Genomic DNA, 72,089 nt, shown 5'->3' with positions numbered 1-72,089 from the left:
TCACGCAAGAGCTGACGTAACTGTTCTCACCTAACCTAACTTGCCTTCCTAGCAACACACTAACTGGCTGGACCAAGGATCTCTCCGCTCAGTGTGTGTCTCCAGGGCAAAGGGAGGAAGATACTATGTGGATCATGTTACTTGGCGTCTGCTAAATACGAGACAATACCGGTTACAACATTACACAGGCTCAGATGGCATAAAGTTTGACAAATCAACGTTCTCGTGCGTGGCCTGAAGCAGAAAATCAACAAAAATTTTTTTACCTAACCTACACGAGTGGTTGAAACAATATAGTTTATAGAATTATTTTAAGTGATCTTATTTAGGTAAAATTGTCGTTTCGGTCATCCACCTATTTGGAAAAAGGTCAGAATCGTTCAAAACACATAAAAAACCATCGGAAAAACATAATTTCAACTTAATCTAACCCAACTCAATTTAAACCTAACCTAAACCTCTCTCGGACGATGGTAACTTAAATTATCTATGGTTCAGAATTATGCTTCCAACAGATCTTCCGTCAACTTCTTCGACGTGTACGTACTTGACATCTAACCAAAGTCCTTCCTTCACTCCACCTATTATGCAGCCTCAAGGGTCGCAGGCTCCGGACGTGCCCAGAGCAACAGGGAGAATCAAAGCACAACCGTAAATTACTCCGAGTGTATCACCGTGGAACTGGAGCCAATGGGCGGACAACCTCCTCCAGACCATGAATCTGGGTCACCTCACATAATTGGGTACCCTCTCACCTATCCCTGGTACACGGGACATTTTGATACCATAGAGTTAACGTATACTGGGGAAACATACGCAAACACTTATCAAATTATTGTCTTAGCCCCATGTTCAAGAATCTTACTTACATTACCGTGCACGACTAGTGATAAAAACAACAGCGTTATAGGATAAAAACGTTAACTGTTGATTCTTCAGTATGATTCACTCTCCAACCAACAAAAACATCAAACTTCCTGACCTGGGACATATCCCTGGGCAGGCAACAGAGCGCGTCTCCTGGGATCAAGCACTCCCTCTCGCACATTCCACTACAACGGCGGACAGATCACAGCATCCTTCACCTTCCGTTGAAATCTCCACTCACGGGTTTTATTGAATGTCAAGCAAATCCAGTTTTTTGTGATCGCTCTGCCTCTCTAGACCAGCGAGCGAACATGGAGGGAGGTTTACACCTATCACCTTGTGTGACCCGACCAGTATCTGTAACACAGTAGGTTCCCGCGCTTTGCCATGGGTCATGATTTTGGGAGTGTGGTCACCACTACGAAGCTTCTACCGACAAAGGGAACACGGTGAGGCGGGTGGCAGGCGCTTCCCACAAGCTAGACAGGACACACACACACACCTCACTCTGACCTTACCTTAGCTGTAGCCTTCTTGTAGCGGATGGTAGCTTTGTGTATAAGGTCCCGCACCAGGATCTCTCCCTCGCCGCACGGTACAACCACCCGCACCGACCCGAAGCACACCGTCACTTTCATCTCGCCTGTCCCCCTTCTGGCGTCTAGGGCATCCAGGGCCACTTTTAAGCTTGCAAGGCCTCCTCAGAGGCCGGCCTGGTACTCTAGAGAAGGTCTGCTGGCAACCCCCTCAGGTAAACAACTACCTGGATCCGCCATGTTTACGCTTGGCAGTGGGACATGTTCACCTATCCAACCACCTGCCGATATTTGAGGTTTTCAATCACTATCGCTCACTAATATTTCTTTTATCTATTCCAAACTTCTAATTACACATTCACTGCACCATGAGCCTTCTGCGAGATTCGTAAAAATTTATAATCAACGCGATTTCCTTCATACTTTAGCAAGAAAACGGCAGCATTACCACCCACTCCCGGATCTTTGTGACAACTGAGGGCTTGGTGGAGGCAGCGCCACTAGTGGCCGACCACCGGACTATCTCACAAACACACGCACGTGAGCCACACACATGGGCGTAATATGACACGCTACGGCATCTCTCTATAAACCGAGTTTGAAGGTGCCATTGTTTTTTGTTTGTTTGATGATTCTACAGGAGATTATACTTACTAAGTTATATTTAGGACGAACAAAGACACAAACATAAGGAAATGGGAAAATATAAGTACAACTTAAGAAATATTTACTACAAATAAATACAGTACAACCGCTGGTGTCACAAAAGCCACTATTAGTCAACACAAAGCAGATTTCTTTCAACCACGCACACCAACAACACCAACATGTAAATATATATTGAAAAAAATACATGACAGTAACGTTACAAGTACACACAACGCTCACAATAAAACAATATTACATTGTTATAACACAAACTAACACCTAGACAATGTGCCTCTTCTCCAAAAACAAACTCATCAACAACAACAGTCTCCCCCCTCACGTAACTAACAGCTCATCCACCCACACGGTAAAGAAAAAAGAAACAAACATCTCTCTCTCTCTCTCTCTCTCTCTCTCTCTCTCTCAATCACAACACAGGCCAACGGACTGAACATCACCAACACTTCCTCCAATCCCTCCACCTCCATCACCCCCACACCACCTCCACCACCCACACCACCTCCATCACCCCCACACCACCTCCTACCTCCTCCACTACCCACACACCCCTCCACTACCCACACCCCTCCTCTCCCTAACCAATCTGGAAGCCATCTACCGTTTATGAAAGAAATAAATTGGTGAAAGAGGAAAAGAAATCATTGTGTGAGTGTGTGTGTGTGTGTGTGTGTGTGTGGAGTGTGTGTATTATTAATATTTAATATGTGTGTGTGTGTGTGTGTGTGTGTGTGTGTGTGTGTGTGTGAGTGAGTGTGTGTTTGTGTGTGTGTCATCACCGTTATTAACATTCTTATCACTCCTGTTCCCTTACATGATTGGTCACGTCCTCAGAGTTGATAAGGTCCTTAACCAGAATAGATGTTTATCGCCTCCCTCGCTATCATGGGGTACTCGCTGATAACCGCACTGATAAGGGGAGGAAGGGAGGATGTTCACCTATTAGCCTCCTGCTGGTGGTCACATCCTGGGTCTACCATTTAGGATTCTCTCAACTATATGTAGGATTTTGTGTAAATATTAGGGTCACCTGAAGATTAACCCCCTCCTGTTTAATTCCTTAAAAGATTAACCAAGCTAACTAACTGGTTTAACCTAACCTGGTTTAGCTTCTAAACTAGTTAACCTAACCTAACCTGGATTTAACCTAACTAACCTAGTTTAACCCTAACCTAACCCTAGTTTAACCTAACCTAACCTAGTTTAACTAACCTAACCTAGTTTAATCTAACCTAGTTTAACCTAACCTAAACTAATCTACCTTACTCTAAACCTAACCTAACCTAACCTAGTTTAACCTAACCTCACCTAGTTTAATCTAACCTAGTTTAACCTAACCTAACCTAGTTTAACCTAACCTAACCTAGTTTAATCTAACCTAGTTTAACCTAACCTAAACTAAACTAACCTACCCTACCCTACTCTAAACCTAAACTAACCTAACCTACCTTATCCTAACCTAACCTAACGCTAACTATTTAACCCCCCCCCCCAAGGTAGCATTAGGTTGGTAAATCATAAGGAAATAAACTGGGGGTCTAATCTTCAGGTGATCCCATCGATTTTGACACACACACATTCCTGACGGCATTACGACACTCTATAGTCCGGGGCAGGTGTTATAAGCCAGTGATTACAGGTGTTTTGAAATATATCCATGTATCAGTGTTAAGAAACCTTCAACCTAACTTATGTTCAGGTAATCGTACGTGGTATCACCTGTACATTCACTCTCCAGGATATTTCACCTGTATATTAATTACAACTATGCTAACCTAACCTAATCAAACACTACCCAACCATATTTGACCGAATCTAACCTAACCTAACCAAACTTAACCTAATCTAACCCTAACCTAACCTAATCTTACCTAACCCAACCTAATGTAACCCTAACCTAATCTAACCTAAGTAAATTTAACCAAACCGAACTAAACCTAATTTAACTTATCCGAACCTGATCTGCCCTAACCTAATCCAACCTAACCTAACTTAATCTAACCTAACCCAATAGGTGGCGTTAGGGTGGTTAATCATCAGGTGAAATAAGCTGGTAAGGTGAATCTTTTGAGAGTAAATAAACGAGCCGTCCTTGGCTCTATGTACTGTATGTGTGGTCTGATAAAGGAAATATTATATAGTGTGATGGTAGCAGTACTGTATCTGGTCACAGTGATGATGGTAGCAGTACTGTATCTGGCCATAGTGATGATGGTAGCAGTACTGTATCTGGTCACAGTGATGATGGTAGCAGTACTGTATCTGGTCACAGTGATGATGGTAGCAGTACTGTACCTGGTCACAGTGATGATGGTAGCAGTACAGTGATGATGTACAGTACTGTACCTGGTCACAGTGATGAGCGGCAGGCACTGTACCTGGTCACAGTGATGATGGTAGCAGTACTGTGTATCTGGCCATAGTGATGATGTAGCAGTACTGTACCTGGCCATAGTGATGATGGTAGCAGTACTGCATTCGGTCATAGTGATGATGGTAGCAGTACTGTATCTGGTCACAGTGATGATGGCAGTACTGTACCCGGCCATAGTGATGATGGTAGCAGTACTGTACCTGGTCACAGGATGATGGTAGCAGTACTGTATCTGGCCATAGTGATGATGGTAGCAGTACTGTGACCAACATAGTGATGATGGTGGCAGTACTGTACCTGGCCATAGTGATGATGGTAGCAGTACTGTATCTGGCCATAGTGATGATGGTAGCAGTACTGTACCTGGCCATAGTGATGATGGTAGCAGTACTGTATCTGGTCATAGTGATGATGGTAGCAGTACTGTATCTGGTCACAGTGATGATGGTAGCAGTACTGTACCTGGCCATAGTGATGATGGTAGCAGTACTGTATCTGGCCATAGTGATGATGGTAGCAGTACTGTATCTGGTCACAGTGATGATGGTAGCAGTACTGTATCTGGTCATAGTGATTGATGGTAGCAGTACTGTACATAGTGATGATGACTGGTATCTGGTCACTGTACTGTGATGATGGTAGCAGTACTGTGCCTCATAGTGATGATGGTAGCACTGTGGATGATGATGGTAGCAGTACTGTACTGGCCATGGTAGCAGTAGTGCCATAGTGATGATAGGTACATTGCTGTGGCCATAGTGATGATAGCAACAGTCACAGTGATGATGGTAGCAGTACTATAGTGATGATGGTACATCTGGTGATGATGGTAGCAGTACTGTACCTGGTCACTGATGATCTGGCCATAGTGATGATGGTAGCAGTACTGTATCTGGTCACAGTGATGATGGTAGCAGTGCTGTAGTCAGTGATGATGGTGTACTGTAGCCATAGTGATGATGGTAGCAGTACTACACAGTGATGATGGTAGCAGTACTGTATCACAGTGATGATGGTAGCAGTACTGTATCACAGTGATGATGGTAGCAGTACTGTACAGTGATGATGGTGGCCTGGGCAGTGATGATGGTAGCAGTACTGTACCTGGCCATAGTGATGATGATGGTAGCAGTACTGTACCTGGCCATAGTGATGATGGTAGCAGTACTGTACCTGGTCACAGTGATGATGGTAGCAGTACTGTACCTAGCCATAGTGATGATGGTAGCAGTACTGTATCTGGCCATAGTGATGATGGTAGCAGTACTGTATCTGGCCACTAGTGATGATGGTAGCAGTACTGTATCTGGCCATAGTGATGATGGTAGCAGTACTGTACCTCATAGTGATGATGGTAGCAGTACTGTACCTGGTCACAGTGATGATGGTAGCAGTACTGTACCTACATAGTGATGATGGTAGCAGTACTGTACCTGGCCATAGTGATGATGGTAGCAGTACTGTATCTGGCCCTAGTGATGATGGTAGCAGTACTGTATCTGGTAGCTGCAGTACTGTATCTGGCCATAGTGATGATGGTAGCAGTACTGTATCTGGCCATAGTGATGATGGTAGCAGTACTGTATCTGGCCATAGTGATGATGGTAGCAGTACTGTACCGGGCTATAGTGATGATGGTAGTAGTACTGGTATTCACATAGTGATGATGGTAGCAGTACTGCACCTGGCCATAGTGATGATGGTAGCAGCATTGTACTCAATATGAAGTAGAGATGATGGTAGTAGTACTGTATTCACATAGTGATGATGGTAGCAGTACTGTATCTGGCCATAGTGATGATGGTAGCAGTAATTGCATTCAATATAGTATATGGTAACAGTACTGCATTCACATAGTGATGATGGTAGCAGTACTGCATTCCACATAGTGATGATGGTAACAGTACTGTACCTGGTCATGATGATGGTAGCAGTACTGTATTTGGCCATAGTGATGATGGTGGTAACAGTAATTGTATTCCACATAGTGAGGATGGTAGCAGTTACTGTACCTGGTCATAGTGATGATGGTAGCAGTACTGTATTCAATATAGTGATGATGGTAGCAGTACTGTATTCAATATAGTGATGATGGTAGCAGCATTGCATTCCGGCCATAGTGTTGTGTTGTGCCATTTATGTCCAATGTTTATTTTCATAGTTACATCCTTGTACTGGCAGGCGGGCTGGGAGGGGGGCAACTTACCTCTCCAAGGACCATAAAGATAAAATCCTCTCTCACTCTGCTTCTCCTTTCTCGAATTTGTTATTATATTTAGTGTCCCTCATTTATATTGGTGGTGTATTTTTTTTTTACGTATTATTATTGGGTGGTCCAAACCGGTATCCCTGCTAGCGATATTTTCTGTTTTACCGGATAATTATCGGTGTTTGTAATCTAAGTGATATGATGGGCTAAAGTTTGCTTTAAGGACGCCTGACACTAGCCAGTAAAATTCAAGTAGACATAACTATCTTAATCTATACTTCGTCTAAGCTAATCTATTAACAGGGGTTAGTCTTCGCAGTCACAATAACAACATAACAGTACTACTAACAATAAAAATAATAATAGTAGTAGTCGACGAAGCGCGTGCAGGGGCGGATCCAGGAATATTAAAAGGAGGAGGGTCCAAGACATTCTGCGAGCCCACCCAGCTTGTGGGGGGCTGTAAACCCTCCATAATGTTTTTTTAAATTTGACCAATATCATGAGCATTCTGAGGCCAATAGTAGTTATCTTTTACAATACAAAACGCCTGAGAACAATACTGCATTAAGTATTGAAATTTTCTGATGAAAAAAGGGGGGTCCGGACCCCCTTGGATGCGCCCCTGCCGTGTGGACGTCAAATGTCGAGAATTCTGGACAGGCTCTCGACGCTGCACACAGGAGGAACGAGAACGAAAAAGAACATAGCGCATGCAAAGAAAATCCAATACGTTTATCAACATCGTGTGGGAAGGGACCCAGTGCAAGGTGCTTCTATGCCAGACTGGCTGAGGTGTTATCAGAGCAGTAGCAGCAGCCCAGAGGTTACGTCGTGGCCTGGTTGAGGTGTCGCTTATCCATCTCTTTGCTCAGTTCTGCTCTGCTGTGTCTCAGGGGAACAAGATCTTTGGTCTCTAAACCAACAACAGTCACTGAATGCCGTACAGGTGAGTAGGGTAGGGTAGATAATTTTATATTACGACAGTTAGGTAACAAAATGGTGAAGGTGTGGCTCTAAGGGGAGGTTGAAGACCATATTAAAAATGTAGTATTAAGTGATACACATTGATTATGAGAATAGTTAATCATGTGATAATAAACATATATTCATAAACATGTAAAGTTAAAATATGTCACTGTTACCAATAAGGCAGCGAGGTAGTGAGTGATGAAGTAAAACAAATAGGAGAATAATTTAACCCTTAACTCTTTGATATATTCACTCTTGATAGGAAGCTTAAGTCGATTCACCTAAAGACTAACCTCCTAGTTTAATTCACCTCGAGATTAACCACGCTAACCTAACCTAACTTAGTCTAGCTTACAGTAACCTAACCTAACATGATCTAGCTTACACTAACCTAACCTAATCCAAGTCACGTCATCTGAAGATTAACCATCCTAACGCTAACCTAACCTATTTAAAACTAACCTAACCTAACCTAATCCATCTTCACCTAACCTAACCTAACCTAATACAACATAACCTAACTTAACCAGCCTTAGATATCGTTAGGGCGTTTAATCATCAGGTGAAATAAGCTGGGAGGACTAATCAACAGGTAATCCCTCAGTTCCCGCCAGCTGTAAACATCTCGGTTATGGCTCACCCTTCAGTCTCAGTGTTGGTTCAGTATGTTTTGTTTATTTAGATAATGTCAGTATTCCCTCAACCTTCACCCTGTGGCCCTTTAAATATGAGTTATATATCGAACCTCTTTCATGCAATATCAATGTTTCTTATTTATCTATCTGTTTGTTTGTCTCTCTCTATTGTTGTTTATTCTATCTGTTTGTTTGTCTCTCTCTCTATTGTTGTTTGTTCTATCTGTTTGTTTGTTTGTCTCTCTCTATTGTTGTTTGTTCTATCTGTTTGTTTGTCTCTCTCTCTATTGTTGTTTGTTCTATCTGTTTGTTTGTCTCTCTCTCTCTATTGTTGTTTGTTCTATCTGTTTGTTTGTCTCTCTCTCTATTGCTGTTTGTTCTATCTGTTTGTTTGTCTCTCTCTCTATTGTTGTTTGTTCTATCTGTTTGTTTGTCTCTCTCTCTCTATTGTTGTTTGTTCTATCTGTTTGTTTGTCTCTCTCTCTCTATTGTTGTTTGTTCTATCTGTTTGTTTCTCTCTATTGTTGTTTGTTCTATCTGTTTGTTTGTCTCTCTCTCTCTATTGTTGTTTGTTCTATCTGTTTGTTTGTCTCTCTATTGTTGCTTGTTCTATCCGTTTGTTTGTCTCTCTATTGTTGTTTGTTCTATCTGTTTGTTTGTCTCTCTCTCTATTGTTGCTTGTTCTATCTGTTTGTTTGTCTCTCTATTGTTGTTTGTTCTATCTGTTTGTTTGTCTCTCTCTCTATTGTTGTTTGTTCTATCCGTTTGTTTGTCTTCTCTATTGTTGTTTGTTCTATCTGTTTGTTTGTCTCTCTCTCTCTATTGTTGTTTGTTCCCATCCGCTGTTTGTCTCTCTCATTGTTGTTTGTTCTATCCGTTTGTTTGTCTCTCTCTTCATTGTTGTTTGTTCTATCTGTTTGTTTGTCTCTCTATTGTTGCTTGTCTCTATCCGTTTGTTTGTCTCTCTCTCTATTGTTGTTTGTTCTATCCGTTTGTTTGTCTCTCTCTATTGTTGTTTGTTCTATCTGTTTGTTTGTTCTCTCTCTCTATTGTTGTTTGTCTCTATCTGTTTGTTTTTTGCCCTTCTCTCTATTGTTGTTTGTTCTATCTGTTTGTTTGTCTCTCTCTATTGTTGTTTGTTCTATCTGTTTGTTTCTCTCTCTCTCTCTATTGTTGTTTGTTCTATCTGTTTGTTTGTCTCTCTCTCTCTATTGTTGTTTGTTCTATCTGTTTGTTTGTCTCTCTCTCTCTATTGTTGTTTGTTCTATCTGTTTGTTTGTCTCTCTCTATTGTTGTTTGTTCTATCTGTTTGTTTGTCTCTCTCTCTCTATTGTTGTTTGTTCTATCTGTTTGTTTGTCTCTCTCTCTCTATTGTTGTTTGTTCTATCTGTTTGTTTGTCTCTCTCTCTCTATTGTTGTTTGTTCTATCTGTTTGTTTCTCTCTCTATTGTTGTTTGTTCTATCCGTATGTTTATCTGCCGGTCTGTCAGTCTATCAGACCCACATAAGAACCTTAGTGGAAATAGGGTTTTAAAAATATCCATCTACCGCTCGGCCTAAACACACAATTACCTCGGTCATTTTTCGTTAACTATCCATCACATTTTTACGATTTTTTTCTCTTACCATTCAATAGAACTCTTCGAGAAACGAAAGAATATACTTGAATCTAGCGAGACAATTAAAAAATAAACGCGATTTTCGCGATTTATTTGTTGTAATAATCACGAATTTTTCTAAGTCCCAATTTGATGTTATGGTGACAAGCAACGTCGCTCTCGTTCACAGCGTCATTGGGTGGTTGTTCGGGGGGCAAAGCTCCCCGGCTAAGTAGGACGCGGCCTGTTAGGTCAGGTCAGGTTAGGTTAGGTTAGTACGTAGACCTAGTTTAGTTTTAACCTTTTTCCCATGAAAATTATATTTTTTCGTTAGATTTCTTGGTGGTTAAGATGATTCTGACATTTATTTTTGGTGAAAATCACTTGTTTTCATTCCCCCCCCCCCCACCCCCAAAACCCCGCATTCCCGACATGGCCCTTTACATTGTTGGGGTGGGGCTAATTAAACAAAAGAGTGATTTACCCCAAAAGATAAATGTGAAATTCATCTAAAACACCAAGAAAACTAACGAAAAAATATATTTTTTATGTGAAAAAAGGATTGGGTGGTTAACGAAAAATGACCATTACCTCTAAGGATATAAAGGTGAGAAGTATCCCTACCTAACATGAACCGTTTTCTGTTACTCAAAATGTGAGAAAACGGCAACACTAACTAAGCTATTTGTCACTTACTCCATCCTAACACTACAAAAAGAGATAAACATGGATACTGATTCGTTTAAGTCATTCTACATATTTACATTGATTTAATATATACATAGCAAATACAAGTATACAACCAAGGTAAACAATAAGTCGAATTAACCATAATTTTCAAGTCTTTTACACTTTGGCTAAATGCGTACAGTATATCGTTCACCTCCATTCTCTATACACACGTTGAATCAATATAAACTTGTATGGCGATTTTACTGAATAAATAATTATCTATCTATCTATCTATATATTTATCTATCTATCTATCTATATATTTATCTATCTATCTATCTACGTCTATAACGGAGATTGACAAAATAATGATGATGATGACGCCAAAATAAACAGCTAAAAATTCAACGAAAGAAACCATATATCGCTCTCTAAAAACCTCATCACTGTGTCCACTTAGGAGTTAAAGGCGCCCTATATTCTTGAGTCCTTTAGTGAGAGCATTTGAACGACGCTAACCTAACCTAACCTAACCTAAACTACCCGAGTCTGGTGACTACAAAAGGGGAACCACCATTAGCGGACAAGAAAAAACCAAGACAAACCCAAGTTAGCCTTCATCGACTTCGACTAGGGTACAAGTGCACCTGGCAGACGGTCGGAAATGTCGTCAGGAAATACACAAAGTCTCCGAAACAGATTTCGAAACTTCCAAGAAGAACACACAACACCAGCGGCAACTCTAACCCAAAAGGCCCAAACAAACCACATTCACCACCTTCTCCGGGTCATCACACAATACCCACCACCCAGATAGCTTAGGAAGAGTCCTCCCCCAGCAAGTGCGGACCCCAGTTCGGGGGGCGCGCCACTCTGAAACTGACCACATCCAAGAGTGGGGGTTGGTGGTAAGCGTTCACTGACCGAGGGTCCGCTCACCTTAAACCTGCAGTATCCTTTCATATCTGCAGGTAGGACAACCTCCATCCCAGTCCGGTCTGGCTGCTCCAAGAGATCCAGCCGGAACCACCAACAGGCAAAGGCCCTTGTCGAACTACAGTCCGACAATCTCAACAACAACAACAACAACGCTAACCTAACCTAACCTAACCTAACCTAACCTAGCCTAGCCTAGCCTAGCCTAGCCTAGCCTTGTCTTGTCTAACCTAACCGAGCCTTGCCTAACCTAACCAAACCTAACATAATCCTCAGGTAGCGTTAGGGTGTTTAATCATCAGGTAAACTAAGCTAGGGTGTCTGATCTTCAGGTAATCCAAAACAAATTATAAGAAGAAGAATTTGTAAAATAATAAACAGAATATAAATAAATAAATACACGATGAAGATAACGATAATAATGATGATAAAAATAACCATAAAAAATAAAATAATAATACAAGTAATACCAATAATAGAAAATAATAATAATAAAGATTCGTAAGAACAATAAAAAGTTAAAATAAGACAACTAAACAGAATAAGAAAGACGGTAAATACAATTACAATAAATAACAGACTAAGAATAAGAACAAACACGAAAAATAACTAAAATAAGGAAAATGACGAAAAAACTAAAAAAGCAACTAACTAAAATAAGAACAAAAGAAAAAGAACTAAAATTACGGAAAATGGCGAAAAAGGTAAAATAAGATAGAAAAGAACTAAAAAATAAGAAAAGGACAAAAACAACTACAGGAAAGTGACGAAAAATAACTACAAATAAGGAAAATGACGAAAAAAAAACTAAATACGAGAGAAAAGAACTAAAAAAAATAAGAAAAGGACGAAAAACAACTAAAGGAAAATGACGAAAAAAATAAAGAATTCACTAATAATTATTTACACTAATGACACTCCCTACAACATGACGTCATTGAGAGTGCCAATTTCTTCTCAGTTTATAATGTTGTTTGTCTTTGTATATTACCCATTCTAACCCACCTCAGACCACCCTTAGTTACTTCAGCCCACCATCATTCATTACCCACCATGCTAACCCACCTTTACTTCAGAATACTACCCACCATCATTCATCATCCACCATGCTAGCCCACCTTCACTTACCCTAGCCCACCGTCACTCATCACCCACCTCAGCCCACTCATCACCCGCCTCAGCCCACTCATCACCCGCCTCAGCTCATTCATCACCCACCTCAGCCCACCGTCACTCACCAACAACAGTCTGAAAATCAAGACTGCAGTAACTAAATAACTAATAACCTAACTAACTAATTGACTGACTGACTGACTGACCGACTAAATAACTAACTAATACGACTAACTAACTAACTAACTAACTAACTGACCCGACTGACTGACTGGCTAACCAACCTGACCTAACTAACTAACTAACTCAACTGACTAGCTAACTAACCTAACTAACGCTAACTAACTAACCCAACTCAACTAACTCAACTCAACTAACCAACTAACTCTCTAACTTACTAACTAACTAACTAACTAACTAACTAACTAACTAACTAACTAACTAACTAACTAACTAACTAACTAACCTAACATAAACTAACCTAACCTTACGCTAACCTAACACTAACACCCCACACAGGTAACAAGAGGGCATTTAATCCTCAGGTAAAACAATAAAGTGTGGGTAATCTTCAGGTGATCCAACAGGTGTGTTCTCTCTCCTCCCCTCAATAAATAAAAAGGGGTTAAATCCCAGGCCAGGTGAGAGAGAGAGATAGAAATATAAAAGAAATAAAATACAGAAGAGAAATAGGAGATAGAGAGATGAGAAAAATAATAAAGAGAGGGAATGATACAAACAGGATATAGAGATAGAAGGATAAGAAAGAAGAAGAATGAGAGACAAGATAGGACAATTAGGCCATGAAGAGAGAAACACACTAAGAGTCAACGTGCTGGCTGACGACCTTGAAGATGTGGTATTTCCTTTTTTTTTCTTTAACAAGTACCTCGTTATACCCCACTTGCTCCCCCTCCTCCCCCACTGATGTGTTACCCCCCCTCCTTCCCTCTCCCCTATAAGACAACCCCACCCTCCCCCCCAAGCTACCGCCTCCCTCCACCCACACAAGTTGCCACCTACCATATGGCAACACAAGTGATAAATGCCAGATGTTGATTGATCTGTACCTGTATCTCTCTACACCTGTACCTGTATCTCTCTCCACCTGTACTGCATCTCTCTACACCCTGCACCTGTATCTCTCTACACCTGTACCTGTATCTCTCACACCTGTACCTGTATCTCTCTACACCTGCCTGTATCTCTCTCACCTGTACCTGTATCTCCACCTGTACCTGTATCTCCTACACCTGTACCTGTATCTCTCTACACCTGTCCCCCACCTGTACCTGTATCTCTCTACACCTGTACCTGTATCTCTCTACACCTGCACCTGTATCTCTCCTACACCTGTACCTGTATCTCTCTCTGTAGCCTGTATCTCTCTACACCTGTACCTGTATCTCTCTACACCTGCTACCTGTATCTACACCTGTACCTGTATCTATCTACATGCTATGTACCTCTACACCTGTACCTGTATCTATCTACACCTGTACCTGTATCTCTACACACGTACCTGTATCTCTCTACCTGCCTGTATCTCTACCTACCTGTATCTCTCTCCACCACCATCTCTCTCACCTCACCTGTATCTCTCTACACCTGTATCCTCTCACCTGCACCTGTATCTCTCTACTGTACCTGTATCTCTACACCTGTACTCTATCTCTCTACACCTGTACCTGTATCTCTACACCTGCACCTCTCTACACCTACCTGTATCTCTCTACACCTACTTATCTCTCTCTACACCTGCACCTGTATCCTCCCACCTGTACCTGTATCTCTCTACCTGCACCTGTATCTCTCACACCTGCCTGTATCTCTCTACACCTGTACCTGTATCTCTCTACACCTGTACCTGTATTAATGTTTCTGAATTTATAACAAATGGTTGTCAAGGTTATACGTCAGCACACACCCACACACACACACCAAATATATACACACACACACACACACACACACACACACACACACACACACACACACACACACACCCACCTTTAAATATACACACACCCACACACACACACACACACACACACACACACCTTTAAATATACACACACCCACACACACACATACACACACACACACACACACACACACATACATACACACACACACACACACACACACACCCCACCTTTAAATATACACACACCCACACAAACATACACACACACACACACACACATCTTTAAAATATACACCCATACACACACACACACACACACACACACACACACACACACACACACACACACACACACACACCCACCTTTAAATATCACCCACACACACACACACACACACACACACACACACACACACACACACACACACATACACACACACACACACACACACACACACACACCCACCTTTAAATATACACACACCCACACACACATACATACATGCAGCATATGCCACACACACCCACCTTTAGACACACACACACACACACATGCATATGCACCTACACACACACCTGCATACATACATACATACATACACCTGGCGCTCCTCTCCAGGCAGCCAGGTCAACATGTTGGCATACCAACTCCCTCCCTGAACCCTCCTCCCCACCGGAATATCAACAAGTTCACCAGAAGTTACTATTTCATTTAGGAAAGAAATGGAACCAGTGTTAAACAAGGGTGAACAGTGGTGAACAGTGCAAGTCAGTGAAACAACTCAACAGTAACAGTGGTACCCAAGTTGACCTTTCACACAGTGGTCCCAGGTACCCAGTGATAGCAGCCCGACCCAACTACCAGCGATGTGTTAATCCGTCTCGATAGGAAGGCCTGGAACCACACCTCACTCATATAACACCATCTGTGAGAATTACTACACCAGTAGAGCCTCACCATCTTGAGAGTGAACTACACCATTGAGGCCCTCATAACACCATCTGTGAGAGGTTCACTACACGGCCCTCATAACACCATCTGTGAGGTACACTACGTGAGCCCTCATAACACCATCTGTGAGATTACTACACCACGTGAGGCCCCTCATAACACCATCTGTGAGGTACTACACACCACGTGGGCCCTCATAACACCATCTCATGAGATTTTACCACGTGAGCCCCTCATAACACCATCTGCGAGAAACACACCACCACGTGGTCCTCTAACACCATCTGTGAGAACTACCACGTGAGGTCCTCCCTAACACCATCTGGGAGAGTTACTACACCACGTGAGCCTCCTCTTTTATCTAGGGTACTTCACCACCTGAGGCCTCATAACACCATCTGTGGGAACTACACCACGTGAGTCCCTCCCTAACACCATCTGGGAGGAGTTACTACACTACGTTTTGCTGTTCAACACCTACATTAATCTGTATGTTCACTATGTTCTTCACCTTTCTCTATGAAGGCTTTTGTTAAACCACCAATGGTAATAAGTCATTTTATGCCCAATGTATATTTTCAGCCTTCCTGCAGAACTTTCAATAAATAGATTATTATTATTATTATTATTACACACACACACATACATACATACACACACACACACACACACACACACACACATACATGCAGCATATGCACCTACACGCACACACACACCTACATACACACACACTCCCACCTTTATACACACACACACACACACACAGTATATGCACTTACACTCACACCTATAATGGAAGCCCCTCGAAATCGAGGATGGCCGGCCCAAGGGCCTCCTAGGCGTGAATTTGTTAAGGTGCAGAAGCTGTCGCCAACACAACAACCACACCCCTAGTTAACGAGCTGCTTGGCCCAGTGTCAAGGAATAGTCCGAGAAGACCGGACAACTCGCCAACTGTACTGGCTAACCATTACCCCGGAGCAAGATCCGCAAAGATTAACATCCAGGTTCCCAATTACTGCTGGGTAGACAGAGACAAATGGCGTAAAGAAACTTGCCCATAGTTTCACCCTGCCCGGGGATCGAACTTGGGTCCGCTCGCTTGCGAAGCGAGGATGCTGACCATTACACCACAGGTCGCCACGCACACCTTCATGCATACATATACATACACACACATACATACATACGCAGTAGAATTATGCACTTACACATACACCAAACACGCACACACACACACACCAGTGAGCCCGAGGTAAAACTTCTCTCAGTGGGTCAGTCAGTCAGTGTGGAATGGAGTACAAGGGACAGACTGACGGACGGAAGGACTGACGTCTCTATCATATGGAAAAGGGTGAGGTGGGGGGGGGGTTGGGGTTAGAGGGTTGTGGGGGTTGGTGGAAGAGGTTGGAGGGTGGAGGAGGAGGTTGGAGGGTGGAGCAGGTTGGAGGGGAGGTTGGAGGGGCGGTGGGGGAGGTTGGAGGGGCTGGAGGTGGGGGAGGAGGTGGAGGGTGGAGGGGGGAGGCTGAGGGGCGGTGGGGGAGGTGGAAGGGTGGAGGAGGAGGTTGGAGGGGTGGAGGAGAAGGTTGAGGGGTGGAGGGAGAAAGCTGCGGGTGGAGGAGGAGGTTGGAGGGGTGGAGGAGGAGGTTGGAGGGGTTGGGAGGGGGTTGAGGGCGGTGGGGAGGCTGGAGGGCGTGGTGGGAGGAGGTTGGGGGGTGGAGGGGAGGCTGGAGGGGGTGAGGGGCAGTTGGAAGGGTGGAGGGGAGGTTGGAGGGGTGGAGGGAGAAGGTTGAGGGGTGGAGGAGGTTGAGGGGGGAGGAGGAGAAGGAGGGGTGGAGAGGAGGGAGGAGGGGGAGGCTGAGGGGGGAGGGGAGGCGGTGGGGAGGCTGAGGGCGGTGGGGAGGCTGGAGGGCGGTGCTGGGCGTTGGAGGGCGGGGAGGCTGGAGGGGCGAGGGGGAGGCTGGAGGGGGGGTGGATGAGGAGGCGGTGGGGGAGGCCGAGGGCGGTGGGGAGGCTGGAGGGGCGGTGGGGGGGGAGGTTGGAGGGCGGTGGGAGAGGTTGGCGGGACGGTGGGGGAGGCTGGAGGGGCGGTGGGGAGGTTGGAGGGGCGTTGGGGAGGTTGGAGGGCGTTGGGGGAGGTTGGAAGGGGTGGGAGGGAGGAGGTTGGAGGGGTGGGAGGAGGAGGCTGGAGGGGTGGAGGAGGAGGTTGGAGGGGCGGAGGGGGAGGCTGGGAGGGGGAGGTTGGAGGCTGGGGTGTTGGGGGAGGTTGGAGGGCGGAGGGGAGGCTGGAAGGGTGGAGGAGGAGGGAGGTGGAGGGGTGGGAGGGGGAGGTTGGGGAGGTGAGGGGCGGTGGGGGGAGGCTGGAGGGGTGGAGGGGGAGGGCGGAGGGGGGCTGGAGGGGGGAGGGTTGGAGGGGAGGGGGAGGCTGGAGGGGCGGAGGGGGGAGGCTGGAGGGCGGTGTGGAGGTTGGAGGGTGAGGTTGGGGAGGTTGAGGCCGGAGGGTGTTGGGGAGGAGGTTGGAGGAGGGTGGAGGGGAGGGGGAGGCTGGAGGGGGGGATGGAGGGGTGGATGGAGGAGGCTGGGAGGGGCGGTGGGGAGGTTGGAGGGTGGAGGGGAGGCTGGAGGGGCTGTGGGGAGGTTGGAGGGGGGGGGTGGTGTAAGAGGGGGCTGGGAAGTTTGAAGGTGTTAGAAGGATGGAGGGCAGCGGTGGGGGGGGTCAGAGAAGAGTGGACAACAACCTGTACTGATGGCGGTAGTGCGGTAGCTGCGGTAGTGCGGATGTGTTCAAATTAGTGCATTTAACAGTCAAATTCCCCAGTAGTGTGGCGGCGGGATGTGGCGGAGTGTGGTGATGGGGTTGTGGTGGTGGTGTGGCGGGTTGTGGTGGTGGTGGCGGTGTAGTAGTAGTAGTGGTGGTGGTGTAGTAAGGTGTGGCGGCGGAATGTGGTAGGTGTGGTAAGGTGTGGCGGAATGTGGTAGTGTGGTGTGGCGGGGTGTGGTGGCGAGGTGTGGTGACGGGTGGGTTGTGGTGGTGGTGTGGTGGTTTATAGGTGGTGGTGGCGGGGTAGTAGTGGTGGTGGTGTGCAAGGTGTGGTGGCGGAATGTGGTAGTGGTGTGGTAAGGTGATGGCGGAATGTGGTAGTATGGTGTGGCGGGGTGTGGTGGCGGGTATGGTGATGGAGGTGTGGCGGGTGTGGTGGCAGGGTGTGGTGGCGGGGTGTGGTAGTGGTGTGGTGGGGGTGTGGCTGGGTGTGGTAGTGGTGTGGCTGGGGTGTGGATTGTCAAGGCCGCTTACCTCAAAAAATCTCCTTAATTGGTGTCGAGTCGAAGCGGAAGAAGATGACCGGAAGAAGAAGAAGAAGGAGGAGGAGGAGGAGGAGAAGGACGAAAAAGAAAAATAAGAAAGATAAGAGAGGAGGAGAAGCAAGAGTTGGAGGAGAAGAGGAGGAGGAGGAAGGAGAGGGGGGGAGGGGGGAGGGGGTAGGAGGAGGAGGAGGAGGAGGAGTAGTTCCCACACGCACTTTAACAATATCCGGGAGACATGAGACAAAATATATATCAAAATATATCAATTAATTCTCTATTTTACTCTGTTATTACATCTATTTACCTTTGTATCTCACCTTTTGTTTATCAACCTTCTCATTCATTACTCTTCCGTCAACACGTTCATTCACGCGTTCATTCACACCTGTTCATTCAAGAGTCGTCATTCAAACTTTTTTTTTTCTTCACCTGTAGACTCCTTTACAAATCGTCATTCACACTTAGGTCAACAGGTATCAATATACTCATCCAGAAGTTATTCATTCCTCATTCATCTACAAAATCATCCACACATCGTCATTCACTCTATACTCATTCACAAGTTGTCATTCATTCCTCATTCATCACCACACTCATTCACCAACATTCACTTATACTTCCTCATGTGACACCTGCATTCACTTAAACTTCCTCATTTACTAACATTCACAAGTACCCACAATGAGGCTCAGTGAATGACTAATAATGATGGTGTGAATGTGTACTGTATCAGTCAATAAATGTGATTGTATTTCAGGAGTGAATGTTTGTGTTTACCAAGGCTAAGAATGAGTGTTTATTGACAAACTTTGAAGACACAGTCGCAAAAAATAATAAAAAATAGTAATAATATCAATAAAAAAAAAAAATAATAATAACAATAATAAAACAAAAACAATAATAAGAACAATAACAAAAACAACAATAACAACAAAAAACATCAACAACAACCGCAATAACAATAACAGCATCAAACAAGGTCGGTCAACAGCAAGACTCGACCAGGTTGGACCAGCAGGAGGAGGTCTTCCAGTAAACAGAATTAAGGAGTGTTCAAGGGCAGACTAAGGACACCCTCCACCAACCCTCGACATTCCTCCCTGGTATTGTTGTGGGTTTAAACTGGAAATAGGCACGTGGTAGTTATCTCACCTATCCTTGGTTTAAATTACCTTATTATTTATTGACTAGGTATACATAGGAATCTGTATACCCCCTCATGGATGAACTGTATACGTGGTTTAGTTTATATACATGATTATCCTATTGTAAACCTGTCTGGTAAATTGACTGAATAAATGTAAGTATTATTATTATTTGTTTTTCTTAGGTATTTGTTGCTTTCATCATGCATGCGATTTGTTTGCTTGAGACCTGAGGCTGAGTGTTCATATCTGGTTTATTATCCAAGGTCACAAGTCTGGGTGTAAGTTGTGGTTGGGTTATCAAGAAGTTGTGGTTGGAATAGAAAAAAAGTTGTGGTTGGAATAGCAAAAAAGTTGTGGTTGGAATAGCAAAAAAGTTGTGGTTGGAATAGCAAAAAGTTGTGGTTGGAATAGCAAAAAAAAGTCCTGACCTAATTAGCGATAAGGTCAGGTAGGTTACAGGTATGGAGTTGAGGTGACCCCTATTTAGACTGGCATAAGGTCAGGTCAAAGGTCAATTACTTAATTAGTTAAATCAGTGGCACCTTTACGTGGTTGGTGGCACTGTGGGGGGAGGGGATGGTGGGGGTCGTTGGGGGGTTGTAGAGGGGTGGGGGGTATCCTGGAGTGGGGGGGGGGTGTATCCTGGAGTGGGGGGGTGGGGTGTATCCTGGAGTGGGGGGTGGGGTGTATCCTGAGTGGGGGGGGGAAGGGGGTGTGATTAATCCAGATCATTTTTATTTTACGATTCCAACCATAACTTTTTGGGATTCCACACACACACACACACACAAACACCTACGCGCGCACACCCACCTACACACACACCCACCTACACACACACACAAACGTACACATAAACATTAATACTCGACATAGTGCTTAAGTGAGAGGCAGGGAAAACCTCACTCCGGGAAACCCAACCAACCAAACAACCAAAGAGACAAACAAACTCATTAGCCATTTTCAGGTGAGTTCAGGTGAGACAGGTAAGACAGGTAAGAGATTAATAGCCTTGACGTACAACCTCCAACCTGTCTTAGCCTCGTTACCGTCACCTCCCGTTAGACAGAGAAACTGACTTGATCAAATTGACACCATTTTATTTGATGTTATGCACGTGACGTTATGTTAGCTGTGAGGGCAATTGGTTATTTACTCTTGGTTCTGATTGGCTGTCTGTAACCTGGTTCTGATTGGCTATCTGTACCCCAGGAGTGATTTCTCAATGATTTACTGTATTATTTGTATTTTAATTCGATATTACAGTAAATACAGACTCTCTTAAGTGTAGTTATTTTAATCGCTATTTTGATCTCAACGAATTGAAGTCATCCTAATCTGACCTTAATTAACTTTGTCAATCCGAGTTTACGTATGTGAGGTCAGGTTGGGAAAGGTTAGGTGAGGTTAGGTTAGGTTAAGTTGGCAAAGGTTAGGTTAGGAGAGGTTAGGTTGGCAAAGGTTAGATTAGGTTAGGTTAGGGTAGGTGAGGTTGAGTTGGCAAGGGTTGGGTCAGGTGAGGTTGGGTTGTAGGTCAGGTGAGGTTGGGTTGATAAAGGTTTGGTGAGCAAAACTGAGGTTAGGTTAGGTGAGGTTGGGTTGATAAAGGTTAGGTTAGGTGAGGTTGGGTTGATAAAGGTTAGGTTAGGTGAGCAAAACTGAGGTTAAGTTAGGTGAGGTTGGGTTGATAAAGGTTAGGTTCACGTTACCATGGAAACAGTACACAAAATGGCGATCAACACCGTAATGTAAACAAGTGGTCATTGTGGTCTCAAGGAATCATTACAGAACACACCGTGAGGTCTATTAACTGATCCATAACGGCTAACGGTCCCTCAACACTCGTCAGATGAACTTAATTATGTAGTTAGGTAGTTAAGTGTTTTCCCGTTGATGTAGAGGAATTTTAATAGCTTCTCTGGCATTAAATATCAAGGCTTGAAGTTTCTTATGTTTATACGTTAAATTACGATCTTAATTGGAGGCTGAGAACGATTAAAACAAAGTAGTCGGATCATCTGAAGATTAGTCACCCCAAGCTTATGTCACCGTAACGTTAACCTCTCTAACGCTAAATTAACCCAATATAACCTAACCTAATATAACCTAACCTAATATAACCTAATATAACCTAACCTAATATAACCTAATATAACCTAACCTAATATAACCAAATATAACCTAACCTAATATAACCTAATATAACCTAACCTAACCTAATATAACATAACCTAATATAACCTAATATAACATAACCTAACCTAATATAACATAACCAAATATATCATAACCTAACCTAATATAACCTAATATAACCTAACCTAACCTAATATAACATAACCTAATATAACCTAATATAACATAACCTAACCTGTGTAGCATGACACAGCCAAGCCTGCTTGCCTGTGTAACAGCCTGTTTGTCATAGCATGACCTGTATGACACATGTAACTAACTAACCTGTTTAGCATAACCTGTATGTCGTAGCCTGGCCTAACAATATGGCAACTATTATGTCATAAGCACAACCCAATATAACCTAATATAGCCTAACCTGGCCTGTGTAACATGACCCAATATGTCATAGCATAGCCTAATAGCTAATATAGCCTGACACAACCAATATGGCATGACCAATGTCATGGCTAACCCTGGCCTGTATAGCATAGCCTAATATGTCATGGCCTGGCCTGTTATGGCATGACCCTGTGTAAGGCCCTGAAGCCTGGCCTGTGGCATGGCCTGTGTGTCATGGCATGGCCTGGTATGGCCTGTGTGTGGCAGCCTGTGTGGCATGGGCCTGTGTGTCATGACCTAACATAACATAACCTAATATTGCTAGCCTAACCCTAATATAACATAACCTATATGTCATGTCATGGCCTAACCTGTTTTGCATAGCCTGTATGTGCATGGCCTGGCCTGGCCTGGTATGGCCTATGTGGCCTGGCCTGGCCTGTATAGCATGACGCAATATAACCTGTATGGCCTAGCCTCAATCAATATAGCTGACCCAATATTACACAATGTAGCATAACCTAGCCTGGCCTATTATAGCATGACACATTTCATAGCCTGACCTGGCCTGTGTAGCATGGCCTGTGTCATAACAACTATTATGACACAATATAGCCAGCTAACCTGTATAGCATAGCCTGTGTCATGGCCTGACCTGGTATGGCCTGTATGGCCTATTATGGCATGACCTGTGTGTCTTAGCCTGTGGCCTGGCCTGTATAGCATGACCTGTGTGTCATAGCTCAACCTGGTATGACCTGGTATGGCCTGGCCTGACCTGTGTAGCATGACCTGTGTGTCATGGCCTGACCTGTGTGACACAATAGCCTTCCTACACAACCTGTGCATGACCTAATATATCATAACCTAACCTAATATAACCTAATATAACCTAACCTAACCTAATATAACATAACCTAATATATCATAACATAACCTAATATAACCTAACCTAACACCCTCAGGTAGCGTTAGAGTGGTTAATCATCAGGTGAAATGAGCTGGGAGGCTAATCTTCAGGTGATACAACTCGTTTGATCTATGGCGGATTACAGGTGATTGGCAACATGGCGTCATAATTATACTGAGGGGTTAATCACCTTACTTGTGGGGTAAACTATCGTACTCTTGAGAGATAACGAATTACTTTCAAGGGATAAGTTGTCGTACTCAAGTGATAAGTCGTAGCACTCAAGGAATGGGTCATCATATTCTTGGTGTAAGTTAATGTACTTGGAGAATTATCGTACTCAAGGAAAAGTCATAGTACCCAAAAATCACCTGTCCAATAGTGGGCAGTAGGGAAGGTGGTGGGAGGGAGGAGTGGGATGGAGGGTGGGGGGAGGTGGGATGGAGGGGTGGGGAAGGGGTGGGAGGGTGGTGGAGGGGGGTAGAAGGGGTAGGGAGGAGGGGTGGGGTAGGAGGGAGGGGGGATGGAGGTGGGGAAGGGGTGGGAGGGATGGTGGAGGGGTGGGGAAGGGTGGGAGGGGGTGGGGTGGAGGGTAGAAGGGGTAGGGAGGACGGGTGGGGGTAGGGAGGAGGGGTGGGATGGAGGGGGTAGGGAGGAGGGGGTGGGAGGAGGGGTAGGAGGAGGTGGAGGTGGGTGGGGAGTAGGAGGTGGAAAGGACTAGAAAGAAGGTTGCCAAGTGCGAGATAATTGAGAGAAATAGGGTGTGTTGGGCTCATATCGTAATTGCGTTCCAGCTGTAATAGTGTAAAGGTGTGACTGAGAGAGGTGTAATTGATACTTAGCGATCCCTCCTTATACTCATCCTCCTCTCTCACCACTCTCTCCCCTGCACCCTACTCTCCCCTACCTTCTCTCCTCCCCCTACCTCTCCCTCCCTCTCCCTACCTTCTCTCCCTCCCCTACTCTCCTTTCTCTACCGTCTCCCTCCCCCTACTCTCCCCTACCTTCTCTCCCCCTACCTTCTCTCCACTCTCTCCTCCCTCTCTACCTTCTCTCCCTCCCTCCCTCTTACCTTCTATCCTCTCCCTACCTTCTCTCACCTACTACCTTCTCTCCCTACCTTCTCTCCCTCCCTCCCCTCCCCCACCCTCTATCCTCCCTCCTCCTCTCTCCCTCCCCCCCTTCCCCCCTACCGTCTCTCCTCCCCCTTCTCTCTACACTACTCTCCCTCTCCCTATCTTCTCCCCTCCTTCCTTCCCCCTCTCTTTTAATCAACCATTTCGCTGTGTCATTTGCCAAGTGGATTGATTGTGTGTGTGTGATTGGTGTGTGTGTGTGTGTGATTGAGTGTGTGTGTGTGTGTGTGTGTGTGTGTGTGTGTGTGTGTGTGTTTTGGTCACGAGTATAAGATTGAACTCGTTCAGTCAAGGCCGGATCACCCATTGGTAATAAAAATGGGTACAGATGTTACAGGTATTGATACAGGATACAGGTAATACAGGTACTGATACAGCTGATACAGGTACTGATACAGGTAATACAGGTACTGATACAGGTAATACAGGTAGATACAGGTATACAGGTACTGATACAGGTAATACAGGTACTGATACGGTATTGGACAATGCAGGTACGGGTAATACAGGTAATACAGATGTGGTGCTGATACAGGTAATACAGGTACTGATACAGATGAACGATACGGGTACGGTAATACAGGTGCTGATACGGTACTGGTACGCTGATACAGGTACTGATACAGGTACTGATACAGCTGATACAGGTACTGATACAGGTATATAGGTACTGATACGTCAGGTAATACAGGTACTGATACGAGTGCTAGTACAGCTGATACGAATTGGTGCTGATACAGGTAATATAGGTACTGATACAGTCGGTAATACAGGTACTGATACAGGTAATACGGTATGATACAGAGTAATATGGTGCTGATACAGGTACAGGTACAGGTACTGATACGGGTAATACAGGTACTGATACAGGTAATACAGGTTACTGATACAGGTAATATAGGTGCGCAGTATTGAGTTGTAGTGGCTGATACAGGTACTGATACAGGTACTGATACAGCTGATACAGGTACTATCAGGTGAATATAGGTACTGATGCAGGTTCAGGTAATACAGGTACTGATACAGGATACAGGTACTGATACGTAGGTATTACAGGTACTGATACAGGTACTAGAGCTGGTACTGAGCTGGATACAGGTACTGATACAGGTACAGGTAATACAGATGATACAGGTACTGATACAGCTGAATCAGGGTACTGATACAGGTAACTGGTATGATACAGGCGGTACTGATACAGGTAATACATGTACTGATACGGAAGCTGATACAGGTAGATCAGGATACAGGTACTGATACAGGTAATCATGTACTGATACAGGTTGGTAATACAGGTACTGATACAGGTATACTGTGTACAGGTACTGATACAGGTGGTACGTTGACAGGGTACTGATACAGGTACATGTACTGATACAGGTAATACATGTACTGATACAGGTAATATGTACTGATACAGGTACTGATACAGGTAGATACAGGTAATAAGGTACTGACAGGGGTAATACATGTACTGATACAGGTACAGATATACAGGTAGATACGGGTAATACAGGTATGATATATAGTAGATACAGGTAATACAGGTACTGATACAGGTAATACAGGTACTGATACAGGTAATGATACAGGTGCTGATACAGGTAATACAGGTACTGATACAGGTAGATACAGGTAATACAGGTACTGATACAGGTAGATACAGGTACTGATACAGTACAGGTACTGATAGTACAGTAATACAGGTACTGATACAGGTAATACAGGTACTGATACAGTGATATGGGGTACTGATACAGGTACTGATACAGCTGATACAGGTACTGATACAGGTAATATAGGTACTGATAGTACAGGTAATACAGGTAGATACAGGTAATATGCATTGATACAGGTAATACATGTACTGATACAGGTACTGATACAGGTAGATACAGGTAATACAGGTACTGATACAGTAATACATGTACTGATACAGGTAGATACAGGTACTGATACAGGTAATACAGGTACTGATAGCTGATACAGTACTGATACAGGTAATATAGGTACTGATGCTATGTACAGGTAATACAGGTACTGATACAGTACTGATACAGCTGATACAGGTACTGATACAGGTACTGATACAGCTGATACAGGTACTGATACAGGTAATACAGGTACTGATACAGTACAGGTAATACAGGTACTGATGCAGGTACAGGTAATACAGGTACTGATACAGGATACAGGTACTGATACAGGTACAGGTATGCAGGTACTGATACAGGATACAGGTACTGATACAGGTGATACAGGTACTGATACAGGTACTGATACAGCTGATACAGGTACTGACGGTACTGATACAGCATACAGGTACTGATACAGGTAATACAGGTACTGATACAGTGATACAGGTATGATACAGGTACAGGTAATAAGGTATGATACAGGTAAGATAATAGTACTGATACAGGTAGCCTACTGTAATGAAGGTTCAGTGAGTTATTTATAGATATATTAAATATTCTCTCTCATATGGCCTTAACTCTCTCTCTTTTCCACACTGTTACATATCCTCCTCCTCTCTCTTCTACCGTTATACAACCTTTCCCACACAACCTTATCAGACACTCTCTCACTCTCCCTTTCTTCCAGTTACACACACACTCTCTCTCTCTATCCAAACGCAACCTTTACAACACACTCTTTCCTCTCTCCCAGTTACACACACACTCTCTCTCTCTCTCTCTATCCAAACGCAACCTTACAACACACTCTTCCTCTCGCCCAGTTACACACCTCTTTCTCTATCCAAACGCAACCTTACAACACACTCTTCTCTCTAGTTACACACTCTCTCTCTATTCTATCCAAACGCAACCTTACAACACACTCTTCTCTCTCCCAGTTACACACACACTCTCTCTTTCTCTCTATCCAAATGCAACCTTACAACACACCTTTCCCTCTCCCAGTTACACACACACCTCTCTCTCTATCCAAACGCAACCTTACAACACACTCTTCCTCTCTCCCAGTGACACACACACTTCTCTATCCAAACGCACCCAAAACTTACGTTAAAACCTCTCAAATAGACATATATAAAAACAATTAGGTGGACGACTTAACAGTTTAGGTAAAAAAATACCAAGTGGTTAATGTTACGATATTAAGTGATCGTCAAAGTGACAAAGTTACGTCGTCGGGTTAATGTTACGTTGTCGGTTAATGTTACGTCGTCAGTTAATGTTACGTCGTCGTTAATGTTACGTCGTCAAAGCATGTTACTTGTCGGGTTACGTCGTCGTGGCCGTTACGTCGTCAGTCAAAGTTAAGCAGTTACGTCGTCGTGGTTAAAGTTACGTCGTCGGGTTAATGTTACGTCGTCAAGCACGTTACGTCGTCGGGGTTAATGTTACGTCGTCGTGGTCAGTTAAGGCCGTCGGGGTTAATGTTACGGTCGTCAATGTTACGTCGTCGTGGGGTTAATGTTACGTCGTTAATGTCGTCGTAAGCATGTTACGTCGTCGTGGGTAATGTTACGTCGTCGTGGGTAATGTTACGTCGTCGGGGTTAATGTTACGTCGTCGGGCCACGTTACGTCGTCAATCGTTACGTCGTCGGGGTTACGTTCCGTCGTCGGGGTTAATGTTACGTCGTCGTGTGGTCAATGTTACGTCGTCGGGGTCAATGTTAGTCATCGTTAAAGTTACGTCGTCGTGGAGTTAATGCCGTCGTGTGGTCAATGTTAGAGGTAAGTTTGATTTGATAAGCTTTATATTTTAATGAATTCTCACTAAAATTTAATAAAATAAAACCTAAACCGTACCAATGTGAGAGAGAGAGAGAGAGAGAGAGATTCCTAAGTTAATAGTTCACCTGGGAAGTTCCACAGTCGCACCCGGCTTTATCCTGGTAAAGGCCGGGTCGCATCAAGGGCGAAACGAGTGGCGCCATTGGCAGGTAAACGGGGGTGTTATAAAAAAAAAAAAAAGAGGCATATATGACGTCATAATCCGTAAACGTCATAGTGTTGGGGCGGGAGTGACGTCACAAATCCCCGGGACGTCATAGTGGTGCGCCGTGTATATAAGAGGCGAGCAGCAGTTGTGTTGGCGGTGTCTACGCTGCAAGCCCGTAGGATGAAGGTACGTGACTGTCTATTACTACCTGCATCACCGAGGAATCTTATTTGTATACTGTCTGTGTGTTGTGAATTACGCCGTGAAAAATATTGCAATCTGGGAAAATTTATTAGCGATTAAAATTCGCCATCAAAACAATACGTTCAGAGACATTAGTAAACTAGAGTGACTTTAGTTCATTTAGTTCATTTTTTTTCGTATGAGTCTAGGTAGGTTAGGTTAAGGTAGCGAGGAGGATTACCTGTATATTTCACCTTAAGATTAAACACCCTAACAATAATCTAATCTAACCTAGGCAGTGTTGCGGTGATGAAACTTAAGGTGAAATGAGTGGGGCTAATCTTCAGGTGACTCTCTCTCTCATACAAGACCATGAACACCACTCTGTCATCTAATTATCCGCACCTAAGGTCAGTGCGTCATACAGGGTCATGTAAGGTCAGTGTTGTTTATAATCCTCCCTGACCTTTGGTACCCCTGAGAGGAATGGTCTTGCCAGAATTGAACATCTTTCTCATTCTGGGACTTCCTGGGGTGTACATACATACATGCATGCATACATATATGCTTACATACATCCATACATACATGCTTACTTACATACATACATACATACACACATATGCACTACTACTTTACTGTCACTCGGAATCGAGTGTGACGATTATCCAACTATGATGCAATGATATTTGTTATTAAGTATGTCACCTAGGTAGGTGAGTTCTGAGGTGACTAAAGAGGACGATACGGGACCGGCAGAGTCGTTCACAGATGTTGCACATGTGGAGGGCTACATCTAGTGCGGGAGGGGCAGCGACAGCGTCTTTCAGACGTCACATACAGACGGAAACGACTGATTATGATTCCCGCAGACGATAGCTGACCACGTTCATTAAGTCGCAATAATCTAAAGACTTTTATTATTTATTCCAGGTGTTCCAGCTGCTACGGTTTCTGGCTCTGGCCGTGTCTGCTGGGTGGGCGGCCAAGCTCCCCCTGGCCACCCAGAGCGTCCCGGACATCAATCAGGGATCGGATCTCTCGCTGTCAGTGCCTGCCCAACCTTCAGGACTCTATGGAACACCGCTTAAACCATTCCAGCCTCCCGCAGGAGCTTCAGCTGAATTCGGGGCTTCCCATGAAGCAGGTCCAGGCGCTATCCAACAACCTCCAAGTATCCACGAAACTCCCGGTGATTCTCTTCAAGGTTCTGACCATCATCCTCCCTCCTTTGGATCTCCATCTGATTTAGTTCAAGTTCCTGATGTGCCCTCTGGCCTGTACGAGACTCCCCTTGGACAATTCCCAGGTCCTGGTGATACTCCAGCCACCTCTACAACTCACCATCAGACGCCACCTCTCCTCGCCGGACCCACACACCAGGTCGGGTCTCCGAGCGGATCAGTACAAACCTTTTCTTCAGAATATATAACTCCAGATGAACCAATTTCAGGTCTCGTTCAACCGGCTTCTTTGGTCGAGACTCCCGGTATAACACATCCATCTTCTGCAGAACAGGGAGGTCCAGGTCCCATTTTACCCCCGAGTTTCCTGCAAACACAGAGTGAACTCGTTCAGTCTTCTGTGGAACATGAAGCTTCACCTGTGGTGGTGTCAGGTCCTGCTGGGCCCTTAGACGTGTTTGCAACATCCAGCGACCAAGGTCAGTCTTCTGTAGAACACGGGACTTTAGATCACGCAGTACCAGTCCCAATTATACCTTCAGGACTATATGAAACACCCAGTGCTTCAAGCCCTATTGTACCGACAGGCTCGTTCCAGGGGCCCAGCAAACCACATCAGCCAGCTGTAGAATTTGGATCTCCTGATCAGGCAGCTTCAAGCCCTATTGTACCGACAGGCTCGTTCCAGGGGCCCAGTGAACCACATCAGCCAGCTGTAGAATTTGGATCTCCTGATCAGGCAGCTTCAAGCCCTATTGTACCGACAGGCTCGTTCCAGGGGCCCAGTGAACCACATCAGCCAGCTGTAGAATTTGGATCTCCTGATCAGGCAGCTTCAAGCCCTATTGTACCGACAGGAAAGGGCTCGTTCAGGGGCCCAGTGAACCACATCAGCCAGCTGTGGGAATTTGGATCTCCTGATCAGGCAGCTTCAAGCCTATTGTACCGACAGGCTCGTTCCAGGGGCCCAGTGAACCACATCAGCCAGCTGTAGAATTTGGATCTCTGATCAGGCAGCTTCAAGCCCCCATTGTACCAACAGGCTCTGGGTTCAGGGGCCCAGTGAACCACATCAGCCAGCTGTAGAATTTGGATCTCCTGATCAGGCAGCTTCAAGCCCTATTGGCCTGCCGACAGACTGTTCAGGGGCCCAGTGAACCACATCAGCCAGCTGTAGAATTTGGATCTCCTGATCAGGCAGCTTCAAGCCCTATTGTACCGACAGGCTCGTTCCAGGGGCCCAGTGAACCACATCAGCCAGCTGTAGAATTTGGATCTCCTGATCAGGCAGCTTCAAGCCCTATTGTACCGACAGGCTCGTTCCAGGGGCCCAGTGAACCACATCAGCCAGCTGTAGAATTTGGATCTCCTGATCAGGCAGCTTCAAGCCCTATTGTACCAACAGGCTCGTTCCAGGGGCCCAGTGAACCACATCAGCCAGCTGTAGAATTTGGATCTTCAGGTGAGGTAGATAGAGCCCCTGATGTGCCATCTGGTCTGTATGAAACACCAAGTGCAGCTGTGTCATCTCCTGATCAACCTTCCCCATCACTCGGGACTCCTTCGGGTATAATATCAGGTCCACCAGAACCCTCAAGTGTGTTTGATACATCCGTCGAACAAATTCATGCAGTCCCAGTACAACCTTCTTCAATAGTTGACACTCCAGATGGCTCCTTTTCGCACCCGATAGAACTTTCAAAGGGGAGTGAGGGACTGTCGTTTCCCGTCCCAGCTGCGCCTTCGGGTCTGTATGAAGTTCCTCTAATTCCAGGTCCTGAGACGCCAACCATCTTCCAACCGAGTCACAACATGCCAATTATCTTCCCTGGTGGTGCTCCCGGCATTATCGAAGGCCCATCCCAAGCAGCTCCAATCCCCGCCCAACCTTCCACTTTGTATGGAGTTCCTGAAGTTCCTTCTGGTCTGTATGAAACACCTAAGGGGCGAGGAAAAGCGATGTTCTTGATCGACGAAGTTCAATCAGAACCCGTAAAGGCGCAGTCGTTGTTTTATGAAGCATCTGCTGATGCCAACACCCCAGTCCTCTCTGTCGCTCAGGTGAGTTAAAAATTACTTTACCGTTTAATTCACCTGTACTATATTTGTGTACATGATTCAAGGTCATCAGGCTTTAAGGAAAAATCCTTTATTAAAGAAGTTTCTCATTTCTAAAGTCAAACGGTACACCATGTACTGCTTTCAGCTTATAATTAGATATTAATCACTTACTTTCATTTTTTATGCAAATGACAATACAGTGCCTAACGATAAACAGTTGTAATCTGGCGGATCAGCCAGTGGTCAGTTTGGAGTGAAGCACAGGACTCTGTTGGATTCCCAAACGGCGGCAGCCGACTGGATACAGCACTTGCCTCCTAAGTCCAACCCATCGGTCACAAGTTCTGGGGTCTTTGCCCTCTAGGCCCGTGATTGGCCACTGACTAAGGCGCCCCCAGTCGATCCAATTGTATATTGTACACTCAGGTTAGGAACGTGAGAAAGGGTAGGGTGCAGTGCTGGCCACACTAATTTTCTAAAAAATCGTAATTTGCATCTTAAACTTCTCCCAGTTACCACATTCTTGTTGTTTTGATGTGGTGCTTCCTGGTAAAAACCTTTATCCCTAACTAATTAATTAATTTATCCCAAACAGCCTATGGAAGGAATGCCATACGATTTTTCATGGGGCGTGGAAGACAGCGCGTCTGGCAACCTCTTCACACATAGAGAGAACAGTGACGGCCAGAGCACGAACGGCCAGTATCGGGTCACCCTTCCTGACGGACGTGTTCAGGTTGGTCTCTTCTCAACTCATTTCCAGAGTCTTGAGAAATAAACTGAGTATGTGTGTCTCAGAACCGAGAGAAAAATAATCATATATATATGTCCAAAACCCATACCATTCACTTCTCAGGTTAGGCAATAGGTAAATGTTCCATACAGAGGATCCGGCTGGGTTACAGATAAAGAATTCTTCCCAAAGGCTTCATCTTGAGCAGACTAAGAAGTGTTCTCGGTTACTTATGTTAGTCTTGTTACCCAAAAAATGTATCCAGTCCTAAGATTTTAATCCAAATTCTTTTATATTTTAACTGTGTGATCTAATGATAATTCAAGTCTCCACTCTTAGTTTTTTGCGTATCTTTATTTATCGCCGAGAAATAAATTCTTGAAAAACAATAACTTTTGCGCCCCATATTTTGACTTAGAACATTCGCGAACTCGTTGCTAATAAACATTGGTTGAAAAATGAGGGAGATACAAAATGAATAAACAATAACTTACGTATCGAGATAACGAACAGTAAATTTTTTTTTTAGTTTGAACTTAGTGTAGTGTCAGTCAACATTCTGAGAAGTTTGCCATGCATAAGTTACAACGAATATCTTTAACTAATACAAGTAACAAAAAATATCAGGACGAGAAAGCAATAATGGTACACTAAGGCCTGGATAGTGTACACCAGACCTTCACAGCGACACTACACCTAAACCATTATGTTCACTGAAAGAGTCAAATAGTGTTTAAATATACTATGTGAGGGATTATTACAGAGTTTGCAGGAAGTAAAATACGATATCTGGTACATTCTCTGCCTCGGAAACTTGCACATAAAACTTACCGGGAAATGTTGTCTGCTTAATTTTTAACACATTGGTCAAAATTTCCACCGTTCTTGTTTAAGTTTTCCTTGAGATACTCTACAATGGGTGTCTGAAATCCCACATATATAAATCCCATATATAAAGTATGGATGAATTAATGTACTGTACAATATTATTAAACAAACGTAAGTAATATCATATAAAGAACAGAACCCTGAGATATTAAGTGAACGGTGTGACTTTTTATGTAGAAGGGCATTTTAATTCGTGTAGATTAATATGTATATCTTAATCTAATAGATTTTCTTTAAACCAAGTAAATTATTTATATTTCCTGTTCAGGTGGTAACGTTCTACGACAATGGCGACGGCTTCCATACTGACATCTCCTACGAATGAAGACTACGATTGACATTTCCCTGACGAATGAAACCCACAAGCGATAGTTTCTGCTACAAGTAATGTTTTCCCTTCAAGTGTTTTCATTGATATTTGTTTTCTTTTTAGTCGTAATGTTTCCCCTAACTGGAGAGAAAGAAGGTATTTAATTGGCTTGCTTTAGTTACGTTAAGCGGACAACAAAGTTATCAATTGGGTTGGGTTTTCTTTTCTCCAGTTAAAACAGATTTGCTTTTAAAAATATGTATAGCGGTTTGATGTGGCTCTATTTCTCTGTATAATATTAAGTTATCATGGTGCTTTGTGCTGTATAATACTCTTAACTAAGTAATCACGGACAAAAATATATTAAAAAGAACATTATATCTGTTGTTAGCTGTAAGTAAAGGGACTGTGCGAAAGGTTTTCTACTGTTTGTTCAAATTATGTGTCGAAAAGTGCAAATATCTTCGTGTTGTGGAATGTAGTTTCTTACACAAACTATTTACTGTACATATTTATTAAAAAATACATAAATATGCTCAACTGATTTTATTTTAACCTTATACCTGTTCGTGTTATGATCAGTGACTTGCGAGAAATATGGAAACTTCGGAAAATAAGTTCTGACCTTTGTACCCAACTTTGTCAACTGAACTAGCAACTTTGAAAAAAAAAATATATATTCTTACTCAGCGTACATGAAGATTAGCACCCCACAAATTATTTCACTGGATGTTTCAATTACCTAATACTACCAGTAGGGTTAGATTAAGTTAAGCTAAGCTTAATAGCTACCAAACAGGGAGGTACTACCGCCTGGGAAGATATTGGAAGCATAATGTGTTGTCTAATGGTAGACCCTGCTGCCATATGTGACCAAGTCCCAGGTCGCTCATCTGACTTTCTGCCTCATTTACATACAATTGCAGGGTCTCAATTGTTTCTCTTACTTTGACAACACAACATACATATAGTATATCGTTTCTCATTCTTGATTTATTTTTCTCATTTTTATATTTATTTATGGTTATTATTATTTTTAGTATATTTTATTTTTAGTACAGGTATTTTGTTATTATTTTTTTAATTATTATAATAATAATAGTAATAGTTATTATTATTATTATCAATATCATTATCATATTTTCGCCCCCCAGGCCCTGATGTGGGTCAGTGACCTGTGCCTGGGTGGGCTAATCCCCGTAAAAAAAAAGAAGAAAAAAGTTAGGTTATGTTAGCACTAAAGTGTTTCATATTCAGGTGAAATAATCTGGGGTGCCTAATCTTTAAGTGTTTGTGTGTGTGTGTGTGGAGAAAGAAACTACACTTATATTATTGTTGTTTTCCTGAATACAAGCGCAGAGCGTATCTTACCTTACACCACTACACAAGACCTCCGTCACCTCTTTAACACAGCACATGAGCATTTAAAGGCTTTTGGGAGTCTTACAGTTTGACGAGGGAATAAAAGCCACACACACACAGATAAACAATGAAACAAAATAGTAGTCTTAAAAGTATACCAGAAATTATATAAACAAAGGCCGAAATAAAATAAAAAGGATGCTAGTCATCTTTTTTCAAACTTTGCGGTACAGTACTAGGAAAACATTTCAGAACCTACGAGTATAATACAATTTACTTAAATATCTAATTACAGTAGTGTATTAAATTGAAATACATTTCTGCATTATCTACATTAACTTTACAATATTTACGATACTGCAGCTACAACGATACTCGATAGTAGTATACAGTATAACTAAATCTAGGTTGGCTTTTATTACGGCTAGGCTACGACACCCCACATATAGCCTATATACAGTACATGTTATTCACTGCACAAAAATGAATATACAGTTGTTACAAGATGCCTATAAATTATATCCGATCCATTAAAAACTTTACCTCAAAAACATCATAAAGAATACTTTGGTTTCATTATACTTGAAACATTTATGTGTATTAATATTTCTCAATAAACTTTCTGAAGGCTGGTCTATTGCGTTTGTGCTTAAAAAAATAGAATTCTTTTAAGGGCACCTATGTTAAAGGACTTAGGTAGATTATCTTTTAAGGACGTCATTGAAGAAGGAACTAGGGAGACTATCTCTTTAAGGAACTAGGGAGACTATCTCTTTAAGGAACTAGGGAGACTATCTCTTTAAGGAACTAGGGAGACTATCTCTTTAAGGAACTAGGGAGACTATCTCTTTAATGAGCTAGGGACTCTCCCTTTAGGTTAACTAGGGAGACTATCTCTTCAGGGCCTTGATTTACCATGAACATAGACCACTAGCAGGGCGAAGACGTGGAAGAACCAACTACTGGAGACGTCAATTGCCGTGTTGTATACTGTGGGTGGTAAGGGTCAGATAATTCAACACCTATTAATTTACCGCGGTCCTAGGTGAAGGGGGGAGGGGGACTTTAGATCACATGAAGATTAGGCACCCCAGCTTATTTCACTACATGATTAATTACTGTAACAGAAACCTAACATAATATAATCTAAACCAACGTAGAATAAAGTAACCTAACTTAAAATAACCTAATCTAGCCTAAAATAACCTAACTTAAGATAACCTAACCTAACCTAAAATAACCCAACATAACATAACTTAATCTAACCAGAAATACCATAACCTAACCTAACCCACCTTTAGGTAGAGTTAGTGTGTTGAATCATCAGGTGAAATAAGCTTGGGTGCCTAATCTTCAGGTACCTAAATCATCATTAGTACGGTGTGTTGTGACACAAGGTTTTCATAACATCACTACCTACAACTCATTCATTATCACAACTACCACCACCACTAACAACAGCAAATGCATTAGTAGTGTTACAACTATTATTTTATTTATCATTATTATTACTACTACTACTACTACTACTACTACTATTATTATTACCTTCATTACACCTTTTCACATATCCGTTGAGACATTGTTACATAACTATTTAACAAATTTCATAACCGAATGACAGACAGAACACATATCGAATGAATATGTAAAATAACTGTTGGTGGTATGTCATTCTCCAATTGTTACATTCTCAAACTATATGTACAATAGACTGTCGGTTTATCGTTCACGTCTGTCAACTTCATAACTTATGTCAATAACTTCCGTTAGCATGAACCAACAGTTATTTTAGAGTGTCATTCGATATGTGTTCTGTCTGTCATTCGGTTATGAAATTTGTTAAATAGTTATGTAAGAATGTCTCAACGAATATGTGAAAAGGTGTATTATTATTATAACTTTTATTAGTCGTTATTCTTATTATCATTATTACTTTTATTAGTCATTATTCTTATTATCATTATTACTGTATAATATAACTATCATTATTATTACTGTTATCATCATCAACTTACTACAGTATGGGATGTGGACCTCCTCAGGTACACCGTCTTCAGGTATCCAGGTTCGTCGTACGCTGTCGCACGTCAAGCGCAACCGCCAGTTGTATGTGACATAATTGTATTCCTCCCAGTACGCCCAGTAGTTAGGGTCACACCGGTACTGTAACCAAGATAAACAAGTATTGGTAATTTAGGGTCTAGGTTGTTGAAGAATCACAGGTTAATTTTTTACATAATTTGTCTTGTTAAATTCTAAAATATTTCCGAGTTATTTTCTAATGTAACTTAAAAAGGCTTAACCTAACCTTTATTAACTTAAAAAAAAGCCTAACTTAAACTAACCTAAAGAAACCTAATTTAACATAACCTAACTTAACCGGAAATAACCTAACCATAACCCCATCCAATCTGACACCTCCTTACCCCACAAACCACACCACTCCTGAGCCCAAAAGCTGACCCCTCCTGCCACCCAAAAAACCAGACCCTTCCTGACCCCCTTGACCCCTTCCTAACCCCCTTGACCCCCCCCATCCAATCTGACCCCTCCTGTCACCCAAAAAACCAGACCCTTCCTGACCCCCTTGACCCCCTTCCTAACTCCCCCCTTGACCCCCCATTAATCTGACCCTCCTCACCAAAGGACAGGTTGGTCGTCGAATGGGTGACATTCTCCCCGGCAGTTGGTAAGGCAGCCGTCGTCCCTCACGTCCATGTGTGGCCTCAACACCGGCAGTACTGGGCAGCCTCTGTCATTAACTGTGGACCAAACTGGGAGTTGATTAGCACACGAATAGATATATACAGTAGATCTATTTAGAGAGAGAGAGAGAGAGAGAGAGAGAGAGAGAGAGAGAGAGAGAGAGAGAGACTGATAGTTATGCCAGCAGCTCTAGACATTAACTGAGACACAACTTGTCAACCTGATTATACCTTTTTCATACACCTGGTGGGAAGCGGCCGTATCAGTCAGGTCAGTCTGGCGAGTGTAGTTAGCTATGGCGACCTCTGTGGTGCAGTGGAAATGTGTGTCACGGGGGATGTCCTCTACCTGTAGGGAGGTGAGGGAGACATGCACCTTAGTAAGACATGTTAACTCTTTGCATATTGTGACTTAACCCGTTGAGCACTGTGGTTTGACCTATTGCATACTATGACAACCCACTGAATACGATGACTTAACACCTCGGATACGATGACTTAACACCTCGAATACGATGACTTAATCCATAGGCGTGTCCTCACCTGTATGGGCGTGTTGTGGGCGTAGACGTACCACAGGTAGTTTGGGTCTTGGTGGAACACGAGACCTCCCCGCACCTCCTTCACCAGTACCCCGGTGGAGGTGTTCCAGAAGCCACAGTGTACCGTCGGCCGAGGGTACATACGTGGGGTGCTGAAGTTCCAGTACACGGTACACTCCTCCACCGACGCTGCGATCTTGTAGCCGTCCTCGAAGAAAGCTGAAGAATGATGATGTTAAGGTGATGTCTTGTAGGGTGAAGAATGATATGTTAAGGTGATGTCTTGTAGGGTGAAGAATGATGATGTTAAGGTGATGTCTTGTAGGGTGAAGAATGATGATTTTAAGGTGATGTCTTGTAGGGTGAAGAATGATGATGTTAAGGTGATGTCTTGTAGGGTGAAGAATGATGATAAGGTGATGTCTTGTAGGGTGAAGAATGATATAATGTTTATAAGGTGATGTCTTGTAGGGTGAAGAATGATATAATGTTTATAAGGTGATGTCTTGTAGGGTGAAGAATGATGATGTTAAGGTGATGTCTTGTAGGGTGAAGAATGATGATGTTAAGGTGATGTCTTGTAGGGTGAAGAATGATGATGTTAAGGTGATGTCTTGTAGGGTGAAGAATGATGAAGAATGATATAATGTTTACAAGGTGATGTCTCACCTTGGAAATGGCTGAAACGTAAACAAGACACAGTGTATAGAACAGATTTTAATATATCTTTGTACTGAATCACCTGTTACTTACTCTCCTCTTCCCAGTTTATTTTACCTCAAGATTAACCACATTAAAACTTACCTAAGCTACCCTAGTCAAACCTAACCTAACCCTAGCCTATCTTGACAAAACGGCTACTCAAGGAATTACAAATCAACTAGCTCCCCTTCCCATGTCACACGGCCCCAACAAACATGTAAGAAGCCACCTGCCGACTCTCTCCCAATATACACAACTACAGTACATCTCAGACAAGGCCCAGACCTAACCTCACATCAGCCAGGTAAAATGTAACCCTCGAGCCCAAGTCAAGGGGCCACAAATCAACCAGAGCCTCTCATGTCAGACGGCCCCACCAACGATGTTAACAGGCAAGCATTCATCTGAAGATTTCTAGACCTGACCCAAAATTAGCGAGGGCAAATGTAAGGAGACCCTTCGCCGCCCCCCACATCAGCTCAACCTGACGGCTGGTCTTCCAATATATAAGACGTCCTAGTCCTCCGTCACAAGAGTGTGTCTTGTAACCAAGAAGGGCCAGCTACTACGTCCTCAGTCCCGCTCGAGAGAAGCCCGCCACTAAGTGTAACGAAGTCTCAGCCGGGTCAATCGACAGAGTGCTGTCAACTCAACGTGTAACAGTAAGTAGAAGTGCGGTGATCCCGAACCTCCCCAACGATCGACTTAGTGAAGTGCCCATTCTAATTGTGAGGTTAGGTTATACGAGAATACCATACACTATCATAAATTGTGTACGAACCCCCCCATTAATCCCCCCTATTGAACTAGTAAAATAAAGCTATAACACGCATTGGTGTTTTATATACTACACTTGTACTGTGCCTGTGTTAATATACAGTGTTGACATCACACCCTCGAGACGCGCTACCATTTCCTCTCGCTATAATACTCTACTACTATAAACTCCTAGCTTACCTCTTCATGTGAGATATTGTCTCATTATAACAATAACTTAACCTAACCCTATCTTAACTTAACCCTAGCCTAACTTGACAATAACTTAACCTAACCTAACACTATCTTAACCTAACCTAACTTAACTTGACACAAATTTAACTTAACCTAACTTAATCCAACCCAATCGAACACTAACCTAACCTGACAATAACCCTAACCTAACCCAACTTAACCTAACCTAACCTGACAATAACCCTAACCTAACCCAACTTAACCTAACCTAACCTGACAATAACCCTAACCTAACCCAACTTAACCTCTCCCCCCCCCCTCCAGAAGGTATGTTAGAGGGTATTTAATCATCAGGTAAAATAATCTAAAGCAAGAGAGAGATGAGGACGAAGGGGAGGGAGGAAGGGGGTGCTAAACTACAGATGGTCTCTAAGTGGTCTCTATAATACACTAGATGGAATGGCCAATGTATACTCACCATACATCTGATGGTCTCTAAGTGGTCTCTATAATATACTAGATGGAATGGCCAATGTATACTCACCATACATCTGTAGCTCGTACTGACTACTGACGGGGTTGAGGTGCAAGTCTTCACGGTTATGGTAGACGCTACAAGTGTACACCCCTCTCATGGAAGCTTGTGGGGACACGAACTGTATGTCGGATCCAACCTCCTTCCCTTCCCCAGGCGTCTCTACATGCTCCTTCAGGGGTAAGTTGACTGTGGCACCATCAGGAGTATAAGAGAGAGAGAGAGAGAGAGAGAGAGAGAGAGAGAGAGAGAGAGAGAGAGAGAGAGAGAGAGAGACTGGTGATTATTTGTGGAGAAAAGTGATTCATCAATGTATGATTTATTTAAACACACACACACACAAACACACACAAACACACACACACACACAAACACACACACACACACACACACACAAACACACACACACACACTTCTCTTCTTTCTCTCTTGTATATGAATCAAAACAACAGATTTATGTCTCACCATCCGCCACATTTATCTCTCTCTCTCTCTCTCTCTCTCTCACCAGTAACAGACCCCGTTGCATGGGTCCACACGTACACGACTCCCCAGTTCTCAAAGGACCAGGTGACGTTGACGACATCCTTGGGGTCAGCCTCGATGTCACACTCCAGCTGGTAGTGGAGGTCACCGAGGCCCAGGTTCAGGTACTGCTGTCTCTCCCCGCCCTTCGTCAGGTAGATCCCCCTCACACCCACCTGTGCTGCCGTGCCTGCGGGAGGAAGAGATAGATGTAACACGCTGTAGGAGGAGAAGGAAGGGGATGTAACACGCTGTAGGAGTAATAAGAGTACAGAGGTCTTATTGCAATTATATCTTGCGCTAGTCAGGCCGCACCTCGATCATGCTGTTCAGTTCTGGTGCCCTTATTATAGAATGGATATCAAATCACTGGAGTCGGTGCAGGAAAGAATGACGAAAATGATTCCAGGACTTAGAAACCTTCCATATCAAGATAGATTAAAGAAACTTAACTTGCATTCCCAAGAAAGATGAAGAGTGCGGGGAGATATGATAGAAGTATTTAAGTGGGTGAAAGGAATGAATAAAGGAGATATAGATAAAGTTCTTATAATATACGAGCAGGATAGGACTCGGAGCAACGGATTTAAGTTGGATAAGTTTAGGTTTAGGAGGGAGATAGGAAGAAACTGGTTCACAAATAGGGTGGTGGACGAGTGGAACAAGCTTAGCAACTTTGTAGTAAGTGCTGGAACACTGGAAAGTTTTAAAAGGAGGCTAGATAGATTCATAGACGATAGAGAGTGGTAACTCGACAGGAGCTGCCATGCACAGGCCAACCGGCCTATTGTAGACTCCTTATTTTCTTATGTTCTTATGTTCTATAAACATCTTACCAACTATAAACATCACAACAATCTCTACTATAACTCACTAACTATAAACATCAAGATCTCTATTGTATCTTACCAGCTATAAACATCTTACCAACTATAAACATCACAACAATCTCGGCTGTATCTTACCAGCTATGAACAGGCTTAGCACCAAGAGGGTAACAGATGCGGACATAGCTCACACTACAAACTGTATACTGACTGAGGTTTCAAATGGGATTGTATCTAATCTGGTAATCAGCTATGAGCCAACGTATCGCCTGATAACAAAACAACAAGTGATATTATAATTATGGTCACTGGGATGGGTGATAAATTAGTGTTGTGTTTATACAGTAGTGTAAACATTATTCAAGTATGATGTTGATATTAAATTGTTGTTTTCGTAATGTTAACAACATCAATTTGTGAAGTACTGTATAACATATGCCTAAACTTTAATAAAAACAACACTGTACTCTCTTGTCTGGAGTCGGCAGCACTTGCTTACGCGCGGTGACGTCAATACTATAGGTCAGCGTTGATTAGCTATTACCGACATGACGTCATTTCCTTGCGGCTGTAGGGTTGTTCTTGGAGAGCATTCACCTGCATTCTGAGTACTGCACAACGCTACAAGACATCAACATTGTCTTAAGAGTGATTCAGGTTCGGTTACGGTCGGAAAATCCATGCTTTAGTAGAAGAAAATTTCCCGGAAGAATTTGAAATGCAAACCATTGATGCTACGAGAACCTGTAGTTGCGTCTTCGAATGATTCAGCTATGGTTACGATAGGAAAACCACTTTGTATAGAAAAAATCCCTACATGACCCACCTTTCCTTTAAAAAATTCCCTCTTTCCCCTAAGAATCGCCATAACCCCTATTCTGAGATAATCATTCAGGCATATACTGTATATTCGATTACTGTTGATAGGTGTGCGTCTAGTGATCCGTGATGGTGAACGTATTAATGGTGATTGGAGGTGTGGCGGTGTTGAAAGGTGTGTGTGTGTGGCGATGAAAGTGTGGCGATGAAAGGTGTGTGAGGTGTGGGAAGTTGAAAGGTGTGTGTGTGGAAAGGAAAGGGTGTGTGTGTGTGGTGTTGAAAGGTGTGTGTGAGACGATGAAAGGTGTGGGGTGTGTGTGTGGAGGATGATGAAAGGTGTGTGGTGTTGAAAGGTGTGTGTATGTGTGTGTGTGGTGATGAAAGGTGTGTGTGTGTGTGTGTGTGGCGATGAAAGGTTTGTGTGTGTGTGTGTGTGTGTGTGTGTGTATGTGTATGTGTGGAGATGAAAGGTGTATGTGTGTGTGTGTGGTGATGAAAGGTGTATGTATGTATGTATGTGTGTGTGACGATGAACGGTGTGTCTGTGTGTGTGTAGACGTTGTGATGGAAAGTGTGTGTGTGGTGATGCGAGGTGTGTGTGTGGTGATGGGAGGTGAGGATATGGTGAAGGTGACATCATAATAGTGATGCCAGGTGAGGATATAGTAGCAATGGCGAAGAAGAACTGGGGAAAGTGACGACGCTACAATAACAATCTCGCTAGGCTCCAGGCTGCACCGCTACTTGGAGTATTATACAAGTTCAGAGTCACCAGCAAGTTTTTGTTTATCAGTTACCTACAATAAATTACCTATAACCAATAATATACAATCAACTATATGCACACAGGTTTTGTCTCTAAGTAACTGTGGTGGAAATTGCGGTTTAATATATAAAAAAAGAAATTTTTGTGAGAATATTTAATACGCTGACTGGTAACTGTTGCTGGTGGGGAATATAATGGTAGCGAGAAAGTGAGGTGGTCAGTTACCTCTGTGCCAGCGTCTGTGTGGTGTGAAACACAGTCAGTCAGATTAGGGGGACTTGAACTTGTAACCGGAAAAGCTTTGTTTAATTAATTACCTTTACGGCGACAAAGGGCAGTTGTGGTAGAGGACGTTGAAATGTTCTACGCAGTGAGTATCAACTTGTGTTTTCTTTCATCTTAGGGATAATTACTGGGTATAGTGCAAGAGGTTATCAGCATATTACTTTACAATTACAAACTTTTTTGCTTCACTGTTTTCGAGGAAGAGTGACTCAAGCGTTCAGTAATACAGGCGTCAACCACGATCTAACTAGCATCTGTTATTGAGTTCAAGGGTTTCCATTAGTTATATTCAGTCATATTTATCGATTTCTCATTATTCTCCTATTTTTTATCTATCATTTCACAGGTTTTAATTGAACTCAAAACCTTGCCGTGCACGTAAGAGTTCATTAACGATGCAGCTTGAACGTCTGCCAAGGTCTGGAAAGTTTCTTATACACTCGCCAAGTGTCATGACTCATGACCGACATTCAGTGACTCCTAGTGTCGTTTACTAATGAATAAATTCTCAAATGGGAAAACTCTTATAATTAACCTTTACGTATGCGGTTTTAATATTAAGTGTTTTCCCATTTTGTAGTGTTTTTTCCCCGACAAACAATGTTTATATATATTTTTTTTTACGGGGAATAGCCTGGGGGACTGGTGGTTGTGACAATATTCACGAGAAACCCCAAAACAATTCCTTATTACTCGTTTCTTATACTGTATATGGGTGTTAATGCACAGTCGTACTGAGACGATAAGAACTACTCGAAATAACGGGTAATTGTCTCAACGTCACGGTCGATTTAAAGCCCTTGTTTTGTGTTTTCTGTTATAAACGTCATAGAAGTTATTCGGTCAAATTATCTTTTAAAACCAGCAAAACGAATCAACCAAACCAAACCAAATCAAACAATCTAGTTAGGAAAAGTGAATTAAGGTTGGTTTGATCGTCCTGCCTGTTTCAAAAGTGCATAATGCCTCAGCCACCGGTATGAAAATCGTAATCACGCGCTGACTTCCGAAACATTTAATTAAATTTCTTATTACTTTATTTACCTAATGGCCACTCACTAGAGGTGGCCATGCCGAGGGACGGGAGCCAGTTTTTGATAGTTTGGCAAGGAATATTTTGTAAAAATACACTAATACCCGCTTGTCACAACAATTATTTAAAAACATTGAGGAAAAATAAAAGCACAACAGTGAGGACATGGCAATATTAGTTAAGTTAATGTAAAGGAAGTAACATTGTCCCAGTAACCCCCGTTTATAGGAAATACCCCAACTGGTTATGCGAGCATTTACTTGGCGATTTAATATTGTCTGGACAAAATCACAACCTACCTCACTAATTCAACCCAATTTTGTACTTAAGGAACATAAAATAATAATAATAATAATAATAAAAATACTGTGAACCCTGTTATCAGTGCTATGAGTGTTATATTGTGTGACCTCTGAAGAGATGACACTTCACAATTCACTTTTTGTCCCGATAGTAATACAATTTACAAAGCGAAAATCAACAGGTCACTAGAATGGCTAAAGAGAAGGGAGACAGATGCCCAGTGTACTGTAGGCCAAAGCTCGTAAACAAGGATATCAGAAGGAACCAAAACACCATACAATAGTTTCTTTAAGCCCCGACACTGGCGCCATCTATTGGACAAGCATGATATGGTACAATACTGTCCTTGTCCCTGATATAGGTATATATATTTTTAAACTGTACTCTAGTATTTACCGCTGATTTTACTTTCGATGCCATCGGCATTCATTGAATTATTTATCTATATTATTTATCATCTCACCAGTTATTAGCCGTTCAGGAGGTTTGTTCTTAGTACTGTTATGAACTATATTGTCCAGTGTTAGTACAGGAGAGCCCGTAAGAAACTGGTGATTAAATACGCTATGTTCAGCTACTTAACCAGTCTTTACATGTTATGAAAAATAAGACCATCATCTGTCAAAGGAAATGAAAGCTAAAAGTGCCTGAATGGAAAGGGCCTGGAAAGTACTGTGGGGTATGGGATGTTTGGGTTCCCACTCAGGATGGGATGGAGAAAGGAAACTCACAATGTGCTCTCTGTATACATGTTGTATTGGATGTACAATGCAGCTTGGTGCTGGGAAGGCAGCATGGTTACAAGCGTGATGTAGAGAGAGCTGGTTGGTGAGGGTGCTCAGAGGACAGCTTGTGGGTCGCCATGCTCGCCGGCGGGCGAGGGGCCGCCAGGCAGCGGCGGAGGAGGAGGAGGAGGAGGTGTTGCTTGCTGCGGCTGTAGCTAGAAAAGAGAGAGGTCACCACGAGGTCAGGTCTTAAATAGCGGGAGTAGGCGTGGCTTAGTAGTTGACCTCCGTGATGTATGGCGGCGCTGGTTGACCCAGACCACGGTACACTGGGGAAGTCGTGGGGTCGGCTACTCAGCGACAAACAGCGTTTGTAGGGGAGAAATCCACTACAGTACCACTAAATTGTTCACTGGTTTTTTTTTACTCAACGTTATCTTTAAATTCTGTTACAACTGCAGTTGAAAGTGTACATTATAAACACGCAGCAACTGCTCAAGCACGATATAGATTATTATTATATTATATGGAAGGAAATGCAGGGGTTAAAAAGGTATTTGCTCCCGTATTGGCACTTCGTGACAGGCCCGAATATAACCTAAATTTCTTGCAAATGTGCGTGGATATGTGCTTTCAAATGACTGGTTAATTGTAGCCCAAGACCCACTGAATAATCCCCTTTATAATTTATTTACGGTAGTTCTACCCCCGCTTTCCAGATATGTTACACAAAATTGAAGGTAATGAATAGGAAAAAAAGTTAAGCCGATTTAACTTTGCATTTCGCCTCATCGACCTGTGGTCTACGACATACAGATCTACACGTATCATGCGTAGAAATGTGAACAAACCGAGCTCTTATTTTTCTTCTATAGATTTCCTACATTTATAATTGTACATTTGAAAGGAGTCAAAATTGCACTAGAAACAACTATAAAAAAAGGGTTTACTCAATAGGTGCTACTGGACAATCAAGTTCATAAAAAGTAACATGAAGAGACCTGCTGCCCGAATGGCAAGTAAGCAGTGGTGGTACTAAATAAAATTAAACTGCAATTTAACGGTCACACTGCTTACGAATCAACCACATAACTATGAATTTACCTTTTCCTGTCCTTTGAGAAGAAATGAAACCTTAGATCTCTATCATTTCTTTTGTGTTTACCACAAACAACACAACGGTGACCGGCGTTTGGAGCCACGTTTATCTGTACAGTGACACCACCTCACCCAAGGTAATGATACCTTGACCTAGCGAAAGTTAAAGCACTAAGAATATCAACAGCCGACACACCAGCAATCTAGCGCCATCTCTACTTTTACTTTTATCCTCTTCACAGAATGATCGGCTCGTTAGCCGCTTGGGCGATCGGTCACGTCTGTTACGCACTGTTGGTAAGTACTGGGCATGCACTGGCTCCTGAATGTACCTGAACCTGCTCCAGTGTTGGTCAAGTCTTGTCTTGAAAGAGCTCACACTCGGTGCCATCACAACACTTTCTGGTAGATTGTTCCGAGTTCACAACTCTCACCGGGTTTGCCCTTACAGTTTTCTGAACTTGTGGCTTCTTCAATCTTGAGCGTGACTTCTTGTGGGGCGACGTCCCTGGCTCAAGTAAGGACACTCGATTGATAGATGCTCCTTACACCTCATTAGGTCACCCCATGCCCGTCTGTAGTATAAGCTGGCAAGTTCAGGCGCTCCAACCTCTCAGGGTAGCTGAGGTGCCGAAGTGCAGGCACCAGTCTGGTCTTTGAAAATTTTCAACCAAATGACAGTCCCTAGCTTCTCTGGGACCAGACGGGGTGACAGTACTCCGGTGGGGGGATTCACTCTTGAAGGATCTTCAGGACGAACTGTCTAGATATCTCTGAACGACCTTCTTATAAGACCCAATAGTTTATTTGCCTGATTTACCTTCTTCTCGCAATGGCTTGAGAATTTCAGCTCATTGTCAACATACACACCTAGGTCCTTCTCACATTCAGTCTCAAATAGTGCAGTTTCTTCATCCTGTTGGGACATATGATATGCCTCCTTACCGTTGGTACGCCCCAGGTGCATTCTCTTACACTTCATGACATTGAATCTCAGCAGCCATTTCTTCGACTATTCTTGATTTCCCGAAATAACGTGGCGCCATCCCATACACCAAACAAACTGAACACCCTCATCAACTTCGTGTCTCCTAGAATATATGAATACATCGGCAATAGCCACATACGAGGCTGCATTAAAGATTCTTCAGGATCTCTATGTGAAGCCCAAGAATGAAATCTTCACTTGGCATCTTCTGGCCACAAGAAGGCAATGTGCGGGAGAACATTGGATGAACTTCATGGCTCAGTGAGGAGTGCAACTTCAAGGCTGTTACAGCAGAACAGAACCGAGATGACTATGTAAGACTCTTTCATCAATGGACTCATGACACCACTGATTCGTCAGTGCCTCTTGAGAAATAAGAGTCTGGATCTACAGACAGCCTTTGACCAAGCTAGGGCACTGGATCTTGCTCAAAGGAATTCCGAGTCCTATGTACAAGGATCATCTCTTGTAAGCTCTGCAGTATTTCTTTCTGGGAATGTTGATTATTCAGAGGAACCCGTGTCTGCAACTGTCCAAAAATTGGGGGACTCTCGAAGGTGTTATTTTTGTGGAGCTTTGACATGACCAACGCAGGTGCCCGGTTCAAGAATTAACATGGTACAAGTGCAGTCAGAAAGGGAATTTTCCAAAGGTGCAGGTCGAATTCAAATTTTCCATCTGTTTCTGCCTCAACTTCAGCTGCAACTGACTCACCTACTGTTGCTGCCACTGCTCCAGGCTGCTTAAAACACTGAACCGTAGACATCCTTGTCGATGGCATGAAGACTACAGCACTCCTTGCTACAGGAAGTTCTGAATTATTTGTGTCTCACTAATATATACAACAGCAGGCCCTAACTATGCTGTCTGGAACTGGCCATGTATCTATGGCTTTCTCTTCTCTTGCTTCTCCTGTATTAGGATACAGTAAGGTTAATATTTCTCTACAAGGAACACATTACCCTGATACACGTCTTACTGTGTTGGATGATCTTTGTTGTGGTGTTATACTTGGACAGGATTTCATGGGGTTGTAGGAGTCTGTTACAATCAGTTTGGAGGCCACAAGGCAGATCTTAGCATCAATAACTTTAGCTGTAGTATGGCATTTGTAGAGCCACCATTACTATTTTCCAATCTCTCTCCTCCTTGTAAGCCCATTGCCACCAAGTCCAGAAGATTTGGAGAAGTTGATCATGTATTTATCAAAGGAGAAATTAACAAGATGTTGTCAGAAGGCATAATAGAACCTAGTACATCACCTTGGAGGGCTCAAGTTCTGATCACAATGAATGAAAGCCACAAAAAGAGACTAGTTGTTGATTACAGCCAGACTATAAGCAGGTATACCCATTTAGATGCATATCCCCTGCCTTGCATTGATGACTTTGTGACAAAACTGTCCAACTACAGTCTCTTCAGCACTCTTGATCTAAAAGAGCTTATCATCAAATACCTATGCTTATATTGATAACATTACTGTTGAAGAATTATAACCCAAAAGGAACACGATGATAACCTATCTAGCCTCAAGAAATTGAAGATGCCAAGAAACAAAACTTCACCTTCAATGAAGACAAATCCATCACCTGTTCTCCATCTATAGATTTGCTGGGCTACACAATATCCCAAGAAACTCTGAGACCAGATGCTAAATGCTTACGCCCTTTAAAGGAACTACCAGTTCCAAAAAGTAACCCGTCATTGAGGTGTGTGATAGGAATGTTCTCTTACTACTCACAGTGGAGGCCTCGTTACTCTGATAAAATCAGACCTCTTGTCAAAAGCGAAAATTTCCTCTCCAAGAAGAAGCTGTGACTACCTTCGAAAGCTGAAAAAAAGAGATAGAAAATGCTGTAGTCTGTTCAATTGATGAGTCCATTCCTTTTGTAGTGGAAACAGATGCCTCTGACTCTGCTATCACGGCCACCCCTAACCAAGCTGGCAGACCAGTTGCATTCTTTTCAAGGAGACTCTCAAACAGTTATCAAAAACATTCAGCTGTTGAGAAGGAAGTTTATGCTATAGTTGAAATAGTTAGAAAATGTTGAAACTTCTTGCCTGGCAGGCACTTTACCCTGGTACCTGATCAGAGGTCTGTATCTTTTATGTTTCATTCGGAGAATTCAATGAATGAATAAATTGTAATGAAACAGATTTTGCCAGTACCTAACTCGGCTTTATTCATCTTATAACTGTCCTACAGTAATAAAATAGTATCGGAAACAAAAGGACATAACAAAATGAGATTATAGAATACTGAAACATAGAAGGGACATTTAGGCAAATTGCAAAATGATAGTACAGTAATTCTAGCTATGCAAAACTAAAAGAATTACATCCCTTAGACATACATTAGTACATAAGAACAATACAGAGGTAAACCACAATTCCACATTACAGTTAGGGTAAGTAAAGATAGGTTAGTTCGAGTTAGGAGAGGAAGGTATATACTATATAGATGAAGTAAGAATAGGTTAGGTTAGATTATGTTAGATAGGAAAAGTTATGTTAGATAGGTAAAGTTATGTTAGGTATTTAAAGTTATATTAGGTATTTAAAGTTATATTAGGTATTTAAAGTTATATTGGGTATTTAAAGTTATATTAGGTATTTAAAGTTATATTAGGTATTTAAAGTTATATTGGGTATTTAAAGTTATATTAGGTATTAAAGTTATATTATATTTAAAGTGATATTAGGTATTTATTTTAAAGTTATATTAGGTATTAAAGTTTTTAGGTATTTGTTATATTAGGTATTTAAAAGTTATATTAGGTATTTAAATATTGGTTTAATTATATTTAAGTTATGTTAGGTATTTAAAGTTATATTAGGTATTTAAAGTTATATTAGGTATTTAAAGTTATATTGGGTATTTAAAGTTATATTAGGTATTTAAAGTTATATTAGGTATTTAAAGTTATATTGGGTATTTAAAGTTATATTGGGTATTTAAAGTTATGTTAGGTATTTAAAGTTATATTAGGTATTTAAAGTTATATTAGGTATTTAAAGTTATATTAGGTATTTAAAGTTATATTAAGTATTTAAAGTTATATTAGGTATTTAAAGTTATGTTAGGTATTTAAAGTTATGTTAGGTATTTAAAGTTAGGTTAGGTAAAATTAGGTTAGGTAAATTTAAGTTAGATAAAGTTAAGTTAGGTTAGATTAGATCAGGTTTTGTTAGGTTGGATTGGTTAATTTTTTTTTGTGTTTTTACCACACAATTTGGGCTGGGGTTAAGGTTTTCATGAATTTGCCCAAAAATGAATATGAAATCAATTCAAAACACATTGAAATATACAAAAAATATGCAATTTCATAAAACGAATTTTGACCCAAAACTTAAAAGTTCCACCCTATATTTTCGAGAATACTGTACAACAGTACGTACAGTATCCCGCTCATCTTATTTATTCTAAACAGACTGATGTTATCTAGCAATTCTGAAGAGTGGAAAGTTATCAGTACTAAATGCATGAAATAAAGCAAGAGCTCATAAAAACTACTGTAATGAACAGTCAACAGTACACATTGACAGAAGTAGGTGTACGACTCATCGCTCTTTATCTTTCAGAAATTGAAAGAAAGACAGATTTCTGTTCCTTACACAGCTGCCAGAGCATTTAATAGCTGCACAGTACCGAGGCCCCATTGCACCTGCATTAAAAAGAGAGAAATGATTTTGCTGGATTCTTTGTCTTCCTCGCTTTATTCCTTGCCTGGTAATTATTTTATTTACTCCCAGCCACTTGGTGGCGCCAATTTGGTCAGTGAACACGTTCGCCCATTGGAGTGGGCTATCCTTATACTGTATAGTACTGTAGTAGAAGACTAATACTGTACTGTAGATCCATATAATATTCCTTGCTCAGGAACAAGAAGGACACCAGTAGAACGTGGGCTGTGAACCGAGTAGGTCACTGGACACTACTGAGGGGTGTGTCAAATACAGTAGGCTATAGGTGACAGGCATGTCACAAGATGATACAGTATGTACGGTAGTTCACATTGATGATGATAATAATAATATCTATAATAATAATGAAGATTAGTCCACTCAGCTTATTAACCACCCCCATGCTAATCTAACCCCCCATGGTGTTTAATCATCAGGTGAATTAGGCTGGGGCTAATTTTCAAGTGATCCAATAAAAGTAATAATAATAAGAGGTAATAGTTCATACAGGAGGCAAGCTCTTAAGAGTGCAGGAATGTGTCTAAATTCAAATTTTCCTCACATAATCTTATATAACATATTGCAGTTAAGGACTTGAACTAAGTTGCAGAAGTACACAGTTACCATGGGGTTAAACTAGACTTAGGCAGTATATAACTTTCACCTAAAGATGAAGCACCCCAGCTTATTTCACCTGATAATTAAATCATCAGGTGAAATAAACGAGAGTACCTAATCTTTAGTTGATATCTACAGTAAACAGTAACATTTTTTCAAGGTACATGGAAGCGACACCTGCGTAAGGAAACTAGCCCACTGAGGCTTCACCAAATACATAAAGAAGAATAGGAATGATACTGAACTAGACTACTACTTCTGAACATCAGGAGCAGATAATCTCAAAGTCATTATTTCTGTGTTCTTTATTAACACCATACAATCGTCAGTCACCCCTTCAGAAAGCCAGCATCATACTAAAGAATTCAATCATCAAGCTCGTGATAACCATGCAGGTATCAGATGGTTTGCGGAGGTACCTGCAAGACCTCAAGAATGCCAAGCTGATAGTCATCAAAGTTATCTACTTCTTCTTCCTCGCTGGTAAGCTAATACTGTACTGTACTGTTAAGTCATGTAGTTTATCCTTAAAGGTTCCCCAGATGATGGTGAGAAGGGATGTACTGTATGTGTGCAGGGCCAGATTAAGGTTGTGTGGGGCCTAAAACTGATACAAAGGGAAGGCCCTATATAGGAACTGTACTACCATATATTATGTATACTGTACTTGTATATTGTAAATAATTCATTATATACAGTATATTCAAACAATTTTAAATATTCATTTATCTAACTTGTGAAGTTGTGAAAAAAAAATGTAGGTTTAAGAAACACAAATTAAGGCCTAAACTCATGGGCCTAACACTACAGCCTTACAGTATTAGCCTTATGGTTAATCCAGTCCTGGCATTAGTTATGACATGTTGAATCTTTATGTTTTGTATTACTGTCTTGGTTATGGTAACATAGAACATTTATAAAGGCAGTTCTGTTTACAGTACTTGTAACTGCAGGTTGGACATACTTTGATAAATTTTGTGCTAACTTCAGTTTTTTTTTTTTTTTTTTAGCCATGGTGCTGCCGTGGCCCCATTTTACCATTCACCAACGAGAGCTGGGAATCAGCACGTACTACACAGGGGTCATTGGTACAGCTCTGTCGGTGGTGTCCATCTTCTTGCCCTTCTGGGCCACCCTCCTCGGTGACAAGATTGGCAATTTCAAGGCAAGACTATCTTTTTCCCAAACTTCCCTATATTTTGCATTTCATTATCTAGCACACACAAACACCATTCAATATTTCAACATCTAAAAATATACTGGTTAATGGGTCATAGCTTAAGGTTGAAGAAGCCACGTGTTCATGAAACTGTCAAGGCAAACTTTTTTTGGAGCGAGAGTTGCGAACTCTTGGAAGAAGCTGCCAGTGTTGTGACGGCACCAAGTGTGAGCTAATTTAAGACCAGACTTGACCAACACTGGTGCAGGTACAGATACATTCTGGAGCCAGTACATGCCCAGTACTTGCCAACAGAGATGTGACCAACTGGCCAAGAGGCTAACAATATAAAGCAAGGTACAGTAAGAAGTACAGTACTGTACTGTATAGCAATAAGGCAGATTACCATCTTGACTGGTGACACTGTTTAGGGCTTCTAGCAGAGGCAAGAAGACAAAAAGGCAATTGCAGCACATGGTGCCCGTGTGTTCCTTATTTTGTCAAGGTTAAATGTGTTGTAGGTACCGATGAGCATCACAACGGCCCTGGCTGGTGTCAACATTCTGCTGTTCACGGTTGTGCCCCTGGCCCACCCTACTACCACCACCACTGGGCATAACATAACTGCTACAGGATATAACATCAGTGCCACTGTAGCCACCACTGAACATAACCTGACCATCAACTCCTCAATGTTAATGCCCATCATGGAACCAGACCCAGAAAGGTTGAACATAACCTTTTGGAGTTACCTTATTCTCAGGACGTCTTATGGGTGAGTGTTACTTGTTGCTCCACCATACTTGAATTTAGTTAAGCTCAAAATGTAATACAGTACTGTACACTTATTAGTATGAAGATGATCTAAAACAAAAATACTACTAATAATAATTAAGCCAAACAGTAACCTATCGCCTCATAATTAATCAAATCACCTTTTTTTACTTAAAAGTTTGACTCCCTTCCATATTAAAGAAGAAATAAAGTTTGTAATGAATATGACTAGTAATGCATTCTGTTAAAATCATTTCTTCTTAGATCAGTATGGATTATAAAAAAAAATCACAGCTCTTTTGCGATGGATTAGGAGAAAATTTGGTCCTTAGGTGTTAGAGGTTTGTACGCTTATCCCTCGTGTTCTTATTAATATTATTGTCGGATGAAACCTCTTCACATTCACCAAGGATATACATATAAATCAAATACAGTACAGTACAGTACAGTACAGTACAGTACAGTACAGTACAGTACATACAAACTGTATTAACAATAACTTAAATTCATCCAGTATAAACAATAGGTGTAACAATAATGATGGTAAACTAACACTCAAAGCAAATGTAAAATATAATAAAATATTAAAATAATAGATATGACATAACTGTACTCCTGGTGAACTGACACAAGGACGGTGGGCAGTGAGAGTGTGGATGTCCTTCCGGGCACAGGCACTACAAACGGTGGCAAGCATGCAGTTACAGACAAAACAAGAAGGCACCTCAGTGTGTAAATATGGGTGGGCACTCTGAGCCCAGGGCCGCATCAAGACAATCTAGGGCCCCGGGCACTTTATCGAGAGGGGCCCCCTTTATCCCATCCCCCTACTTCTTTCAGGAAAAAGAAAGTCATTGTAAATTTAAGGAAAAAAGGAAGTTTATTTAATGATTTTTATTTTGTTTTTAATTTAACTTATAAAATAAGAACATAAAAAAAAAGGGGTCTGCAATAGGCCAGTTGGCCTGTGCATGGCAGCTCCTGTCTAGTTACAATCACTCTCTATCATCCATGAATCTATCCAGCCTCCTTTTAAAACTTTCCAGTGTTCCAGCACTTACTACAAAGTTGCTAAGCTTGTTCCACTCGTCTACCACCCTATTTGTGAACCAGTTCCTTCCTATCTCCCTCCTAAACCTAAACTTATCCAACTTAAATCCGTTGCTACGGTTTTCTCTTTAAATTTTAAGTTGCATACATTCATTATCAGTAGTCGTACAGAGAATACTCAGAAACAAAAATTTACCTTTTAATAAAATAAAATCTGACAAAATTGAAGTACCTGAAATCAGAATGTCTGATTTTAATTCATTTATTGGAAGAAACAGCTGTATCTAGATGAAGTACTTTATAGTTATTTTTAAATAAGAGTTAGCCTTTCGAGCTTTCATAGCAGCAAATTGGAAACCACATCTACAAAGTCAATCACATGTGTTAGATCGCTTTCAATGGACATGATGGCAAGGCAGTTCAGCTTATCTTGGCTCATTGTAGCACGCCTTTCACTTTTCACCAGTTTCATTTTTTAAAAGCTGCATTCTGCTTCACACACTGTGACATGCTATGGCAGAAATATTCACAAAGCTATGCTGACATTTGGAAAAGTTGCTTCCACATTCTGAAGTTTTATGAATTTGAGCATTGACAGTGGTGAATCTATTTTCTCTTTCAATCCGATCATAAAATCATAAACATTTTCAAATTCATCAGCACAATCAGAATCAAAATCAACTCTGTATTTTGACGTGAGATGGATTATTCTAGCTGGCAAATGCTCTTTGTTTTGATCTGAGAAACATTTTAGAAATGCAAAATCATCAGCTTGTCCTCTATAAGCTTCTTTACGTTGTTCAAGACAAGTCCGCAGTGTATCTATGATTAGAGTGAAAGTTTGCACCCTGAACATCTGACCTGGGGATTCTGTGAATTCTTCATCTGATGATTTACTTTCATCAAAACATCTCTTTCATTTTCTATGACGTTTTTCTTCATATTGATAATGTTGGTTTATGTATGGCATGGTGTTCTTTGCATCATCTTCAATCTCGTCATATTTTTCACGCAGTTTCTCGGTGAACTCCTCAAAAGATTCAAGCAATGATGTGGCTGTCAGCAAATCCACACTTTCCTTTTGCAGAGTTAGGCTTACTTTATTGAACCGAATAAGTATTCTATTCCAAATTTTTGCCATGAAACCGGTTTTAAGCTTTTCTAGGCCAGCAATTAACCCATGTGCCTCTGACTTCATAGATTCAATTTCGTTATCATTAGCCACAAAGTCTTTCAGGTTTTCATGTAGGCTTTTGCAGTTCAGGCACAGTGCCTTTGTAACCTCAGCATGGCAAGACCATCGCGTAGTTGACAATAATTTTAAAGTTAAAATCTTGTTGTTTTCATTTGGAATGAAACCCTTTGTCAAGATAGCCCAATGACGTGTTTATCCTGTGCAGAAAGTATAGTTTGTTCAGTAAACCAAATTTTTTTATGGCTTCCAAACAACAACTTACACTATGAACTCCTACCAGGTTCAGTGAATGGGTAGCACAAGGTACATACAGTAATCAATGAGATTATTTACATCTTTGATTTTTCTTTGGAGACCTTCATATTTCCCAGACATATTGGCAGCATTATCGTACGATTGTCCACGACAATTTTGAATATCTATGTCCAATTCATTCAATGTGTGCAGGACCTTCTCACACATATTTTCTCCTGTGTGACTAGTGAAGGGAAGGTAAAGCGAAAAACGATCCACTGGTTCACCAGACGAAGAAACATACCGAATAGTGAATGCAAGTTGGTCAGTTCTTGAAGTATCGGGTGTAGAATCTAAACATAAGTAGTACAGTGATCCCTCGGTTAACGAGATTTCGGTTAATGATTTACCTTCCATAAGATTCTTAACTTCGGTTAACGAGCAATCCCTCGATTAACGAGTTTTTTACGAGCCAACCTCAACATGTTTTCACTTGCACTTGGCGGTCAACTAGCTGTAGTATTAGTCCGCCAATACAGTAATCGGTTTTAGGGCTTAAATTCCTTACTATTTTAGTAAATATCAAGAAGCTTATACTATTCAATAATTTTAAAAGTTTAATATTAAATTTTTTAGTAATTTTAACAATTATTGAACATAATTGAAGGTAAGGTAACTAGTTTTATGCGCGCCATCCAGCCTGGCAACACACCAAACAGGTGCCAGTTTCTCTGTCTTTTCAGCGGAGGTAACATCTTGCTTGAGACTCTTCAACTAAACGCTTTTTTTCTGTGTTTGCGAGCAAATTATTGGTCATTTTGAAATTTATTTTACATATTGACAATATATAATGCAGTGCAGTGTTGATTTAAAGAAAATAATCTTGAATTACACCAAGAGAACTAAAATTTTATGGGTGAAATGGCGCCATGGGGTGACTTCTCTTCCACCCCAATGCCTTCTCTTCTCCCTTCTCCTCCACCCCCATTCTAATTTCCATCATCATCATCATCCAGGAGCCTTCTACATACACACCTCAAAGTAAGTGTACTTTTCTACCTTTTTTGTTGAATGTAGGCAATTTTCGGTGAGCTGGAACCAATTACCCAAAAACCCATTGAAACAATGGTTTCGGTTAACGAGTTTTTCGGTTAACGAGCAACCTGCTGGAACGGATTGTGCTCGTTAACCGAGGGACCACTGTATTTTGCACTCTGAATCTCTTTGCAAACAGTTGACAAAACCTTTTTTCCCATTACCAAAATGAGTTCATCACAAATGGTGGAGCTCAAGTAACTTAGATTTCCTTTGCTTTTATTTCCAGAATACCTAGGAAGTTACCATTATGGGGTGATCCTATGACTTGATCAGATCCTCTGAACGCTAATCCACGCTCACTCAAAAACTTTATTACTTCTACCAAACGCAAAAGCAATGATTGCCAATATTTCCTCTCATTTTTAATTTGCTGACGGAGTCCACTGCCAATACAATTACCGATTTTTTATCGCTGTACATAGGCTAGAGTTGTTTTTCTTTGATCCACTGAACATTTGCATTCCCCAAGAACTCTGCTGGTGTGTGGCCAGTCATTGAAACCATGCACAAATGGTCAACTTGTAGATGTACTATAGAGAAGCAAACATGTGAAACAGTAGAGTTTACCTTGTGATTTAGAGAAGAGTAACCATTCTCTCTTCACTGACTTGCCATTATTCTAAGTTCTGAAGAATGCAGACCTAAGAGAGGAAACGGTGTTTCTGATGCTCACCTGAACCGATGTTCTTCATGTTTCTTTAAACTCAGAGTCATGATGCTGACAAGTATCTGGCCCAGCCTTTGACCAGTAAATTTAAAGTTTCTGTGATATTGGTCTTCTCCATTTCCCAGGATCAGTTTCAATGTACTGAATATCATGCTGTTTAATTTCATCACTTTTCTTTGATTGGTCTGTTGTATATGTAGCAGACGAGGTACTACAGCCAGTTAAGTCCTCCTCCTTTAGTTGGTCAGTTGTAGGTGTAGCATCAGCAGACGAGGTACTACAGCCAAGTTGGTCAGTTGTAGGTGTAGCATCAGCAGACGAGGTACTACAGCCAAGTTGGTCAGTTGTAGGTGTAGCATCAGCAGACGAGGTACTACAGCCAACTTGGTCAGTTGTAGGTGTAGCATCAGCAGGCAGTTGTAGGTGCCAAGTAGTTGTAGGTGTAGCATCAGCAGACGAGGTACTACAGCCAACTTGGTCAGTTGTAGGTGTAGCATCAGCAGACGAGGTACTACAGCCAGTTAAGTCCTCCTCCTTTAGTTGGTCAGTTGTAGGTGTAGCATCAGCAGACGAGGTACTACAGCCAGTTAAGTCCTCCTCCTTTAGTTGGTCAGTTGTAGGTGTAGCATCAGCAGACGAGGTACTATAGTGTGGCAAGTCTTTTTTTCTCACTTTGGTTTATATTAAAAAAAAAAAAGTAAATAGTAACTTTTCTTATTTTTTTTAAGTTCAGCAGAATACTGTTGTTTTTGTTTTCTGGCTTTGCGCTTAGCAGCTCCACTTAAACCTTTGCCACTCATTATTTTAATAACTGAAACTGAAAGCCTGAAATGCACAACAGAATATGATAAATATCATAAATTAAAAAATTTCATGCATAGGTAGACTGGTAGATATTTGCAGTTCCCCAAATTCATGTTATACCATAACTCTAAAGCATAGAATCATATTCATCCACTGCACAGTAAACTTAGTAAAGACATAAAATCCAATGATAAATATGAATCAATGAGTGTCGCACAGAGCAGCTCTCACACAACAATCCCAAGCAGGTACGTGGCAATCAAACGTGAACACGAGACTGAACGAACGGTGTATTCCTGCTCGGAGGTGTGTGTATGCACGAGCATTCATATTTAGACGAAAAGATAGTGCAAACTGAGAAATACCAGCATATATATTTATTAGTACTATTACTAATATAAATAATATAATGTGTCCTTATACAATACTGTACAGTACTGCAAACATTTACTATTTATGCTGCAATGTAATGGGTTGCAAATTTTACATTATTATTATTATTACAATTACTATTATTATGACAACAAATATCTGCAAGCTCAAGGGCCCCCCTGGACCCAGGGCTCCTCGGGCACCGTTGTTAATGCAGCCCCGTCTAAGCCGACCCGTAAGGAGTCGCATTCAACCAGAGCAACACCTCCAATCACAATATGCCACCTCTCAAATGATGTGAAAGGGCACCACGGACATTGATGAGGTGGAACACGGTGGAGACCGACTGAGCAGCTTTCCCAGTCAATGTCGCCTCACATCATCAATAAAATATGTAACAAAACACGTTTCTTAGATCATGTTTGACAATATTTATCTTCACTGTTTGATTAGCCACATAGGAATAACAAGAAAATAATCACAATATAAATCCCCATACACTCTCAGGGAGTGGGTTGACCATGTCAGTCAGCCAAGTTACCAGCCATGCAACCCTAACCAACCCTGTGGCTCACAATATTATCAGTGCATGCGCAACAACTGCTTCAGTTGGAGCTAACAGACAATACAATACAAGATTCAAATGAATGTTTAAAAATAAACCCAACAACAAATACATGAAACACCGAATTGTAAAACAGTATAAACCCCTCACATTATTAAAAATCCATTACATTAGAACAGTAGTTCACAGGACAATATTACACACAACAAAATCCCACCAGCTAAAGTTTCTTATTTTTCTAATACCCTGTACAGTACCTTGTTAGATTTCACTTCTTATTGAATTATGTAAGGTGACATTAGGCTAAGTTACTTTACTTTATCTTCTTCACCACTGATCGGCTTGTTTGCAGCTTGGGCAGTCGGTCATGCTTCTATTATGTACTACTGAAAAGTACTGTATCTATACCTGCACCAGTGTTCGTAAAGTTTGGTCTTGAATGAGCTGCACTCACTGCTGTCACAATGCTCTCTGGCAAATAGTTTGAAGAGTTTACAATTCTCACTCTGGAAAGTTTGCCCTGACAATTTTCTGAACATGTGGGTTCTTCAAACTTAAAATGAATTGGATGGGCATTGGCCAGCTCCAGATATTAATTGAGTTATACGTACCCTTCGAGATTTTTACAAACTTTAAGCTACCCCTTGCCTGCTTACAGTACAATACAGTACAGTATACCTAAATTAGGCAACTGCAGATTATCTAGTCTCTCTAGTCTCTAAGTACCTGAGGTGCTGTAGTGCAGGTACCAGACTGGTGGCCCAACTTTGGACAATTTCAAACAACTGACAGTCTCTAGCATATCTTGGGGACCAGCCGGGGTGACAGTGCTCCAAATAGGGAAGCACCCCACTCTTGAAGAGCATTACGAAGGACGGACCATCTAGAATGACCTTCTTATTAGGCCCACTCGCTTAATTGCTTGATTCGCCTTCTTCTCACATTGGTCAGAGAACTTCAGTTCATTGTCACAATACACACGTTAGATTTGGTTTCACTAGGTTTTGATTGATTTAGGCTACTGTAGTTGGGTTGGGTTAGGGTAGGTTAGATTCAGTTTAGTTAAGGTATGTTAGGTTAGATTTGTTTAGCTAAGGTATGTTAGGTTAGATTTGTTTAGCTAAGGTATGTTAGGTTAACCAAAGGTATGTTAAGTTAGGCAAAGTGTTGTTACGTCAAGTTCTGTTAAGTTACGAGTATGCTAGGTTTGGTCATAGTACACTATGCTAAATAATGGAATGTTATGTTAACTCATGCCATATTAAACAAACTTTTGTGTCAGGTTATGATAAATTAGACAAGTTTTCTTTAGTTTATATGTAGTAAGGTTGTGTTTGACTATGTGATGTTAGGTTAAGTTAAGTTGGGGATGATTATGTTATGTTAGGTTGTGTGGGATTTTTGTTTCAGACTAATGTAGATAATTATGTGTTACAGAGCGCTGACAGGAATAGGCTTCACACTGTACGATGGCGCTGTGATGGCTTACGTGCAAAATCAAGGTGTGGACTATGGTTTTCAGCGGGCCTGGGGCACCCTGGCTGCCCTCTGTTTCTCCTATGCGGGCGGCCTGATCGTAGAACACACAGGACACTTCTAGTTAGTTTCATCGGTACATTTATATGAGTATTCACGTCTAAGTTAAAGCATCATATTTATAGTGTTCTTATCTCTTCAGATTTTCTATATCTGTACTGCATGCTATTACACTTAGACTGTTTTATAGAACTGTACTTATGTTTCTGAATACAGCATCAAGTGCCAAAATTTTTTACAAACCACATCAGTTAAGGAAAAAGTTACAATGTGTTATGATGGGGGGCCGGTGGTAGAAGCGGTATCGCTCTTGCCTCGCAAGCAAGATGTCACGGGTTCGATTCCCGGGCCGGTGGAAGTTGTTTGGACATACTTCCTAGCCCCCATTAGTCCCTGTTCACCTAGCAGTAAAGTAGGTACCTGGTGTAAGTCAAAAGTTGCGAATTCGTATTCAGGGAGTTGTTGGAGCTTCCAATAACTTGATGACATAAAACCATTGACTCTTCAGGCTTCTACGCCCTTCATGAGACATAAAGGCAAGCATGAACTTAGCATGCTTCCCAGTTGGGTGCTGTAAACGCTTCTGCGCTTCACCTCACACAAGGATGTAGAGGGGTGCCCAATAAAAAAAGAAAAAAAAAAAAGAAGTGTTATGACAGTCAGTTCAGTACTCAACAAGGAGACAAAAGTAGATCTACATTTGTGAGGCTCACAATAATATTGTCAATTTCTGCATGTAAGTATGTTATGTAATAGCCATAGAGAATTTTATTGCCGATATGAACAACCTTGATAAAAAAAAGTTTGTCAACATGATCATCTAAAACGTGTAAGAATATGTTTTTCCTTTCCTTTGAAACTTGGCATAATTGTACAATCACTTACTGTATAATTTGCAGTAAGTTTGATACTTGTGTTTGGTTAGGTTGATTGGGTTGGATTCTAATTTGGTAGGCAAAAACAGGGAGATTTACTAGAAATTTGCTGAAAATGGTTTGAGAATTTTACAGACTTGATATATCACTAGTTATGAAGAGGTCATTTCACATCAACAGCATCCTCTTCTATGTGTGTGGGGGCCTGCATGTCACCACTGCTGCCTTCATGATGCTTCTTGAATTGAACTTCAAACTACCAACACAATCCCTAACCAAGGAAATCATCAGCCATCTCTACAATCCAAAAGTTGTAATATTTCTTTGTGCAATGTTGTTAGCAGGTTAGTGCTCGCATGAATTACTGCAATCATGAACCAAAATTCCTTTTATATCTTCTATGAAATTGTACCATACCAAAATGATATACTGCACCACGTACAGTATGTATGCTCTGAAACTATTCTAATTCTGTATTTCACGAATGATTTATGTTTGTTTTTCTCCAGAGTGAATTAAAATGATGTTTCCTTGTTCAGGAGTAGTCATGGGTTACCTAGAGACGTTTATATATCGTTACCTGGGCAGTCTTGGAGGTTCTCCATTACTTCTCAGCTTGACAGTGGCAGTCGTGGCACCCTTGAACTTTTTCCTGACCCTGGCCAGCTCCTTCCTGGTGAACCTGCTGGGACATGCAGCTCTCATTTCACTGGGCCTTTTTGTAATCTCCTTTAGGATGTTTGGTATGTTTATCTCACTTCTTTTGTCAGCCTTCCAGCCCTAAGAATAGAGTAAAGTAATACAATAAAGATAGATTAGTGCAGTGTAGTAGTTCTCCTTTCCTACTTCAATCTACAGTACATGTATACTGTACAATACTTCAGTTTTGAATAATAAAAAAAATATTAGGTTGTTTATATTCCAGCCTCACTCTTTCAGTGCTTAAAATTATACAATAAACATTGATAAGTGGATAATGATTCTTGGTTCAAATTTATCATCTTTGCAAATTTTACAAATTCATAAATTGGTTTTAACAAACAGTAAAGCAAAGTGAGACATTGTAAGATGAAGAAAAATGAAAGCTTTTACTTAAGAGGAACTGTGGGTTAATATCAACTGACCTACAGATACAGTATACTGTACAGTACAGGGTACTGTACCTTTAAAAACAGTGAGTCACTGTTGGATTCAATAATTACTGTTCCGTAGTGATAGTGAACTGATGAGGCTATACAGTATTTACCTAGGGTTTACAGATACTGTACTGAACTGCACTAGTATATAGTTGTAGCTTAGGAAGTAAACTTTTATTATTAGTTAGTAATCATTCTTCCTTACCTCGTTGTGCAGTGTATAGCATGCTGGTTAACCCTTGGTGGGCGCTGCCTCTAGAGATGCTAGATGCGCTGTGCTCTGGACTCCTCACTAACGTGGCCATTATGTACTGTACCGTACTCTTCTCCTCCAAGTCCATCACATCCTCTAGAGGAATCATTAGTGCCTTAAATTTTGGTCTTGGTGAGTTTTATTTTTGTATATACACTGTACTGTACTGTACACATTAAATTAATTTTAAGTTTAAATCTAGAGATCTGTGTACAGTATGAGAAGTATGAAATATTTCTTGTATCAGTTAATGAAATCTGTTTGGTGGAATAACCTTAGTAAAGTCCCTGATAGTGCTTTCTGTCTGTTACATTCAATGGAGGAATCACTACCAGTCTTATCTGACACTCAATTTGGAGAATTCATATTTCTATTTAGTTTAAAAAAGTTTGATACCCTTTTGCCCATTTTCATCTAGGTCAGCTTCTGGGGAATCTTGTCGGCACAGAGATCAGAGAGGTGATGGGAGATCGAGCTACCTTGCAGGTGTTTGGGGGCGCAGCATTCGTGTCTGCTGTTCTCTATGGTGCTGCCTATCTCTTTATTACCAGGCAGTCACTCTTCACCCACTCGTCTACACAGGGTTCCAACAGCCCCACTGAGACAACAAATAATCACGGTACTGACAATAAATCTTTTGAGGACACTATAGAAATGGAACCCTCTGACTCAGGAACAACTGAAAATACCCGGGAAGTGTTGTGACTCAGGAACTATATGAGATGGAGAGTTGTGATAAAGCAATTATTACAAATGGAGAGTTGTGATCCAAGAACCACAGAATAGAGCAAAGTGATCTTAGAATCATTGAAAACAGTGCTATCATTCAGGAGCCATAGAAATGTAGTGTTAGGATCCAAGTACAGTAAGTATTACATAAAATAGTGAGGCAGACAATGAGGAAAGTAAAAATATGGAATTTAAAGGAGATAATTAATTCAGCCAGATGCTGTATGGTACACATTTTATTGATCTATCGTATACATATGACATACACATGAAATTGTTTTGTAATTAAACTTCATTGCAGCATTATACTGTACATATTAAAAGGATGAAAATGTCTTTTATTATGGGTAAGTATGCTTGTGCCTCCATGAGATTGATCCAATTAAAACAAACAACTGAAGTCAGTCTGATTTTAGCTGGAACATACCAATGAACATTTTATACGCTGGACTGTTTCTGCTAAAATCAATGTTCAGTTATTGAAAGATGGTTTGGTTTAATTCGTCACACTGTGTGATGTAGATCGAAGCAGTGGTGTACTTATTGCAAGTGTATGGGACATCTTTACTATTGTAATTTGTAGTAGCTTCTGAGAAATTTGGTTTGGCTGAAAAATTTGACTTCTTAAAAAACTTCCTTGTTGTAGTTTTGTCTGTGATATGGAATTTACTGGTGCAGTACAAGTAATTCCAACCATTTTATCATCCTATTCCATGTCTTTTATAATTCCTATAAAACATAAAAACATTCTATTTTAAGTACTATACAGTATGTAGTACAGTATACAAGAAGTACAGTAGTAGTACAGTACTTCTACTAATGATAACAAGAGGTTAAATATTGTTACCCAAGACAATCAGAAGTACCTGTAGGGTGTTATTGTTAGTTATAATTATGCAAGTTGTAGACTTAATTATGTTAATTGTTGTTGATGGAGTCTATTGCCATTGTTGTACAAATCTTAAATCTAGTGTTGTTAGGAGTACATACTGGAATTATTGTAGGGCATCCTTGTTCTTAGCAGTAGTTTATAGACTTAAAATAATGTAGCAACCTTAACCGTCCTGCTGTGTGTGATAGCTGGGGATGTTGGGAAGATTATATAGAGTGAATATTTTTTTTGTAGTTACCAGAGTGATAGCTTGCTATTTTTTCATAATTTTCACCACTTATCAGCTTATTAGCTGTTCGGGCAGTTGGTCTATCCAGAGTTAGTACAGAAGAAACCTAAAGTCCCAGAAGCCTGTGATGTTTGGTAGTGAGCGTCACACTGGATAGCACCCTTCTTGTGCGTTTCCGAGCCAAGCAGGACTCAAACCCTTGACACAGTGGTGAGAAATATGCATGTTACCACTGTACCACCAACAGTAGTAGTTAAGAAATACCACACTATAGTATTTCCACGCTAAACAGTCCCATAACCCACACCCCTCTTCTACAGTATACGAATAGCTGATTGGTTCACAATTGGTAAGCAGACCTGCTATTATCTAAAATGATTCTAAATATCCAGACTATCAAAATGCAAATGATTTCAAGACATTAGCACTTTAGAGAGGATTTTAGAAAATTTTGAATATTTATCACAAAAGGTCGATATAAATATGGGCTTATATATGCACAGTCCAAGGGAGGTTAAACGCTCAGGGGAACCAATCCGCTATTTGTAGCTATTGACAAGGGGTGTGGCTTATGGGCCAGGTTAGTGTGGAAAGGGTATAGTTCACATATTATTAGGCAGTGCCAAATTAGAACTGCAGTACAGTACAGCTATTACCATATAAATTTTGTTCACTGAAGAGAACATGATTTTTCAAGCAATAGCTTTCACTGATCCTGTGTTACTATAGCCTTCACTTTAACGTTGCTAAAGCAGGTGTAATTATCTCAGGGTGTGTGGTGGTCCCGTTGGTTCATTCTTGCCCTTTACTGTACAATGGCTATGACCAGTGTACCGACATGGCGAGCTACCCCACCTATCTCCCTGTCTCGGACATAAATATTCCAAGAGAGCAGGAATGATAGCGGCTGTTGGCTAATGTTACGATTAATGTAAAAATAAACACAACCTGTTATATATGTAACACTGAGCATTGTTGTGATGACTGGAGGGAAGAAGAAAATGGGTTATCTAATTGTGATTGTAATATTAAATAATTAGAAAGTAAGGTTTGTTCACCAAAGACTAAGGATTAGACTATGATTAAAGAACAAAAGGTATAGAATGTTAAGAGGATAACTGCAGATGGTCCCACAGAAAATGGAAGAAGTGTATAAAGGAAAGTCTCCATGGGTGTGAGCTGCACTGAGTTGGACAAGAAGTAACATTCATGAAAGGAATCTGATGTAATGTCAGGACTTTTCTTTATTATTATTTTCACCATTTATCAGCTTACTAGCCATTCGAGCAGTTGGCTTATCCAGTGTTAGTAAAGGAAGAAACTGAACTCGTGAAACCTGTGATGTTTGGTAGGGTCACATTGGGTAACACCCTTCTCACGTGTATCTGGGCCAATCAAGGTTCAAACCTTTGACATGCTAGGGAGAGATATGCGTGTTACCACTGTACCACTTTAAAACACTTACAATACTGTATTCTAATTACAGATGGGAAATATGTGGCAGTATTTGTGTACAATGTATAAAATGTATTTATTCTGAATTCAATATATTATATACTTGTTTCTAAATTTTTTTTTGTTTACATCAACCAATTCTTTAATCTATATTAGAAATGTCTCGGGATAAGAGTCATTAACAGTTTATATGGTTATTTTATCACAGTACAGTAGAACAATGCAAGGAGTTTGATTGGCTGACCCTGATAAGCTTGTTTATGAGTGGTTGGTTTAAGCAACACCAGTGTGGGTATACGTGTACCTATAATTAAAAAATACAGGTAATGTGAATGCTGCTCAATCTCAAGGAATTTGACTGGAGACTAGGTACTGTATTGAATCTATTTAGACCAAATTGGTGCTGTACACTAGCCACAAAAAGTTCACAAACAGCTGGATTGGCATGCCTGATTGTGAAGTGACTCTCAATACAGTGAACCCTCACTTTACGCGGTCAATTGAACCCACGGCGGCCCGCGTAAAGTGAACAACATAACATATGGGATTAATTGAAATAGATACCCGGTCGACCCCCAAACTCTACTTTTTCAGACACAATACCTACGTTGTAGTAAAAATAACTTCTTAATTTTATGATGGTATGCACACACAATTAATAATTAAGAGAAATATCAATAATATTAGGTTTTTTAACACTTACATTCGTAGAAAAGATGGCTGGGCACACGGGGATGGGGGGTTGGTTCCGAGGCAGAGGGCAGATTATTGGCCCTCACCTGTATCACTTGTATCAATTGTATCACTATCCACCACAGAGGCTTGCAGGGCCTCTTTGTCAAACCCCTCAAAGTCCATATAAGTCCATATCCTCACTATCACCGACTTGGGCCGGCTGTGGTGGGTGGCGGGTGAAGAACTTGGTAATGTTTTGATGACTGGGCGACCTTGTGCGCACCCTGCTCGCGCCGCTCTCCACGTAAAAGGGTACACATATACCGCGGAAAGTGAGCATTCCGTGTTCGGCAGGGTACCGCGTAAACGTGGAAACGCGTAAAGTGGGACCGCGTAAAGCGAGGGTTGACTGTATATCATAATAATATATGTTGCTCATCTTTATAGTATATACAGGTGAAAAGAAGAAATTTAATTTGCAAGAAAACTTCCTCAAAGAGCAATGTTCGGATTTCTCGTTTGTTTTGTCATATTGTATGACCCTTATAGCAGTCGAGAGCTTTTTGTGGGGAGTGCACATATGAATGAGTACTGTATATTATAATGTCAGACAACACTTTGGATAAACATACATAAAACTTTTTTTTTTTTTTTTTTTTACTTTTGACTGCTTATAGTGATATTACACGCAATACAGGTACCTACTGTGGGGTACTCAGGGGAGGATGCTTGGATCCTTTGGATACAACATGTTGTCACCCTAACTAACATATGACCTGTTAAAAATCACTTTAATTTGGTTTATTTCAATTGACTTCAAGCCTGTCATCATGTAACTCCATCCTGAGTAATTCATGCTTAGAAGTCAATACCAACAAGAGCTTATTATTTTAAATTGTATGAACAGGAAGTGGTAACTCTAACTCTTGAGAACTGTCAATGGCAAATTCCAGTTTGATGTTACTGATAAACTTAAAGAATACTGTATGAATGACAAATCTGCAAAGTTGTTTGTGAAATGGCTAGACTCACTTGTAAGAGGTATTCCTTTTTACACAGTATTGCGTTGTGGCCTATTTCTCATGGTCAAGTTGACACAAACATTCAAACTCCAACATTCACTGGTACAGTATTCACTGAAAATGAAAAAAAAATATTACAGCACTATTCCATTTTTCACACTTATAAATTACTGTATTTATGGCACACATTTATGAAAACAACAGACATTTAATTGAAAGTGCAATACAGGTAAACCTTGAGACACGATGGGGTTAGGTTCATGAAAACTCAATGCTTGGTGAATTATCCTAAATAGGGAGCATTATAACATGGGGTTCAGGGATATGTTTCCAGCCAGTCTCCAAACACACATTAATCACTGACAACAATTTATACAATATTACTATCAGCACAAAACAATTAAACAACACTCACCACATCATAATAACAAGTCTGGTCATCATCACATGTCCCCTTTAAGGCTAAGGGAACTCTTGTAGGTGGAGTGGAGACGTCACTGATTCCCACACAGCCTCTGGGGAGTCTCCTGCTGTTTAACAATGTCAAGCTTCACCTCAGAGACACAGTTGTCATGGATGCCTCGGCCTTCCCAGACATTTTCAAAGTTACACTGCTCACTTCACAGTCGCAAAAACAGAACAAAAGCACTTGTCAAAAAAAAAAAAAAACGGTGAGAGATGATTAAAAAAACTGATAGCGGCTGACACAGCTCACATTTTCAAAACAACAGTCGACACACCTTAAGAGTCACAAAAACACAAAACATCACTTCACAGTCACCATAACACAGTTCAATTAGTGCTGTCCTCTCACTATATAAGAAAAAAACAAAAAGATAAGTACAATGTACGATGCTGGCCAATAATCTTAGAGCCATGCAATGGTGGGTTTACAAAAAAGAAATATGAAAAGACTTCATTCGAAAGTGAATTTCATCTTTGACTTCGACCTTTTATGAAAAATATTTAAAATTTTCTAACATCCTCTCTGAAGTGGTAATGCCTTGAAATCATTTGTATTTTGATAGTCCAGATATTTAACAATATTTTAGACAATAACAGGTCTATTTACCAAATGTGAACATATTTAGTTTGAATAAATGGACAGCTACACGAACATTTTCTTTGAACCAATCGGCTATTTGTAACTATAGACGAGGGGCGTGGTTTACGGGCTAGGTTAGCGTGGAAATACTATAGTGGTAGGCATATCAATACTTGCTATATACTACAGTACTTACTAGATCTCAAGTAATTTGAGTACTGTAGCAGCCAAGTATTAAGTAGAATTACTGTATTATAGTAGTATTACTACATGTGGTGGTATATTTGTGAGCCAATATTGAGAGCAAGGTAGTGTGCAACAGACTAAGAAATACAGAGGAAGTAATTATATGTAAACGGTGGTAATATTGTGTTGCGTGTCGGCTGTTTCATTACATTTGGGAAGTAGACTACAGCATCATTTTCCCAAAGAAAAAAAGGAGGCAAGTTAACATTAATATGAAAGTGTTTTGTGAAAATTAAGTTCTATAACCACATTCAATGCTGGGTTAATAAGGCCGTGGTGTTACCTGTTGTACAGTCACTTTGAATAGTTTGTGACCTCGGCAGCCAGATTGAGTCGCTAGAGCGAACTACCGATAGTTCCAAACCCTAAGAGTTTCTGGCTCAGTTTTGTAAAAAATTATAGAGGAAGAAAATCAAGGAAAGTACAGTAATATCCCGCTTTACGCGGTTCTCGTTTACGTGTTTCTACATTTACGTGGTACCCTGCCAGAACCGGAATTCCCACTTTACGCGGTGCATCTACTCATATATGCGGGTGAAGTATAATTTTTTTATTTAGCTCATAAAATTCATACAAATTACCCGGCCAGAATATAATTTACATTGCTGGAATTCTTACAATATGATGATCATTTTGAATATAAACATCATGGATTTTGCATTAGACATACAAATTTAGATCTAATTTTAGAATTTTGTTTACTATGTTATCTTTTGTGCAAAATATGACGCATGTATATTCAAACGCTCCGTGGTGTTACCTGTTGTACAGTCACTTTGAATAGTTTGTGACCTCGGCAGCCAGATTGAGTCGCAAGAGCGAACTACCGATAGTATCAAACCCTAAGAGTTTCTGGCTCAGTTTTGTAAAAAATTATAGAGGAAGAAAATCAAGGAAAGTACAGTAATATCCCGCTTTACGCGGTTCTCGTTTACGCGTTTCTACATTTACGTGGTACCCTGCCAGAACCGGAATTCCCACTTTACGCGGTGCATCTACTCATATACGCGGGTGAAGTATAATTTTTTTATTTAGCTCATAAAATTCATACAAATTACCCGGCCAGAATATAATTTACATTGCTGGAATTCTTACAATATGATGATCATTTTGAATATAAACATCATGGATTTTGCATTAGACGTACAAATTTTAGATCTAATTTTAGAATTTTGTTTACACAGAGCAAATATGTTATCTTTTGTGCAAAATATGACATGTATATTAAAAATATTCCTGGTCTTGCAATGCATTATTCATTACTGTACAGTACTTTAAAATCTAGTGTTTTCACCCAAACATTTCTCAGAGAGGGAGGAGCCAGTTGAGTCCATTATGTGAATAGACATTAACCTGGCGACTGTATTGTGTGTGCATACCATCACAAAATTAAGATGTTATTTTTACTTCAACATAGGTATTGTGTTGGAAAAAGTGGAGTTTGGGAGTCGGCCCAGTCTCTATTTCAATTAATCCCATATGTTCTGTTATTCCATTCACGCGTTTCTCGTTTTACACGGACCTCCACGGGTTCAATTGACCGTGTAAATTGGGGTATTACTGTACTGTATATAGAAAATGAGCTCTGGTTTGTGAGTTTTACTCACATCTTCTCTGCTTGATTTTCAAAATATGATTTAACTTGTGTTACGCTTACTTAATATATCTACTGCACTTACCTTTTCTTGTCCTTTGGGAAGTAATGAAACCTCAGGTCTTTATTGTCGTTTTTATTTGTGCCGCACACAACACACCGGTGAAACCTGTTCCTTCTCGCCATGTTTGTCTCAGTCACCATGCCCAGTGGCTTATTCTAATTCATTCAAGAGACATGAAGAGCAAAATATCCTTATTGTA

The 72,089-nt window shown here is 41.3% G+C and overlaps 5 protein-coding genes and 1 long non-coding RNA gene across 7 annotated transcripts in view; 2 read left to right on the top strand and 4 right to left on the bottom strand.

Annotated features, from left to right (window-relative positions):
* Positions 1-1,505, bottom strand: part of LOC121867440 (leucine-rich repeat extensin-like protein 5) — a 23,128-nt gene extending 21,623 nt beyond the window's left edge. The window contains exon 1 of the mRNA XM_042367352.1: positions 1,386-1,505. Within this exon, the coding sequence (XP_042223286.1) occupies positions 1,386-1,505 (120 nt within the window). The remainder of the gene's footprint in view (positions 1-1,385) is intronic.
* Positions 1,506-28,508: 27,003 nt separating this feature from the next.
* LOC121867549 (leucine-rich repeat extensin-like protein 5) lies at positions 28,509-34,285 on the top strand. The gene is made up of 6 exons (XM_042367555.1): positions 28,509-28,577; positions 29,508-30,615; positions 30,711-30,737; positions 30,921-31,819; positions 32,415-32,555; positions 33,709-34,285. The coding sequence occupies exons 1-6, from the start codon at positions 28,572-28,574 to the stop codon at positions 33,763-33,765; spliced, it is 2,238 nt and encodes a 745-aa protein (XP_042223489.1). The 5' UTR covers positions 28,509-28,571; the 3' UTR covers positions 33,766-34,285.
* A 1,024-nt stretch (positions 34,286-35,309) lies between these two features.
* On the bottom strand, positions 35,310-37,274 carry LOC121867548. The gene is made up of 2 exons (XR_006089174.1): positions 37,131-37,274; positions 35,310-36,102 (listed from the first exon to the last, which is right to left on the bottom strand). It is a non-coding gene; the product is annotated as an uncharacterized LOC121867548 (long non-coding RNA).
* Positions 37,275-37,752: 478 nt separating this feature from the next.
* LOC121867439 lies at positions 37,753-42,128 on the bottom strand. The gene is made up of 6 exons (XM_042367351.1): positions 42,041-42,128; positions 41,059-41,265; positions 40,560-40,739; positions 38,364-38,581; positions 38,052-38,169; positions 37,753-37,877 (listed from the first exon to the last, which is right to left on the bottom strand). The coding sequence occupies exons 1-6, from the start codon at positions 42,084-42,086 to the stop codon at positions 37,753-37,755; spliced, it is 894 nt and encodes a 297-aa protein (XP_042223285.1). The 5' UTR covers positions 42,087-42,128.
* Positions 42,129-43,725: 1,597 nt separating this feature from the next.
* LOC121867546 (major facilitator superfamily domain-containing protein 6-like) lies at positions 43,726-66,132 on the top strand. Of its 2 annotated transcripts, none has more exons than XM_042367552.1 (9): positions 43,726-43,857; positions 52,382-52,704; positions 53,232-53,386; positions 53,902-54,155; positions 61,577-61,738; positions 62,731-62,894; positions 63,090-63,293; positions 63,904-64,071; positions 64,358-66,132. In XM_042367552.1, the coding sequence occupies exons 2-9, from the start codon at positions 52,611-52,613 to the stop codon at positions 64,642-64,644; spliced, it is 1,488 nt and encodes a 495-aa protein (XP_042223486.1). In that variant the 5' UTR covers positions 43,726-43,857; positions 52,382-52,610; the 3' UTR covers positions 64,645-66,132. The 2 variants fall into 2 exon arrangements, with proteins under 2 accessions (XP_042223486.1, XP_042223487.1); XM_042367553.1 differs by lacking the exon at positions 43,726-43,857 and adding an exon at positions 47,190-47,228.
* Positions 66,133-71,947: 5,815 nt separating this feature from the next.
* The window catches only part of LOC121867547 (cytochrome c oxidase assembly factor 8-like), a 5,987-nt gene continuing 5,845 nt past the window's right edge, over positions 71,948-72,089 (bottom strand). The window contains exon 4 of the mRNA XM_042367554.1: positions 71,948-72,089. This exon is cut by the window's right edge and continues 553 nt beyond it. The gene's annotated coding sequence lies outside the window, so the exon portion shown is untranslated.

This window comes from Homarus americanus, unplaced genomic scaffold, assembly GCF_018991925.1.
Source record: "Homarus americanus isolate GMGI-L3 unplaced genomic scaffold, GMGI_Hamer_2.0 scaffold23598, whole genome shotgun sequence".
In the NCBI taxonomy this organism is placed as follows: Eukaryota; Metazoa; Arthropoda; class Malacostraca; order Decapoda; family Nephropidae; genus Homarus; species Homarus americanus.
This window is presented reverse-complemented; position numbering and strand designations above follow the sequence as displayed.

Coding starts and splice junctions, on each gene's coding strand:
- LOC121867439 (XM_042367351.1), bottom strand. CDS start 42,086: ATGTCCGCATCTGTTACCCTCTTGGTGCTAAGCCTGTTCATAGCTG. Junction 38,582..40,559: donor GTACGAGCTACAGATGTATG/GTGAGTATACAT, acceptor ATCATTCTTCAG/CTTTCTTCGAGGACGGCTAC. Junction 38,170..38,363: donor CCCACAACACGCCCATACAG/GTGAGGACACGC, acceptor ACCTCCCTACAG/GTAGAGGACATCCCCCGTGA.
- LOC121867549 (XM_042367555.1), top strand. Junction 30,738..30,920: donor CCAGGGGCCCAGTGAACCAC/ATCAGCCAGCTG, acceptor CCAGTGAACCAC/ATCAGCCAGCTGTAGAATTT. Junction 31,820..32,414: donor CAGTCCTCTCTGTCGCTCAG/GTGAGTTAAAAA, acceptor TATCCCAAACAG/CCTATGGAAGGAATGCCATA.
- LOC121867546 (XM_042367552.1), top strand. CDS start 52,611: ATGCAGGTATCAGATGGTTTGCGGAGGTACCTGCAAGACCTCAAGAAT. Junction 53,387..53,901: donor ACAAGATTGGCAATTTCAAG/GCAAGACTATCT, acceptor AATGTGTTGTAG/GTACCGATGAGCATCACAAC. Junction 64,072..64,357: donor TGCCTTAAATTTTGGTCTTG/GTGAGTTTTATT, acceptor ATTTTCATCTAG/GTCAGCTTCTGGGGAATCTT.